At 43.4% G+C, this 71,788-nt stretch overlaps 3 protein-coding genes and 1 long non-coding RNA gene across 6 annotated transcripts; 2 read left to right on the top strand and 2 right to left on the bottom strand.

Moving 5' to 3' along the window:
• The first annotated feature begins 18,895 nt into the window (after positions 1 to 18,895).
• On the top strand, positions 18,896 to 34,439 carry LOC139540911 (uncharacterized). Its single transcript, XM_071344982.1, has 17 exons — positions 18,896 to 19,031; positions 19,367 to 19,393; positions 21,444 to 21,731; positions 21,996 to 22,277; positions 30,139 to 30,195; positions 30,727 to 30,789; positions 30,959 to 30,982; positions 31,241 to 31,288; positions 31,487 to 31,540; positions 31,730 to 31,786; positions 31,915 to 32,007; positions 32,169 to 32,187; positions 32,297 to 32,328; positions 32,437 to 32,477; positions 33,138 to 33,204; positions 33,583 to 33,623; positions 33,860 to 34,439. The coding sequence occupies exons 1-17, from the start codon at positions 18,995 to 18,997 to the stop codon at positions 33,950 to 33,952; spliced, it is 1,323 nt and encodes a 440-aa protein (XP_071201083.1). The 5' UTR covers positions 18,896 to 18,994; the 3' UTR covers positions 33,953 to 34,439.
• A 1,303-nt stretch (positions 34,440 to 35,742) lies between these two features.
• On the bottom strand, positions 35,743 to 38,295 carry LOC139563613 (putative uncharacterized protein ENSP00000383309). Its single transcript, XM_071382451.1, has 2 exons — positions 38,162 to 38,295; positions 35,743 to 37,487 (listed from the first exon to the last, which is right to left on the bottom strand). Exons 1-2 carry the CDS (start codon positions 38,197 to 38,199, stop codon positions 36,155 to 36,157), a joined length of 1,371 nt encoding a protein of 456 aa, XP_071238552.1. The 5' UTR covers positions 38,200 to 38,295; the 3' UTR covers positions 35,743 to 36,154.
• A 615-nt stretch (positions 38,296 to 38,910) lies between these two features.
• LOC139563284 (myb/SANT-like DNA-binding domain-containing protein 4) lies at positions 38,911 to 42,631 on the bottom strand. 3 transcript variants are annotated; one of them, XM_071381852.1, is made up of 11 exons: positions 42,255 to 42,631; positions 41,889 to 41,959; positions 41,625 to 41,801; positions 41,473 to 41,534; positions 41,304 to 41,390; positions 41,175 to 41,216; positions 40,933 to 41,106; positions 40,818 to 40,853; positions 40,165 to 40,719; positions 39,772 to 39,883; positions 38,911 to 39,677 (listed from the first exon to the last, which is right to left on the bottom strand). In XM_071381852.1, the coding sequence occupies exons 1-8, from the start codon at positions 42,410 to 42,412 to the stop codon at positions 40,818 to 40,820; spliced, it is 807 nt and encodes a 268-aa protein (XP_071237953.1). In that variant the 5' UTR covers positions 42,413 to 42,631; the 3' UTR covers positions 38,911 to 39,677; positions 39,772 to 39,883; positions 40,165 to 40,719. The 3 variants fall into 3 exon arrangements, with proteins under 3 accessions (XP_071237953.1, XP_071237944.1, XP_071237936.1); XM_071381843.1 differs by having other exon boundaries at positions 40,818 to 41,106; XM_071381835.1 differs by having other exon boundaries at positions 40,165 to 41,106.
• A 28,307-nt stretch (positions 42,632 to 70,938) lies between these two features.
• LOC139550947 (uncharacterized) lies at positions 70,939 to 71,569 on the top strand. The gene is made up of 3 exons (XR_011670157.1): positions 70,939 to 71,017; positions 71,278 to 71,325; positions 71,515 to 71,569. It is a non-coding gene; the product is annotated as an uncharacterized lncRNA (long non-coding RNA).
• The last annotated feature ends 219 nt before the right edge of the window (positions 71,570 to 71,788 follow it).

Below are 71,788 nucleotides of genomic sequence, written 5' to 3'. Positions count from 1 at the left end.
CTTTCCGACAGGTAAGATCTAAACCAGGCCAGAACTTGTCCGTGTAGACCAATTCGGGTTTCCAGTCTCTCCAAAAGAATGTGGTGATCGATGGTGTCAAAGGCAGCACTAAGGTCTAGTAGCACGAGGACAGATGCAGAGCCTCGGTCTGACGCCATTAAAAGGTAATTTACCACCTTCACAAGTGCAGTCTCAGTGCTATGATGGGGTCTAAAACCAGACTGAAGCATTTCGTATACATTGTTTGTCTTCAGGAAGGCAGTGAGTTGCTGCGCGACAGCTTTTTAATTTTTTTTTGAGAGGAATGGAAGATTCGATATAGGCCGATAGTTTTTTATATTTTCCGGGTCAAGGTTTGGCTTTTTCAAGAGAGGCTTTATTACTGCCACTTTTAGTGAGTTTGGTACACATCCGGTGGATAGAGAGCCGTTTATTATGTTCAACATATGAGGGCCAAGCACAGGAAGCAGCTCTTTCAGTAGTTTAGTAGGAATAGGATCCAGTATGCAGCTAGAAGGTTTAGAGGCCATGATTATTTTCATCATTGTGTCAAGAGATATAGTACTAAAACACTTGAGTGTCTCCCTTGATCCTAGGTCCTGGCAGAGTTGTGCAGACTCAGGACAATTGAGCTTTGGAGGAATACGCAGATTTAAAGAGGAGTCCATAATTTGCTTTCTAATGATCATGATCTTTCCTCAAAGAAGTTCATGAATTTATTACTGCTAAAGTGAAAGCCATCCTCTCTTGGGGAATGCTGCTTTTTAGTTAGCTTTGCAACAGTATCAAAAAGAAATTTTGGATTGTTCTTATTTTCCTCAATTAAGTTGGAAAAGTAGGATGATCGAGCAGCAGTGAGGGCTCTTCGGTACTGCACGGTACTGTCTTTCCAAGCTAGTCGGAAGACTTCCAGTTTGGTGTGGCGCCATTTCCGTTCCAATTTTCTGGAAGCTTGCTTCAAAGCTCGGGTATTTTCTGTATACCAGGGAGCTAGTTTCTTATGACAAATGTTTTTCGTTTTTAGGGGTGCAACTGCATCTAGGGTATTGCGCAAGGTTAAATTGAGTTCCTCAGTTAGGTGGTTAACTGATTTTTGTCCTCTGACGTCCTTGGGTAGGCAGAAGGAGTCTGGAAGGGCATCAAGGAATTTTTGTGTTGTCTGAGAATTTATAGCACGACTTTTGATGCTCCTTGGTTGGGGTCTGAGCAGATTATTTGTTGCGATTGCAAACGTAATAAAATGGTGGTCCGACAGTCCAGGATTATGAGGAAAGACATTAAGATCTACAACATTTATTCCATGGGACAAAACTAAGTCCAGAGTATGACTGTGGCAGTGAGTAGGTCCAGAGACATGTTGGACAAAACCCACTGAGTCGATGATGGCTCCGAAATACTTTTGGAGTGGGTCTGTGGACTTCTCCATATGAATATTAAAATCACCAAAAATTAGAATATGATCTGCTATGACTACAAGGTCTGATAGGAATTCAGGGAACTCAGAGAGGAACGCTGTATATGGCCCAGGAGGCCTATAAACAGTGGCTATAAAAAGTGATTGAGTAGGCTGCATAGATTTCATGACTAGAAGCTCAAAAGATGAAAACGTCATTTTTTTTTTTGTAAATTGAAATTTGCTATCCTAAATGTTAGCAACACCTCCGCCTTTGCGGGATGCACGGGGGATATGGTCACTAGTGTAACCAGGAGGTGAGGCCTCATTTAACACAGTAAATTCATCAGGCTTAAGCCATGTTTCAGTCAGGCCAATCACATCAAGATTATGATCAGTGATTAGTTCATTGACTATAACTGCCTTTGAAGTGAGGGATCTAACATTAAGTAACCCTATTTTGAGATGTGAGGTATCACGATCTCTTTCAATAATGGCAGGAATGGAGGAGGTCTTTATCCTAATGAGATTGCTAAGGCGAACACCGCCATGTTTAGTTTTGCCCAACCTAGGTCGAGGCACAGACACAGTCTCAATGGGGATGGCTGAGCTGACTACACTGACTGTGCTATTGGCAGACTCCACTAAGCTGGCAGGTTGGCTAACAGCCTGCTGCCTGTCCTGCACCCTATTTCATTGTGGAGCTAGTGGAGTTAGAGCCCTATCTATGTTTGTAGATAAGATGAGAGCACCCCTCCAGCTAGGATGGAGTCCGTCACTCCTCAGCAGGTCAGGCTTGGTCCTGTTTGTGGGTGAGTCCCAGAAAGAGGGCCAATTATCTACAAATTCTATCTTTTGGGAGGGGCAGAAAACAGTTTTCAACCAGCGATTGAGTTGTGAGACTCTGCTGTAGAGCTCGTCACTCCCCCTAACTGGGAGAGGGCCAGAGACAATTACTCGATGCCGACACATCTTTCTAGCTGATTTACAGGCTGAAGCTATGTTGCGCTTGGTGACCTCTGACTGTTTCATCCTAACATCGTTGGTGCCGACGTGGATAACAATATCTCTATACTCTCTACACTCGCCAGTTTTAGCTTTAGCCAGCACCATCTTCAGATTAGCCTTAACGTCGGTAGCCCTGCCCCCTGGTAAACAGTGTATGATCGCTGGGTGATTCGTTTTAAGTCTAATACTGGGGGTAATGGAGTCGCCAATGACTAGGGTTTTCAATTTGTCAGAGCTAATGGTGGGAGCCTTCGGCGTCTCAGACCCCGTAACGGGAGGAGTAGAGACAAGAGAAGACTCGGCCTCAGACTCCGACTCGCTACTCAATGGGGAAAACCGGTTGAAAGTTTCTGTCGGCTGAATGAGCGACACCGGTTGAGCATTCCAACAGCATTTCCCTCCAGAAGCCATGAGAAAATTGTCCGGCTGCGGGGACAGTGCGGGGGGATTTATACTAACGTTACTATCTGTACTTACTGGTGGCACAGACGCTGTTTCACCCTTTCCTACACTGAAATTACCCTTGCCTAACGATTGCGTCTGAAGCTGGGCTTGCAGCATAGCTATCCTCGCCGTTAGGCGATCATTCTCCTGTATATTATGAGTACAGCGAATGCAGTTAGAAGACATCATGTTAAAGTTACTACTTAGCTTCGGCTGTTGAAGGTGCTGACGAACCATGTCCAGATAAAGCGTCCGGAGTGAAAAAGTTGAATGAGGGAAAAAAGTTGTGATGGAAAAACTAAAAATATAAATGTAAAGTTGTCAGCTAGCAAAGCAAAGCTAGCAAAGTAAAGTTGGCAACAAAACGCACAGCAACACGTCTGCAAATTCAAGAGGAAGTTGGCTAGCTAGCTCACAAAGGACTTGTTATTACATAAAGCCGGAAATGACTTTTGGATATCAGAACGGAGGTAACTCACCAGCATTACAACCGGGAATATGGCTTTCCCGAATTGGATCCTTTGTTCGTACCCACCAGGGCAATTGAACTGATTCCGGAGGCTGATCCAAAACACCGCCGGCAGAGGAGAGGTATTTGGAGTGGACTTCCAGTCTGACTCATTAGGCATGCACCCCATCCACCACTTCCAAGTATATTTCTCGCTAATGTTCAGTCACTGGATAATAAGGTAGACGAGCTCAGGGCGAGAATCCCCATCCAGAGACATCAGGGATTATAACATGCTCTCTTTCACGGAAACATGGCTCTCTCGGGATATACTCTCGGGATAGAGTCTTTGTCCATACAGCCACCTGGGTTCTCAGTACATCGCAAAAAAATTACTCTGGCCTGCCAGGTGGCACAGTGGTCTAAGGCACTGCATTAGTTGCTAGCTGTACAACTAGAGATCCTGGTTTGAATCCAGCCGCTGTCACAGCTGGCTGTGACCGGGAGACCCATGGGGCGGCGCACAATTGGTCCAGCGCTGTCGGGGTTAGGGGAGGGTTTGGCCGGCAGGGCTGTCCTTGTTCAATAGCACTCTACCGACTCCTGTGGTGGTCTGGGCGAATGCACGCTGACATGGTCGCCAGGTGTACGGTGTTTACTTCAACACATTGGTGTGGCTGGTTTCCGGGTTAAGCAGACATTGTGTCAAGAAGCAGTGCGGCATGGTTGGGTCGTGTTTCGAAGGACGCATGGCTCTCTGTACGGGAGTTTCAGCAATGAGACAAGACTGTGACTTGGACTACTTGGATACCATGAAAAAGGGGTAAAAGTAAAAATTTAAAAAACATCTATTAATAAAGAACTCTCTGGGAAGAAGAAAGGTAGGGGTGTATGTTTCATGATTAACCACTCATGGTGAGATTGTGATAATATACAGAAACTCAAGTCCTTTTGTTAACCCTACCTTGAATAGCTCACAATCAAATGCTGACCGTATTAGCTCACAAGAGACTTATCTTGGTTATAGTCACATACATGTATATTGCCCCTCAAGCCGATACCATCATGGCCCTCAAAGAACTTCACTGGACTTTATGCAAACTAGAATCCACATCCTGTGGCCGCTTTTATTGTATCTGGGGATTTTAACAAAGCAAACTTGAGGAAAACGCTACCAAAGTTCTACCAACACATTGACTGTAGCACTCGCTCTGAGAACATTAGACCACTGCTACTCAGCTTTTTGAAATGCCTACAAGGCCCTACCCTGCCCTCTTTTCGGCCAATCTGATCACGACTCCATTTTACTCCTCCCTTCCTATAGGCAGAAACTCAAACCGGAAGTACCTGTGCTAAAGACTAATGCTGGTCTGACCAATCGGAATCCACATTTCAAGATTGTTTTGATCACAGGGACTGGGAGAAGTTCCAGGTAGCCTCTAAGAATAATATCAACAAAAACACGGATATGGTGACAGAGTTAATCAGGAAGTGTATAGGAGATGTTGTACATACTGTGACTATTAAAACCTACGCTAACCAGAAACTGTGGATGGATAGCAGCATTCGTGCAAAACTGAAAGTGCGAACCACTGCATTTAACCATGGCAAGGTGACTGGGAATATGGCAGAATACAAACAGTTTAGTTATTCCCTTCCTAAGGCAATCGAACAGTTAAAACATCAGCATAGAGACAAAATGGAGTTGTAATTCAATGGCTCAGACACTAGACATACAGTGCTTCCTCCTTTAAATGTTGCGTCATACTGTGGCACACCTTGCGGGCTATTGCAGCATTCTGTGGCATCTATTTGTCAACCATTTTTTTCCTGTTATTGCTAGTTTGACCACCAGAGGGCATCTTTGAGAAGCATTTGATAGTCTTCCATATTGGCATTACCCGAGAATGGGAGGGCACGCGGGAGAACGGGTTCAATTCCCCGACGGGGAGGAAGGAGTAGGCTGTCCTTGTAAATAAGAATGTGTTCTTAACTGATTCCATATGTGTTATTTCATAGTTGTGATGTCTTCACTATTTTACAATGTAGAAAATAGTAAAAATATAGAAAAACCCTTGAATTATTATGGCGTTTCTATTCCATGAAAATCAAAAAAAAAACTCAGACTCAGACTAAATTCAGACCGTTTCACTCTCGGAGCGCACACTGGACGTTTGGCCCAATGATTAGGGTTGATTTTGAGCGTTCTGGCCATACAACGGCAGGCAAGCACCCATGCTAATGTTGGCTAGCTTGCAAGCTACTTCCAGACACAAATGAGACCACTCTGACCATTTTACTCACCCTAGCAGAGCTGGTTAAACAGAGTGTTGGTGACTAACTGTGCTGCAATTTAATTACGCTTTTTTTTTTTTGCCGACATTTACTGACACCGGCCATATTCAACAGGCGTTGAGCACTCATAAATTCATTATTCTGAACTCTGGTACACTCAGACGAGAGTGCTCTAAAATCAAAGTATATAGCCAGAGCGAATTTATGAAAGCACCCAAATGTCCATTGAGTACGCACAACGACTATACCTTTTGGTTAAGCTAAGCCTGATGGAAAAAAATCAAGTCAATAAACGTTGGGTGGCTACCCTGTAAGTAATATACTGTCAAGTTTGATGTATAACTACTAACGTTAGGTAGATAGCTAACATACCGGTACATACTGCTGTAATGATATGCTATGTGGTTCGTAGTCACAGCGTAGCTAACAAATTGTCAGCCAACATACGGTTATTTTAGTAGCAAGCTACCGCGGGTACGCGCTCTATCGATTCTGCGTCTTGAGCATGCTTTTGGTGCATAGTCAATAGCGCGCTTGACTTCGGGCAAGAAGGTTGAGGGTTCGAAACCTGCTCCCTGCTTGTTTAATTTGAAGTTGTGCACAATTATCAGGTTAATATTTGGTTTATTTTGCATTCATTGTCAGTTAGAGACACAGTAGTGCATTGCGACCCAAAAGCAAAATCAGTGCTCTAACTCTCCCTTGGTCGTTAGGGCAAATCTGGTCTGTTATCCCTCCCGTCGTCCTCGTATTGTGCCTAGTCCCTGAGTCCTCCGGGTCACCCTGTCGTGTCTTGGCTAAAGGCCCAATGTGCGCAAGTGTGACAGTATGCGTGTGAACAGCCTTTGCAGATGTATTTCTAACACCTGCAGCACACTGTGTGTGTCTTGGAGTCCTTCTTGGGTGGGCAGAGCTGACACCTCTTACTTGCCCCGGTGGCCGGAGCAGCGAGCGGGGCAGGGCCCGTGCCAGCGGCGGGCTCCTCGCGCTGTTGATCACGAGCCGCCGTAGCACTCTGTAGGACTTTGACAAGTGCTGACGCCACTTCGGTGCAGGGGAGATGCTGCCTTCTTTGGATCAGCGGCTTCACAAGTGCCTTTCCCAGCTGCTCGAGGAACACCCTGCGCTTGTTCCGCTTGCGAGGCATCCAGTCAGGCTTGATCTCTCGCCATATGACAAAGGCGTTGTAGGAGGACACGTCGAGGATGTTGTGGAAGACGACCAGGGGCCAGCGGACAGTCATCCGTCTGCAGCTGTAGGTGCCGACCACCTTGTCTAGGTTGTCCACCCCGCCCTTGTTGCAGTTGTAGTCTAGGATGACGGCCGGCTCCCTGTCGCGGCGATCGCTAATGTCGGCCTCTGTGTGCAGCGTGCTCAAAAGTAGCACGTTCTTGTTTTTATTTGCCAGGTAGGACACGAGTGGCGGTGGGCGTGAAGGTAAACCTGGAGGACAGGACCTGTCTGCCCTTGGACTTGAGCAGCGCGGGCGGGAGCTCGGCCTTGTTCTTTCTCACCGTGCCCACCATGGTGAGGTTCCTCTCGAGGAGCCGCTGTCCCAGTTCGTAAGAGGTGAAGAAATTGTCACACGGGACTGAACGCTCGCAACATCACGTTGTCAGATCGAGAACGACGCTCATCCCCTGGTTCTTCTCGGGGCCTCCGCTGGCCGCCTTGCCGGTGTTCACTTGCATCTTCCAAGCGTAGCTGGACTTGGTGTCACAGGCCACCCACGACTTGATGCTGTATTTCGCAGGCTTGCTGGGGATGTACTGATGGAAAGGACAGCGGCCTTTTGGAAAGGGGAGAAGAGATTAGCCTCGTTACTGTCTCACCTCTCTTATGGCTGCGAGTTTGTCCGTGGCGAGTCTGGCGGGTCTCAAATCGCAGCAGCCTCGTGTACCTGTGAAAGACCTTGAGCGGCATGGTGGCTCGGAACACGGTCCTGCCGCTCTCGGCGTCCCACAGGCTGGCCGCAGCCTCGCGACCTGTAGATGCCTGCTAGGATCAGCAGCCCTACGTAGGCGCACAGGTCCGTGGCGTCCATGGTTCGCCAGCCATTGCCGTATTTTCTGGCCCCGTGCATGTTCGTCATTTCCATAATTATCATTTCTATCGCCGGTGTGACAAAAATCTGGAAGGCGGACGCGATGTCGCAGGCCTGGGTCGTGGCATAGGCCGTGGGGCCCGGAGTCTCGTCCGGCCCGACGTGGCAGATCGCGGGGGGCCTGCGGCCGCAGGCCACGGGGGACCATTCGATTTTGCCGTTTTTCGACAGCAACGGCGTCTCCCTTTGGTCCGGAGCCGAGGAGATCTCTTCCTCGCGTTGGTCCTCGTGTTGGTCCTCGTCCTCGGGGGCTTCCTCGGGCTCTTCCTCAGAAGAGGAAGAAGAAGCCTCGTCGACCTCGAGGCGCTCGGGGTTGTATTCCTCCCCGTCTTCCGAAACCTCTTCCTCCTCCTCGGAATCTGAGTTGTCTTCTTGGTCCACGCTGGACAAGATCTGTTCTAGAACCTGCGCGGCCATGAAACGCACGGCCATGGCCGCTCGGGTCCACTGATCGGGTCCACTGAGAGGCGGGGAAGAGCGCACTTGGCACGGGTGGGGCGCTGGTCACTTTGTGTCTGTGTGTGCGCCGCTGACAATATTAGTATCCTCCATACGGCCGGCAGGCCGGCTTACGCGCGAGACCAAGACCTGAAAAATGCACGAGGCTTGCTTGCGCAGCCGTGTGCAGTTGACACACCTGATCCACAATAACACTTGGCTGCTCTGTAGCACACAGCGGGGCAAGTATGGACCTGTGTAGTGGCTGGCTGGGTCGCTCTGACCCACGAGCACAGAGCGGGGAGCCACGCACAACCTCGCCACACTCGCAGACTCTCTACACTCAATGGCATACGCCTCGCCAGTGGCTGGCTGGGTCGCTCTGACCCACCAGCACAGAGCACAGAGAGGGAGCCCTGGAAAGACAGGTAGTGGCTGGCTGGGTCGCTCTGACCCACAAGCACAGAGCACAGAGCGGGGAGCCACACACAACCTCGCCACACTCGCAGACTCTCTACACTCAATGGCATACGCCTCGCGTATGCCATGGAGCCTTGGAAACACAGGACCTGGGTCGCCCTGACCCGAGGACCACGGGAGGGTTAAAAATGAAGGATTGAGTCAACACACCCAGTTTCTATTTCAACCTCAAGTTTTTGATGTGTAGAAAATATTGCCTATATTGACAAGCTAGTCGAGCTCTAACAATGTCCTCAAAGATGGAAGGCAGGCGAGACCTTTCTAGCCAATGAGGGCAGATAAGTGTGACCGAGTCATAGATTCCAATTCCAAGATGGCGTAGCAGTGCAGACGTGGTTTGTTGTCCTCTCGTTTACTGTATTTTTCGTCTTTTTGTATATATTCCAATTTATTTTTCAATCTCTTTTTCCATTTTTTAAATAAATATACCTTCCGGTTACCCGCCTCACTCGGACACGGATCCGCAATTTTTTTAGACCCTATAGCCAAAACTTTCATCAGAAGGTAGCCAGCTAATTAGCTAAGTTACTAGTCATTTAGTCATTGTTAGCCACTGCTAGCGGCATTTACCCTCTGCTCAGGCACCAGCTGTTTTTTTTGCCTGGATAATACCTGCCTGCCTCGGACTGTTTTTCTCCACTACAACGCCAGAATCCTGCCGTAAACCCCTGGACCATTGATCATCACAGCTAGCTATCTTCAACTGAGTGACTCAGCCCCGAAGCTAGCCCTGAGCCAGGCACATCTCCTGGCTAGAAAACGAAATTCCCACAACTACAATACCTCTTTCGCCATCTGGCCCGGTCCCTTCGTCGACACCGCGCCCCGCCGTACCACCACGACTGGTCTGCAGACGTAATTCCATCAGCTGTGCCTTCAACCGGCCTTTGCCGGACGACGGAGCAGACGCTTCTACTTACCCCGGACTGCTAACTTTAAACGCCATGTCTCCTGCGTGCAAGCGTAGTAACGACTACCTAGCGGTTTCCCTGTTTCATCTATTGCTGTACACGGCCCTATGATCACTTGGCTACATAGCTGATGCCTGCTGGACTGTTCATTTATCACGGTACTCCACTTTGTTTACCTATGTTTATCTGTCGCCCTAGCCCCGAACTCAGGCCCTGTGTGTAGTTAACTGACCCTCCCTGCCCATCGCTCATCGCCATTTTACCTGTTGTTGTTGACTTAGCTGATTAGCTGTTGTTGTCTTACCCGTTGTTGACTTAGCTAGCTCTCCCAATCAACACCTGTGATTGTTTTATGCCTCGCTTTATGTCTCTCTCAAATGTCAATATGTCTTGTATACTGTTTAGGATAATTATCATTGTTTTAGTTTACTGCGAGCCCCTAGTCCCACTGTACATGCCTTAGATACCTCCTTTGTCCCACCTCCCACACATGCGGTGACCTCATCCAGTATTAGCAGCATGTCCAGAGATGCAACCTCTCTTATTATCACTCAATGCCTGCACTTACCTCTACTGTACCCATACCCCTGTCTGCACATTATGCCCGTAATCTATTCTAACACGCCCATAAATCTGCTCCTTTTATTCTCTGTCCCCAACGCACTAGACGACCAGTTTTGCTAGCCTTTAGCCGTACCCTCATCCTACTCCTCCTCTGTTCCTCGGGTGATGTGGAGGCTAACCCAGGCCCTGTGTGTCCCAAAGCACTCATTTCTTGACTTCTGTAATCGAAAAAGCCTTGGTTTCATGCATGTTAACATCAGTAGCCTCCTCAAGTTTGTTTTACTCACTGCTTTAGCACACTCCGCCAACCCCGATGACCTTGTCGTGTCTGATTCCTGGCTTAGGAAGGCCAACAAAAATTCTGAGATTTCCATACCCAACTACAACATTTTCCGTCAAGATAGAACTACCAAAGGGGGAGGAGTTGCAATCTACTGCAGAGATAGCTTGCAAAGTTCTGTCATACTTTCCAGGTCTATGCCCAAACAGTTCGAGCTTCTAATTTGAAAAATGAATCTCTCCAGAAATAAGTCTCTCACTGTTGCCGCCTGTTATAGACCCCCCTCAGCTCCCAGCTGTGCCCTGGACACCATATGTGAATTGATTACCCCCCATCTATCTTCAGAGTTTGTTCTGTTAGGTGACCTAAACTGGGATATGCTTAACACCCCAGCAGTCCTACAATCTAAGCTAGATACCCTCAATCTCACACAAATTATCAAGGAACCTACCAGGTACAACCCTAAATCCGTAAACATGGGCACCCTCATAGATATTATCCTGACCAACTTGCCCTCCAAATACACCTCTGCTGTTTTCAATCAGGATCTCAGTGATCACTGCCTCATTGCATGGATCTGCTATGGTTCCGCGGTCAAACGACCACCCCTCATCACTGTCAAACCCTCCCTAAAACACTTCTGCCAGCAGGCCTTTCTAATCGACCTGGCCCAGGTATCCTGGAAGGATATCGACCTCATCCCGTCAGTCGAGGATGCCTGGTCATTCTTTTAAAAGTAATTTCCTCACCATCTTAAATAAGCATGTCCCTTTCAAAAAATGTAGAACTAAGAACAGATGTAGCCCTTGGTTCACTCCAGACCTGATTGCCCTTGACCAGCACAAAAACATCCTGTGGCGGACTGCAATAGCATCGAATAGTCCCCGCGATATGCAACTGTTCAGGGAAGTCAGGAACCAATACACACAGTCAGTCAGGAAAGCAAAGGCTAGCTTTTTCAAACAGAATTTTGCATCCTGTAGCTCTAACTCCAAAAGGTTGAGACACTGTAAAGTCCATGGAGAACAAGAGCACCTCCTTCCAGCTGCCCACTGCACTGAGGCTAGGCGACACGGTCACCACCGATAAATCCATGATAATCAAAAATTTCAAAAAGCTATTCTCTACAGCTGGCCATGCTATCCTCCTGGCTACCCCAACCCGGCCAACAGCTCCGCACCCTTCGTAGCTACTTGCCCGAGCCTCCCCAGCTTCTCCTTCACCCAAATCCAGATCGCAGATTAATAAAGCTCCGCCTTATCTCAGCTCACTGGTCAAGATAACAACACCCACCCGTAGCACGCGCTCCAGCAGGTATATCTCACTGGTCATCCCCAAAGCCAACACCTCCTTTGGCCACCTTTCCTTCCAGTTCTCTGCTGCCAGTGACTGGAACAAATTGCAAAAATCGCTGAAGCTGGAGACTTACATTTCCCTCACTAACTTTAAACATCAGATATCTGAGCAGCTAACCGATCGCTGCAGCTGTACATAGTCCATCTGTAAATAGCCCACCCAATCTACCTACCTCATCCCCATATTGTTTTAATTTACTTTGCTGCTCTTTTGCGCACCAATATCACTACCTACACACCATCACTTGCTCATCATCATCTGCGCATCTATCACTCCAGTGTTAATCGGCTAAATTGTAATTACTCTGCTACTATGGCCTATTTATTGCCATACCTCATGCCATTTCCACACACTGTATATAGACTTAATTTTTTTCTATTGTGTTATTGACTGTACGCTTGTTTATTCCATGTGTAACTCTGTGTTGTTGATTCTGTCGCACTGCTTTGCTTTATCTTGGCCAGGTCGCAGTTGTAAATGAGAACTTGTTCTCAACTACCTTACCTGGTTAAATAAAGGTGAAATAAAAAAATAAAATATAGGCCCCATATGTGACAGCTTCAATGGCGTTGCCTATGCTCTCTTCCCGTGTATCCTTTTTCAAATCCAGGCCTTGAGGTCCACAGCATTAATGATTTATTTTTCTCCTTAGGGGTGGTTGAGTAAAAGCTGGTTATACTTCGAGGGAATAAAGAACCAGGAGCACCAGTGGAAAGCAATGTTCTGGTTTGGGTACCTTTGAAAATCAAACTGAAGACCCAATTAGTTATTGCACCCCCTTGTGGACAAACTGAAATGGTACAACATGTTGCATTGCACCATTGTGGGCACTGACCCATAACAGAAAAGTTTTGAATAATTTCCCATAGCTTCATAGTTATGATAAATGTTTGTTTTGAGATGGTTAGTTCTAACTGTATAGAAAGACTGCTACCACAAACCAGCAGCATCAAACATTCCATGGTGGAGAGAACAGTGAAAGACCAGTATCAGGGTCGTCCCTCAGGAGACTGGTACCAAGATATCATGTCCAGTGTGTTCCAGGCTCAGATGGATCTCAACCATCTGCACACTCACTGTACCAGATTTTCCCAACGAATCGTGCCATGGTCATCAACCTATGATGGATGAACAACAAAGTCCTGACCGTGTAGAAAACAACTTAACCATCAATATTTTCCAGGAACCGGGAAGTCACTGTACTAGTGATACAATTCATCTGGCAGAAGAGGGTACTGATTAAGCAGGGGCAAGAAACAAGAACTTAACAGCTTTTTATTTATATACAGTGGGGAGAACAAGTATTTGATACACTGCCGATTTTGCAGGTTTTCCTACTTACAAAGCATGTAGAGGTCTGTCATTTTTATCATAGGTACACTTCAACTATGAGAGACGGAATCTAAAACAAAAATCCAGAAAATCACATTGTATGATTTTTAAGTAATTAATTTGCATTTTATTGCATGACATAAGTATTTGATACATCAGAAAAGCAGAACTTAATATTTGGTACAGAAACCTTTGTTTGCAATTACAGAGATCATACGTTTCCTGTAGTTCTTGACTAGGTTTGCACACACTGCAGCAGGGATTTTGGCCCACTCCTCCCTACAGATCTTCTCCAGATCCTTCAGGTTTCGGGGCTGTCGCTGGGCAATACGGACTTTCAGCTCCCTCCAAAGATTTTCTATTGGGTTCAGGTCTGGAGACTGGCTAGGCCACTCCAGGACCTTGAGATGCTTCTTACGGAGCCACTCCTTAGTTGCCATGGCTGTGTGCTTCGTGTCGTTGTCATGCTGGAAGACCCAGCCACGACCCATCTTCAATGCTCTTACTGAGGGAAGGAGGTTGTTGGCCAAGATCTCGCGATACATGGCCCCATCCATCCTCCCCTCAATACGGTGCAGTCGTCCTGTCCCCTTTGCAGAAAAGCATCCCCAAAGAATGATGTTTCCACCTCCATGCTTCACGGTTGGGATGGTGTTCTTGGGGTTGTACTCATACTTCTTCTTCCTCCAAACACGGCGAGTGGAGTTAGACCAAAAAGCTCTATTTTTGTCTCATCAGACCACATGACCTTCTCCCATTCCTCCTCTGGATCATCCAGATGGTCATTGGCAAACTTCAGACGGGCCTGGACATGCACTGGCTTAAGCAGGGGGACCTTGCGTGCGCTGCAGGATTTTAATCCATGACGGCGTAGTGTGTTACTAATGGTTTTCTTTGAGACTGTGGTCCCAGCTCTCTTCAGGTCATTGACCAGGTCCTGCCGTGTAGTTCTGGGCTGATCCCTCACCTTCCTCATGATCATTGATGCCCCACGAGGTGAAATCTTGCATGGAGCCCCAGACCGAGGGTGATTGACCGTCATCTTGAACTTCTTCCATTTTCTAATAATTGCGCCAACAGTTGTTTCCTTCTCACCAAGCTGCTTGCCTATTGTCCTGTAGCCCATCCCAGCCTTGTGCAGGTCTACAATTTTATCCCTGATGTCCTTACACAGCTCTCTGGTCTTGGCCATTGTGGAGAGGTTGGAATCTGTTTGATTGAGTGTGTGGACAGGTGTCTTTTATACAGGTAACGAGTTCAAACAGGTGCAGTTAATACAGGTAATGAGTGGAGAACAGGAGGGCTTCTTAAAGAAAAACTAACAGGTCTGTGAGAGCCGGAATTCTTACTGGTTGGTAGGTGATCAAATACTTATGTCATGCAATAAAATGCAAATTAATTATTTAAAAATCATACAATGTGATTTTCTGGATTTTTGTTTTAGATTCCGTCTCTCACAGTTGAAGTGTACCTATGATAAAAATGACAGACCTCTACATGCTTTGTAAGTAGGAAAACCTGCAAAATCGGCAGTGTATCAAATACTTGTTCTCCCCACTGTATATATATATAAACTTGCATCAGTGAATCATTAAACATCTTTACAAACCCCTAGCTACCACCAACACTTATCTACAGGAAAAGTGAAGATTTTACAGCAGCTAGGTCTACACTTAAATGCCACAAACAAGTAGTACAAAAAACTGCTTTATTTAAAAACATATAAAGTGGATAAAAGGAGTGCAGTCACTCTGCTGCTGCCCCCCTTGCCTTGTTTCCCTGTGGTTTTAGCTTCAGGAGCAGCAGTGGCCCCTTCATCACCCTCTGCAGGCTTCTGTAAAGCTTTGGCCTTTGCACCCTTCTTGGCTGCCCCTTCACCCTTGGTAGTCTTCTGTGCTTTGGGTTGATCCTCAGCTGTCCCCTCTTCCCCATTGTCTTCTTCGACTTGGGCTTCTTAGCAGGGGCCACCTTGGAAGCAGATGCTTTTGCGGACTTCCTGAGTTTTGCATCCTGAAAGATGAAAATGACAGGTTTGCAATGCTGCTGGTTTGTGGTAGCATTTACAATTTGAGATTCAATTTAACATGGTAATGCCCAAATAGGGAACAGTACCCATGACAAAAGTTTAAAAAAAGTCCCTATACACTAAAACCACTTGAACAATGCCAATAGTCAGAACATAACTGAAACCACACTTGCCTCTGAAGGTTTCTCCTTCTGCTTTTTGGCTGTAGCCTTTTTCTTCTCAGCTTCTAGAGACAAGAGTTAGTGATGTGTGTGTATGCATGCAATCATGGACATCATGAGGAGAAGTGAGATACCCATACAAGTCATTGAATGAGCAATGTTAAATGTCCTCCATTGCAATGGGTGTAGCTCAATAACAATGATCCCATACAATTGGGCAGATTTATAGGGTGATGTCTAAATCCTAGGAGTTTATGAGCACAATCAATTCAGTGGATTCAGTTTACAGGCTTCCTTGTCCTTAGTCTTCTTGGCTCCAACCTTGGCAGCCTTTGGAGCCTTCTCCACATTGGGATCAGTGTTCTCAGTGGCATTTGGCTTGAGCTCCTTGACCCTAACCCTGACTGCAAGCTGGTAAGGGAGAGTGATCACATGTTGAGCTACATTATATTAAACAGCAAGCCCATGTTCAATATGTTTGTCATATAATGTTGACTTATCTAATTAACACCACTTTATGTTCAAAACTGGTACCATGAAGTTTGACTCATTTGGCAGGTAAGCTACTATCACATTCAGAAAATAAAGTCCATTCACCTTGGATCACATTTTTCTTGATTTAATTACTTGGGTTAACAAAGCCTAGTTGCTACAAGGAGCCTATTAAAGTAACTGTCCAGTGGAGATCTCAGTTTATATTCATCCTGTATAGTGATGTTACGTTTGATGCCTGAGCTCTGAGGCATGCGTTGAAATCACAGTGTGCCGATGCCCGTATCACTTTATCAGAAGCACGTGATCAATGACGTCCAAAGCTTCATTTCGTCGAACAACCACCTGATTGGTAGAAGACAAAAAGGCTACACTGCACACACTCTATGGGGTGTGGGACATAATCTATAATAATTTGGCTGCTCTAAGTTCTTTACACCAGCAGGTGCCACTAGTGTGCACTTGATCAAAGCCTTGAGAATTTACCTATTTCAGACAATTAGCTGGAATATCTCAATACTCCAGGAAGCTTTGTTTCCCCATCACTAATCCTATACTCGTATCTGTAGCCAAAGCATAATTTTAAGAAAAAACAACACTTACAAAACTTGTAACACAAAACATACAGTTTCGATAATGCTTGCCATGTCCTTATTAAACATTATATCATGTTGGCTGAGCTGGCCAATCAGCAGTATACTTGATTAAATATTTTTTTGTAACAGGTATATGCCCACACCATTCTGTTGTTGGGGTACGTCCAGGGCCGGATTAACAAAGGGGCTTCCCGGGGCTGAAGCCCCTGGGCCCAGAAGGCAGAAAAAAAGGCAGAAATATATTCATACATTATACAGTACATATTAGATATGTAGTATATATTTTTACTGCAACCGCAAACCACAGGAGGATTCTGGAGCCTGCTCTCAGTGAGTGTAGACAGCTTCCTGCTGCCACTATGTTAATCATCAGATAGGGGGAGGAGAGGTATGCGCCCCATGTGGGTAAATGGGGAGCCCAGCCTTGATTGGGTAACTGAAAAAATAAACTGCATAATAACTAAACATGACTGGTCAATTATGTGAGTCAGGGGCTGGGCCCAAGAGGCAAAAAGACAAATTACTTTTTTTATATCCAACCAAGGGAGCCTGTTCTCAATGTTCAAAATACACCAGAGAACATATTTAGCCACAGAGGATCAATAGTTAGGCAACAGCGAGATACTTAAGGTGGATTTTTAAAAGTAGAAGCTCGAACTGCTTGGGCACAGACCTGGATAGTATGACAGAACTCTGCAGGCTATCTCTGCAGTAGATTGCAACTCCGCCCACTTTGGCAGTTCTATCTTGATGGAAAATGTTGTAGTTGGGGATGGACATTTCAGAATTTTGGGTGGCCTTCCTAAGCCAGGATTCAGACACGGTTAGGACATCAGAATATATTCAGGGCATAATGTACAGACACGGGTATGGTAGGATGTGAGTACAGTGGGGGTAAACCTAGGCATTGAGTGATGATGAGAGAGTTTGCATCTCTGGAGACACCAGCTAAGCGAGGTAAGGTCTAAGGCATGTTGAGCTGGACTAGGGGCTCTACAGTGAAATAAAACAATAACTAACCGAAACAGCAGAAGACACGGCATATTGACATTTGAGAGAGGCATGTGTAGCCGAGTGATCATAGGGTCCAATGAGCAGCAATAGGTGAGTCCGGGAGCCGTTCGGTAGTCGCTACTATGCTAGGCAAGTGGGAGGCATGGCATTCAGAAAGCTAGCGGGCCGGAGCTAGCAGATGGGTCTTCGGTGACAACGCAACGGAAAAGCCTGTTGAAACCACATCGGACAATAACGTTGGCAGACCAGTCGTGATGGATCGGCGGGGATCCCTGTCGGCAATAAAGGGTCCAGGCCAATTGGCAAAAGAGGTATTGTAGCCCACGAATTAGTGGGTATACATCTTCGGCTAGCCGGGAGATGGGCCTGGCTCGAGGCTAGCTCAAGGCTAACTGGTGCTTGTTTCGGGACAGAGGCATTAGCCAGCGGTAGCCACACGATTGCAGCTAGCTAGCTGCGATGATCCGGTGTAATGGCCCAGAGCTTGCGGCAGGAATCCGGTGATGTGGTGGAAAAAAGCAGTCCGATATCGTGCTGTGCAGACTGGCAGTTATTGACCGAGCTAAAGCTGGCTGGTGACCGAGCTAAAGGTGAAGACCGCTAGCCGTGGCTAACAGTGACTACTAGCTAGTAGCTAGTTAGCTGTTTAGCTTCTGATGAAGGTTCCAGTTATAACGTATAGAAATAGCAAATCCGTACTACATTGGGTGGGGCGGGTTGCAGGAAAGTATATTTAGATCGTAGGTGGATAGTGAGATTAAAATATTTACGAAAAAACGATGAGACCAACTATTTACATGGGACAAGATGGGACAAGACAAACACACGTCCGACTGTTACGCCATCTTGGATTCTTGGAATACTTCAACCTCACCAGGTCCACAGATGGATATTTCTCTGTTATGTAGCCGTAATCTAACCAAGTAGCTTTTCCCGACACTTTTTCATATTTTTTGGGCACGTCAGAAGATGAAGTTACTTCTTCGGCGGCTGCCGCTTTTCAAGGTAAACTGATCAGTCCGAGTAGTGTGAACTCGCTTCTTCTTCTCTCCTCCGTTCCTTCCTTCCATCCTTTCCTTTCATTTACTGTGCTTATCAGTTTACCTTCACTGCTCTGGCATATTATTAAACATGACTCACCAAACATAAATGAAATATGAAAACCCTTCTACATTTTAGAGATCATCAAACTCTTAACCACAAATGCAGGGTTTTTGTAGTTAAACTTTGTGCAGCTGTCAAATACTTAAATATCATATAATATAATTTTCATGAAATCACAAGTCCAATACAGCAAACAGAAGTCGAAGATAAATATTTTTCTCAGACAGACAAGTTAGTTTGTTGGTTTTAAAAATCAAATTGTCGGCAATAATGATACAAAATAACATCTGTTAAAGACAGATAGCTTGAGAACCTAAAAATAATTACAGATAAATGATTCTGAATGTTCAGCCTCCTTCTCCTCTGCAACATGACATTAGCCCACAGTTGACATATGAGACATCTGTGGTTTTCCTGTGAACAATCTCCGCATCTGCTTTTCTATTGAAACATGTATTCTTTGTCCCAGTCACTGCCACCATCTTCTGTGAAGCCAGACTAACAGTATGCATGTAGCTCTCTAAATAATTACGTTGTTCATCCCTGATATGGCTGTTCATCTGTTTTTGCTCATCCTCCTTTTCGGTGAGTTATTTTTCCATTCCATCTGTTTGTGCTACAGGATATTCCATTCTTCTTTCCCCTCTTTTAGTCTTTTACTTTAGGAACTCTTAATATTTCAACATGTAATGGTTATAATAAGTGTGTCTTATTCCACTGATCATCCTATTGATTTATATTTCTCTGTCATTATTTTACATTTTGTTCAGATAAGAATGACCACTGCTTGATAACATGGCTTTGAATGCATTACAGACTGTTCCGCTTCGCCAGCTTGTGTAAAGTGTTCCCATCTCATGTTTTCTTATTTTTCATAATGGCAAAAAGAGCATGATAATGACCCATTTTGTTATGTCTAGACACCTTCCAGTACATCAAAGCCAAAGGTCAGTATCATTATTATGAATTTAAAGCTGCAATATGTAACTTTTTGGGCTACCAGACAAAACAATGGGTTACCAAAATATTCAAATATTAATTGACATATTTTCAATAAAAACGTTATTTTGATGAATTCATCCTTACAATTTCATCCTTCCACGAGATGCTGTATACACTGGGTATACAAAACATTAACATTACATAGACTGACCAGGCAAATCCAGGTGAAAGCTATGATCCCTTATTGATATCACTTGCCACTTCAATCAGTAAATAGATGAAGGCGAGGAGACATGTTAAAGACATGCATTGTGTATGTGTGCCATTCAGAGGGGGAAAGGGCAAGACAAAATATTTAAGTGCCTTTGAACGGGGTATGGTAGAAGGTGCCAGAACTGCAACAGTGCTGGGTTTTTCACGCTCAACAGTTTCCTGTGTGTATCAAGAATGGTCCACCACCTTAAGGACTTCCTGCCAACTTGACACAACTGTGGGAAGGATTGGAGTCAACATGGGTCAGCATCCCCGTGGAATGAGACAGAAAGCAAGATTAATACAAATCTCCGCTGTTGAAAACCAAATGCTAGTCTAAAATAAATGGAATATAAAATCTAAATGCTTTTTACAGTGGAGATCAAGTTTATAAATTGCCTGGCTGGGCTGATGAGATAGTGGATTGAGCAGTCAAATGAAATAGTGAATAGACAAATTTTTCTTGTTTGCAAACGTTGCGCGCATCGCCCTTGTGCGGCAACGTTTACAAACACAAAAAATTGTCTATTCACTATTCCATTTGACTGCTCAATTCTCTATGGTGACAGAACAGAACGCCAACAAAAAAAGCCTCTATTTACATGTTGCTTATGAGTGAATTTCACACTACTTTTGGATTATATTTGGAGTGTAAGGCTCGTATGAATGTCCTGCTTAATATAATGTTTGTGTCATCATTGCAAATCAACTGCATTATACTTAAATTACTTCAACTTCAACCAGTAAAATGTCTCTTTGGCTATCTTTTGCTACAGCCTATGGCCATATCAGTGAGCGTTAGCATTCTAGCTAACAACTTGCTGCATCCAAAATAGTTATTTTACAAAGATCACAACCAAATATAATCTTAGTGACTGTTCAAGCAAGAATCAAAATATCATTGTCAGCGTAGGAGAGCTCCCAAAAAGTTATTTTGTTTAGAAGTAAAAAAAAAAACGAAATCTAGGCTATGTTGAATGGGAGCAGAAGGTGTGGCTTTCTTACTGCAGTCAAGAGTCACGTGCATCTGTACATGACGTCAGTGTGTCGTTCACTGGAAAGTATGGAAAGCCATTTGGGTCTTTGCATTTCAAACAAGATACACGTGAAATAACACTGTTTGATGCGTCAAATAACACTATTTGATGTGTCAAATAACACTATTTGAAGCATAAAATAAGCTTGTTGACCAATCAGGACCTGGATATGACTGTACGTCACATAATCATTTAACACGTTCGTTACTTTTTTACGTAGTTATTACAGATTGATTACACTATCACTTGTATTTCATATGTCACAGCGATTCACCGATATGTATGATGCTGGTAAAGTTTTGTCTTGTGCACCTGCCGCTGCAGGTGCACAAGACAAGCTCTGGGACAGTTCTTGTCAGAAAAAAATCCATCACTTCCGTTGTTTGGCTGCGCCCATATAGCCACGTTCCAAATTGAGCATATGTCCTGGTGGAAGGATGAAAATAAAACACATTTACTCAGAACAATAATACGTCTTTAATGAATGACATGTCCTTAATCTTTTGTTTAAATGTTGGCAACCGTTTTACAAAAAGCAAAATGCCCATCGAAGCCGAAGATTATTGTGTGATAACTCCCTCCTAAGGGCTGTTCCTGGCACGTTCTCGTTGTTTATTGCTTAAATAGACAACAGTGTCTTAATTGTTTTTCTCTTTCAAACTAATATAATATTAAGTGGTACATTATCTGTATGAGTAGTTAAACATTGAAAATGAATTTATAATTCAATTAAAAAAGACACTCCATCATCCCTCTGATCTCACAGATCTTCCTCAGCTCAGTCTAACAGTGATTCCTGCAGTCATCAAAGAGAGAGACTCAGTTCAGCTGAACTGTCAGACTCCTCCATCTGTCTCTGAGTGTTTCTTCAAAATGGAAGGGCAAGTGGAATTCACCCTACCATCACCCTGTCAACAGACACTCACAGGAACACTACTGGTGAAGTGGACAGGTCAGAGTTCACCAGCTGAGGTCAAAATACAATGTCAGTACAGTGCTACAGGTTCACAGTTTAGATCCATATACAGTGAGCCGTCAACAGTCACAATTCAGGGTAAGAAGACTATTTGAATGGTTGTAAACAATGTACTGTTGTGCCATCATTACCATGTTCCTCTTGGGATATGTTATCATATTGTGTGTTGTCATAAGCTAATTCAAGGAATATATTATATCTCCTTCATTTCCCATACTGCCGCTGCATAAAGAAATTGACTCAAGATCATTAAGTCTGAAATAACAAGGAGGAGGGACTAGGAAATCAGTACATTTCTCAAAACCACTAAATGCTAAATGCTACATTCCCCTATTCTCACAGACATTCCTCAGCTGACAGTGAGTTCTACAGTCATCAGAGAGACAGAATCAGTTCAGCTGAGTTGTGAGACTCCAACATCTCTCCCTGTGTCTCACTGTTACTTCTACATAGAGGGGGAGAAGATTCTTCCAGACTCATTGTGTACGCAGACAATAACAGGAACTGAGTTGCTCAAGAGGTCTGGTCCAACATTTCCAGCTGTGGTCAAAGTGACATGTTACTTCACTGTATGGGAGTCTCACACATCTCCTTTAAGTGACCCTGTCTCAGTCACTGTTCAGGGTAAGTTGGTGGTTTAAACAATGATACACTTCACTGTTATACCGTATTAATTATGCTCGTTCTGAAAATGAGATCTTCTGTCGTATTTCTTAAACGTCTTCATTTCACATAATGACAGGATTTACTGTACTTTGTACAAACATAAATGCAGATATAGTTTAACATTTTATTAATGGATTTTCCATACTGTTAGTATGTATGGATTACCTGTAATGTTTTTTAAATGCAACGTTCAAAGAGACCCACCTCCTCCCAGGCTGACAGTGAGTTCTAAAGTCATCAGAGAGAGACTCAGTTCAGCTGAGCTGTCAGACTCCTCCATCTGTCACTGTGTCTCACTGTTACTTCTACACAGAGGGGAGAGATCATAAACACTCACACTGTATGCGGTCACTCACGGGGACTGAGCTGCTCTCGTGGGCAGGTCAAAGTTCATCTGCTGAGTTCAAACTGAGATGTTTTTACACAGTAGAAACTTACTATCCATCGATGCACAGTGGTTCTGTCTCTCTTACTATTCTTGGTAAGACATTTTATATTCAGATTGTCTTGAATGATTCTGTTTAAATCACAATCTCATCCAATGTCATTTTAAAAATAGTTGTGAAGACAATAAATATTTGAAATGTACAGTTTTTAAGATTCCACGGCAAACAACCACAGAGACAGGCCAAAGTACAATCAAAGGTTTTTTATAAACTCAGCTTTACACAGTAATACACTGTATCACTACGGCCCTATATACAAATAGGCTGGGATTTAGGGTTGTAGGCTAACTAGAAGCAACGGGCCAAACCAACACAGCAGTTGATTCCTGATCGGTGGCCAATGTTCATTCAGGTCCTTCCGAACAGGGTTTGTTCGTTCGGTTCTACCCGAGCAGGATTAGTTCGGCTCTACCCGAACAGGGTTCGGCTCTTCCTCCCGAGCAGGGATCGTTAGTCGATGGCTGGTCTGGTAGTCGATTGCTGGTTTGGTGTTCAATGGCAGGTCGCCTTCTGTCCCTCGCTCCTCACCGGCCTGGCTGCGTGGTAGAGTTGGATGTAGCCTCTCAGCTGCGTCAGGCGTGTCCCCCGTGTCTGTAGTCGTAGGGGACAGAAAACATACAATTAGAGGATGTACTGGCCAACAATTGGGGTCACACTCATACGTTCAAAACAAGCACTTTCCTTAAGTAGTGCTGTAGAGAGCTTTGTGATTTGTGTCTTTCCTACAGCAGGGTACCAGTCTAGTTCTAGTTCACTCTAGTTCTGGGGCGTGTTTAGCAATTTGTTTGGGGAGGGAGGAGGTGATAGAGAATTGGCAACAGCTGTCTCAATGTCACTTTAGTCCATGCTAATCTGTGGAATCACAGCACACCATACAAGCAAGCAAAATAGTCCATGCGATTCAATTTGATTTCACACGTGAGAATGTAAGTGAAAGGTAATTAACCTCTCTGGTACAAGTGGGACGCTAGCTTCCCACCTTGACAACAGCCAGTGAAATTGCAGGGCGCCAAATTCAAAACAACAGAAATCCCATAATTAAAATTCCTCAAACATGCAAGTATTATCCACCATTTTAAAGATAAACGTCTTGTAAATCCAACCACAGTGTCCGATTTCCAAAAGGTGTTTACCGAGAAAGCACACCATGCGATTATGTTAGGTCAGCACCTAGTCACAGAAAACCATACAGCCATTTTTCCAGCCAAAGAGAGGAGTCACAAAAAGCAGAAATAGAGATAAAATTAATCAGTAACCTTTGATCTTCATCAGATGGCACTCATATGACTTCATGTTACACAATACATGTATGTTTTGTTCAATAAAGTTCATATTTCTATCCAAAAGTCTCAGTTTACATTGGCGCGTTATGGTCAGAAATGCATTGTCTCAAACAAATGTCCGGTGAAAGTGCAGAGAGCCACATCAAATTACAGAAATACTCACCATAAACATTGATAAACGATACAAGTTTTAAACATACGAATAATGATAAACTTTGTCACGTTCCTGACCTATTTTTATGTTATTTTGATTATGTTTAGTTGGTCAGGGCGTGAGTTGGGGTGGGCATTGTATGTTGTGTGTGTTTTGTTTAGTCTATGGGTGTTGTATTGTGTATGGGATAGATAATTGTGAGGTTGTCTAGTTATGTCTATGGCTGCCTGGATTGGGTCTCAATCAGAGACAGCTGTCATTCATTTGTCTCTGATTGGGAGCCATATTTAAGGTAGCCATAGGCAGTAGGCTTTTGTGGGTAGTTGTCTTGTTTAACGTTTGTTGCTTGTCTGTGCACTTGCGTTATTTAGCTTCACGATCATTTGTTGTTTTTTGTTTGTTTGTATAGTGTTTTCGTTTCATGTTCATCTTCGTTCATTTATTAAAAGAAGATGGCTTATTTTCCTCATGCTGCGTTTTGGTCCGAATCTCTTCCACACGATCGTGACAGAACTACCCACCACAACAGGACCAAGCGGATTGAGGAAGGAAGGCAAGAACAACAGCAATGGGGAAAAGAGGAATGGACTTGGGAGGAGATCCTGGACGGCAAAGGACCCTGGACTCAGCCAGGGGAATATCGCCGTCCCAAAGCGGAGCTGGAGGCAGCGAAAGCGGAGAGGAGGTTCTATGAGGCAAAAGCACGTAAGAGCGGCTGGAAGCCCGAGAGGCTCACCCAAAAATTTCTTGGGGGGGGGCTAAAGGGGAGTGTGGCGAAGCCGGGTTGGATACCTGAGCCAACTCCCCGGGCTTACCGTGGAGTAAGAGGGCGTCGTACTGGTCAGACACCGTGTTATGCGGTAAAGCGCACGGTGTCCCCAGTACGCGTGCTTAGCCCAGTGCGGGCTATTCCACCTTGCCGCACTGGGAGGGCTAGGTTGGGCATCGAGCCGGATGCCATGAAGCCGGCCCAACGTATCTGGCCTCCAGTACGTCTCCTCGGGCCGGTGTACATGGCACCAGCCTTACAGGTGGTGTCCCCGGTTCGCCTGCATAGCCCAGTGCGGGCTATTCCACCTCGCCGCACTGGCAGGGCTACGGGGACCATTCAACCTGGTAAGGTTGGGGAGGCTCGGTGCTCAAGAGCACGTGTCCTCCTTCACGGTCCGGTATATCCGGCGCCACCTTCCCACCCCAGTCCAGTACCACCAGTTCCGGCACCACGCACCAAGCCTCCTGTGCGTCTCCAGAGCCCTGGACGCACTGTTCCTTCTCCCCGCACTCGCCCTGAGGTGCGTGTCCTTAGCCCGGTACCTCCAGTTCCGGTACCACGCACCAGGCCTATAGTGCGTCTCAGCCGGCCAGAGTCTGCCGTCTGCCCAGCGGCGCCTGAACTGCCCGTCTGCCCAGCGGCGCCTGAACTGCCCGTCTGCCCAGCGGCGCCTGAACTGCCCGTCTGCCCAGCGGCGCCTGAACTGCCCGTCTGCCCAGCGGCGCCTGAACTGCCCGTCTGCCCAGCGGCGCCTGAACTGCCCGTCTGCCCAGCGGCGCCTGAACTGCCCGTCTGCCATACGCCGTCTGAACTGTCCGTCTGCCATGAGCCTGCAAAGCCGCCCGTCTGCCATGAGCCTGCAAAGCCGCCCGTCTGCCATGAGCCTACAGAGCCGTCCGCCAGACAGGAGCCGCTAGAGCCGTCCGCCAGACAGGAGCCGCTAGAGCCTTCCGCCAGACCGGATCAGCCAGAGCCTTCCGCCAGACCGGATCAGCCAGAGCCTTCCGCCAGACCGGATCAGCCAGAGCCTTCCGCCAGACCGGATCAGCCAGAGCCTTCCGCCAGACCGGATCAGCCAGAGCCTTCCGCCAGACCGGATCAGCCAGAGCCTTCCGTCAGACCGGATCAGCCAGAGCCTTCCGCCAGACCGGATCAGCCAGAGCCTTCAGCCAGCCATGACCGTCCAGAGCCGTCAGCGAGCCATGACCGTCCAGAGCCGTCAGCGAGCCATGACCGTCCAGAGCCGTCAGCGAGCCATGACCGTCCAGAGCCGTCAGCGAGCCATGACCGTCCAGAGCCGTCAGCGAGCCATGACCGTCCAGAGCCGTCAGCGAGCCATGACCGTCCAGAGCCGTCAGCGAGCCATGACCGTCCAGAGCCGTCAGCGAGCCATGACCGTCCAGAGCCGTCAGCCAGCCATGACTGTCCAGAGCCGTCAACCAGCCAAGAGCGTCCAGAGCCAGCCAGCCAGGATCCGCCAGTCATTCTGGTGTTGCCCCTCATTCTGGTGTTGCCCCTCATTCTGGTGTTGCCCCTCATTCCGGTGTTGCCCCTCATTCCGGTGCTGCTCCTTATCCTGATGATGCCCCTTAATTTAGGTGGGGTTATTTGGAGGGTGGGCATTGTGAGGGGGATAAAGAAGCGGGGATTGATTATGGTGGGGTGGGGACCTCGCCCTCAGCCTGAGCCACCACCGTGGACAGATGCCCACCCAGACCCTCCCCTAGACTTTTGGTGGTGCGTTCGGAGTACGCACCTTGAGGGGGGGGTTATGTCACGTTCCTGACCTATTTTTATGTTATTTTGATTATGTTTAGTTGGTCAGGGCGTGAGTTGGGGTGGGCATTGTATGTTGTGTGTGTTTTGTTTAGTCTATGGGTGTTGTATTGTGTATGGGATAGATAATTGTGAGGTTGTCTAGTTATGTCTATGGCTGCCTGGATTGGGTCTCAATCAGAGACAGCTGTCATTCATTTGTCTCTGATTGGGAGCCATATTTAAGGTAGCCATAGGCAGTAGGCTTTTGTGGGTAGTTGTCTTGTTTAACGTTTGTTGCTTGTCTGTGCACTTGCGTTATTTAGCTTCACGATCATTTGTTGTTTTTTGTTTGTTTGTATAGTGTTTTCGTTTCATGTTCATCTTCGTTCATTTATTAAAAGAAGATGGCTTATTTTCCTCATGCTGCGTTTTGGTCCGAATCTCTTCCACACGATCGTGACAAACTTCTCCTTAATGCAATCGCTGTGTCAGATTTCAAAAAGGCTTTACGGAGAAAGCACACTTTGCAATTATGTTAGGTCTGCACCTAGCCACAGACACCTACAGTATATAGCCATTTTCCAGCCATGGAGAGTGTCAGAAAAGTCAGAAATAGCATTAAAATTAATCACTTACCTTTGATGATCTTCATCTGGTGGCACTCCCAGGTCTCCATGTTAGACAATAAATGTTTGTTTTGTTCAATAATGTCCCTCTTTATGACCAAATACCTCCTTTTTGTTCACACGTTTTGTCCAATAATCCGAATGCTTAAGGTGCGTGCACTAATTCCAGACAAAAAGTTTTTAAAAAGTACAATAAAAGTTAGTAGAAACATGCAAAACTATGTTTAAAAACAATCCTCTGGTTGTATAGGAAAGGAGAAACAAGAAAGGCGTGTTCCCGATCAGGCGCATGGCTGATGAATGGAAATTTCAACTGTTCACTGATTGAAAGTGCTGTATCTCCCCATTTTTCAGAGTAAAAGCCTGAAACAATGCTTAAAGACTGGCCACATGTAGAGGAAGCCACGGAGCTCATGAACTGGGTCCTAAGTATTTGTATGGTGGATAGGCTTTCAATGGAAAAACAGCCTTTCAAAATAATGGTACTTCCTGGTTGGATTTTCCTCAGGTTTTCACCTGCCATATCAGTTCTGTTATACCCACAGACATTACTTTAACAGTTTTTCTATCCACATCTGCTAATTATATGCATATCCTATCTTCTGGGCCTGAGTAGCAGGCAGATTATTTTGGGCACGCTTTTCATCCAAAATTCACAATGCTGCCCCCTACCCTAGTGAAGTTAAGAGAATTAAGTGAAAGGCAATCGTTGTAAAGACACAGCACACATTATTAAATGGCACTCATAAATAGGAATGAGATAAGACATGCTGATACGTAATATAAAGAGAATGACAGGCTCTAATTTAGTAAGAGTCAGTGTCACTTGTGACATATAAACTCAGCAAAAAAATAAATGTCCCTTTTTCAGGACCCTGTCTTTCAAAGATAATACATAAAAATCCGAATAACTTGCAGATCTTCATTGTAAAGGATTTAAACACTGTTTCCCATGCTTGTTCAATGAACTATAAACAATTCATGAACATGCACCTGTGGAACAGTCATTAAGACACTAACAGCTTACAGACGTTGGGCAATTAAGGTCACAGTTATGAAAACTTAGGACACTAAAGAGGCCTTTCTAGTGACTCTAAAAACACCAAAAGAAACATGCCCAGGGTCCCTGCTCATCTGTGTGAACGTGCCTTAGGCATGCTGCAAGAAGGCATGAGGACTGCAGATGTGGCCAGGGCAAAAAATTGCAAGTTCCGTACTGTGAGACGCCTAAGACAGCGCTACAGGGAGACAAGACGGACAGCTGATCATCCTCGCAGTGGCAGACCATGTGTAACAACACCTGCACAGGATCGGTACATCCAAACATCACACCTGCGGGACAGGTACAGGAAGGTAAAAACAACTGCCAGGGTTACACCAGGAACGCACAATCCCTGCATCTGTGCTCAGACTGTCCGCAATAGGCTGAGAGAGGCTGGACTGAGGGCTTGTAGGCTTGTCCTCACCAGACATCACCGGCAACAATGTCGCCTATGGGCACAAACCCACGGTCGCTGGACCAGACAGGATTGGCAAAAAGTGCTCTTCATTGACGAGTCGCGGTTTTGTCTTACCAGGGGTGATGGTTGGATTCGCGTTTATCGTGAATGAACGAGCGTTACACCGAGGCCTGTACTCTGGAGCGGGATCGATTTGGAGGTGGAGGGTTTGTCATGGTCTGGGGCGGTGTGTCACAGCATCATCGGACTGAGCTTGTTGTCATTGCATGCAATCTCAACGCTGTGCGTTACAGGGAAGACATCCTCCTCCATCATGTGGTACCCTTCCTGCAGGCTCATCCTGACATAACCCTCCAGCATGACAATGCCACCAGCCATACTGCTCGTTCTGTGCGTGATTTCCTCCAAGACAGGAATGTTAGTGTTCTGCCATGGCCAGCGAAGAGCAAGGATCTCAATCCCATTGAGCACGTCTGGGACCTGTTGGATCGGAGGGTGAGGGCTAGGGCCATTCACCCCAGAAATGTCCGGGAACTTGCAGGTGCCTTGGTGGAAGAGTGGGGTAACATCTCACAGCAAGAACTGGCAAGTATGGTGCATTCCATGAGGAGGAGATGCACTGCAGTACTTAATTCAGCTGGTGGCCACACCAGATACTGACTGTTACTTTTGATTTTGAACCCCCCTTTGTTCAGGGACACATTATTCAATTTCTTTTAGTCACATGTCTATGGAACTTGTTCAGTTTATGTCTCAGTTGTTGAATCTTGTCATGTTCATACAAATATTTACACATGTCAAGTTTGCTGAAAATAAGTGCAGTTGACATTGAGAGGACGTTTCTTTTTTTGCTGGATTTACATTACATTCAAATAGAGTGATGCATAAAGGAGTCTCTGTCCTTTCCTAACAGATCCAAAACCAGACATTACAGTCTATTTTGATTGGTTCTTCATCGTCATCTGTTTGATCCCTGGATCCGTCAGTCCTGACACCACCTGTAAACTGTATGTTGGAGAGGAGAGTCAGCAATTATTCACAGAAAAGATCTGGAAAGAAAAAAGCAAAGGTTCCAAACAGAGGTTTTGTAGATTCACAGTAACTGAGAGGGATATTATCAGAACTCTACAGTCAGTGAGGCGTAAGGAGGTGAGCTGTGACTACAGAGTGAGCTCAGGACCAGAATCTCTCTCTCCACGCAGTGATGGGAAAAGCTTTGGCTGCAGGTCTTCATGATCTGACTCACTTTAATTTTAGCATCTTCTTAGTATGATTATATAAATTCTGACAAAAAAAAAAAACAATCCCAAATTATTTCAGATCTGTTGGGAGTTCACATCAGTGATCCAACAACTATACAAACACCTTCAATAGCAGGTAGGCTACACATTTGTCCTTTTATAGTGACACTGCTTTTATTTGAAAGCAAAGCAGGTTTCAGCAATAAGAATAGTTGTGTTCATGTGTAAATGAAGCGGTTCTGTTAGTTAATTAAGCTGTTCTATAGATATGACACCAGCCTCAACACCAATGCCTGGGATCATCAGCACAAGTAATAGAATGTCTGTGTTCATCTAGTCGAGTGTTTAGATCGTATCTATGCGCTGTTATGCTTCTGCTGTTAGATAACATGGAGACTTCATTCTAGGAAGCTGTCAACAACAATCAACACCTTATCTGTCCTGAAAGACTTGATCACCTTATGAATTGGTCTTATCATCTCTATAATGAGGAGAAATATAATCTACCAGGGCTAGAAGCAATCTGTCCGTCGTGATTTTTATAGTCTTACTTTGCCCACTTTGAATAGATAAATCATGAACGTATTTCAAAAGGCCAACACCACCATGATGATCATTAATACGATCATGAAAAAAATGCTAATTTCATTATTATGTGTTTTCTCAGTGGGTTTGACTCCAGGTCCTAGATCTACTTTGCCTCCCAGCACGACAGTGAGTCCTACAGAAGGTGTGCTGGGCCTCTAAATGACCATCTCTGCAAATACCAATTGTACAGTCAAGAGTTTAGATTATGGGCCTGTAAAATTAAGTGACCCAAATGTGAATGTAAAACCTTATTCTTGTGTAGTCATATTGCTTCCCACTTGTTTCAACTGTTACTTGTACCTTTACCCCAGACACCACAGTGACACCAACTACCAGTAAGTAGATCCACCAATTCTAACTTAGTTTGCAAATACAATATCTTTGTTCACATTCATTAACTAAAGCTCTGACCGGTTAACTAATATATGTATTCATAGCTGCTTGTAATTCCAGTCCAGATTTGTGTACTTTTAGTCCATCTGATTTGTAGGTAATGTGCAGTGTACTTCTCTCTTTCTGCTTAATTAATGACCTTAGATATTACATTCATTTACATTTGTTCTTGTGTAATATGAGTAATCTCTTCTCACCAGGTTTGACCTCCCCTTTGACCCCTAGCACGGCAGTGAATCCTTTATCAGGTCTCTTAGTCATCTTTATCTAGTTAGCAAATATAAGTAAAACAATTAGAGTAGCTTATTTTCTCCATGTTTTTGTATGTTTTTTTTCCCATCACAAATTTGCCTCATTACAAAAAGAGGTTGATATTTGATTGATTAAAATCAACCCATTTAGATGTATTTTTGTATAATCAGATCCAATGATTTGCTTTGCATCAGGGTCGACTGTTTGCTGTACTTTGACCACTGACACCCCAGCGAGTCCAACTGAAAGTAAGTATAGCCAATAGGTTTCATTTAGTTTGCTAAATATTTGTGTCTAATAAAGCATAAACCAGTATACAAATATAGCCAAATGTGAATTCTGTCAAAGGTTTAGGATTAATCAAACAATTTGTCTCTTCTTAGAAATATGTACATAACTCTGTTATTAAACTGTCCTTCTCTCTTGCATGTGCCCAGGAGGTCAAAGCTCCACAGAAAGTGATGTGGAATCAAACAGTCAAGAAAGCATTCTGGGTAAGTATCCTTTTCTCGCTGTCTTTTCTCACACATATGAAAACAGAGCTGTGCACATTATCTTAGAAGAACAATAATGTGGTCCAAGAGCTAATGACCTCTCCCGTTGTCATCATGTCACCAAATAGTGGGGCAATTATGGCAGGCAGCAGTGAGTGTGGCTTCTGGAGTGGGCGTGTTCCTGGTAGGATTGACAGCTGTCTGTCTCTGCAGGAGGACCAGTGAGTACATTTGATTCTGCAAAACAAATCATTTGCAAATTTACCGTGCTGACATTAATGTAAGTGACTTTGGCATGGGTTCATTTATCAACTCATTTTGATCATATTGTATAGGTTAGACTATATTCAATATAATTAATTTAGCCTCATTTGTTTTTCAGAGAAAACCAATTCTCAGAGGTAAGAATTCTCCTTGTGAATATGATGCAGATTGTATCAACCTTTAGTTCTGTATTGTCCATGATGAGATGTTCTTACCACAACCTTCTTATATTTTTATGTTGTACAGACCTACAGCCAGACAGGATGATCACAGACAATGTATGTTCCAAACAAAATACATCAACATAGACACACACACGACTTACAGAACTATATACACGCATGTACAAACACTGTAACTCCATTTTCATTGTGTTTCTGTTGTAGATGATTTGGTGTCTATGGGAGCGGTGAGCAGCGGAGTCATGGTGAGTATTCTACATTACAGTGGTATCTGTACACATATACCCCTCTGACAGAGGAGGCTGGTGGGATGAGTTATAGGAGGACAGGCTCATTGTAATGGCTGGAATGGAATTAATGGAACGGAGTCAAACAAATCAAACACATCAAAACTACGTGTTTGACTCCATTCTATTCATTCCATTTCAACGATTACAATGAGCCTGTCCTCCTATAACTCCTCTCACCAGCATCCTCTGCCCTCTGACTGTCTGATCTGAGGATCAATACCTTAATGTTACATTAGTAGTGCTTCAACATATGAATGTTCAAAGTATCAAACCAACAGCTATATTTATTTACAGATTTATATGGTCATTTTTATTTATTACCAAATAAGATGTTTTTCACCAAAAACGGTTTCTGAATACATTAAATCATGTTAAACCTTGTAAATGTGTTCGTAAGTAGGTACATAGCTTATGTAAAATCAAATAACCTACATCTTGCATTGGACATGTGTAGACCTCAGAATGACACAAAACCCACAAACACTTCCTGTGATACAAAGGAGGGTGCAGTTCATGTCACGAGTTAGAAAGTAGAATAGACAGACAGTTTGTTACGACTGGAGGATAAAAAGTCTCTCTCTTCTCTCTCTTCTTCTCTCTCTCTCTCTACTACAGGTGGATTCAGGAGATGCTGGAATCGATTCTCAGATCCCTTCTGTACTGTCCACGTTCATGCCCTCAGGTTTGTCCCTCAGATCTCGGGACCATCTGCAAGTGCACAGCTACTGTACATGCTTGAACTTTGGGCCTAACCTTATCAACCATATCAAAATGCATATATGACACTCACAACAGAAATGAATGTGTCAGAGCATCAGCAGCGTGAGAATAGAGCTGTAGATCTGCAGGGTGGTTTGAGTCATAAGGAGAAGTATGAAATGACATCAAGCCTTGTTACTTGCACTTCTTCTGTTTGGCTGTTACTAACGCAACAGGGCAAACTCGACTAAGTAACACACATGCAATGTAGACATGTAAAATACACATGACCCCCCTCAAACACACACTCATACATACATACACAACCTCTTACTCATGGAATTGTCTCTCTGATGTGCAGGTCCCGTTGATGTGGATACACAGGCATTTGCAAATGAACATGTAAGTACAGCACAAATGTCCTATTCGTTGTAATATATTATATTGTTATATTATTATATATGGCATTGTTTTCACAGACAGACTGACTAGAGGATAAAAGTATCTCGCTTTCTCTCACTGTGTTTCATGACTTTCAGTTTAAGATTGGTGTTACATCCTCATAAACAAACCTTATGAATTACATTTACTGTACTGTAGATTCGACGCCCTAAAGTGAATCTGTTTCTTTCCTCTAGTCTGATACGTACCACGTATACAGCTCAATCCCCGACAGACCAGCAACCTCAGCCCAGCCGGATGGGTTGTACAGTCTTCTGCAGACAAACTGACACTACAACTCTATGTCTCACACAAATAAAAAAATTCTCACACGACATCCTTTGTTTATCACACATCCAGATACTGTAAATAAGTTGCTTAACAGGTGATATTTCTACTGTATTACACATGTTCAACTGGTTTCTGTGACATGTCTATCCATAAAATCTGTTACTGTGTTAATTTTTTTAATTTTTTTATTTTTGGAGGGGTCTGGGTCATACTCCCCTTTGAGCATTTTTCTTATTTCTTCCCCCTAGTAAATGCTAAATCTACTGTAATTATGTATATTATATTGACTGTGTGATACCTCCTTCCATAACGGTTGGATACAATTAATTTCCTATTGGGCAAAACATAATCCAAAACAAACTGCAAATTCATCCAACAGGTTCGTTGAGTCATAAGCTTGATGTATGTATTGGGTGCAAGGAATATAGGACCAAAATACAAAATGTGTGACTACTTTAATACACTATAAATGAATTTGTCCAAATACTTGTGACTTCTTCAAATGTGGGGACTATATTGATAAAGTGCTTTTATATCTAAATGGTAAAACATACAATGCCTTCAGAAAGTCTTCACACCCCTTCACGTTTTCCACATTTTGTTGTGTTACAGCCTGAATTTAATATGTATGAAATTGAGATTTTTTTTGTCACTGGCCTACACACAATACCCCATATCGGGGTAGAAGGTAATCCAGTGGTTAGAGCATTGGACTAGTAACCAAAAGGTTGCAAGATCAAATTCCCGTGCTGACAAGGTAAAAATATGTTGTTCTGCACCTGAACAAGGCAGTTAACCCACTGTTCCTAGGCCGTCATCGAAAACAATAATTTGTTCTTAACTGACTTGCCTAGTTAAATAAAGGTAAAAATAAATAATGTCAAAGTGGAATTATGTAAAAAAAAAAGTGTGAATGAGTATTCAACCCCTTTGTTTTGGAAATCCAAAATAAGTTCAGAAGTAAAATTTGGCCTAACGTCGCATAATACGTGTTTATAATAGTGTTTATTATGATTTTTTTATGACTACCAGGGGCCTGTTGCACAAAACTAGGATAAGGGATTAAGCCAGGATATCTTGGTGATCCTGGCTCAATTGATCCGTAATCCGGTTGCACTAAAGATGGATAGGGGGCAGGAGGATATGTTATGGTATAAATTACCATGGAGATTTATTCTGTGGAGCTAGCCTGCTCCAGACCAGGCTAAATTCCAGGATCTATTTAATCTCATCCCTAATGTCAGTCAGCAGTCACCACAAATGGAAACCAATAGTTATTTCACTGCTCACTATACATTGTTATCACATATAACTAGACCCACTGTTATTATTTAAACATTTGTGATCATTAATTTCAATGATTTTGGATAAAAAATGATTTTTAGATGATGTTGCTATCATTAGATAATTTACAGTTTCCCATAGACTATAAGGCTATATATAAAATGATAGAATATTAGGGCCACAGAGGGGAAAAAAACACAAGTCATAATATTGTAACCAGTTGTTTTAAAGGAGGACAGTTGTTAAAATGACAGATGTGGGGCATTTCGTGAAATTGTACTTCAGTATGGTTTCATAAACAAAGACATGCTGATGTGCCAGAATATTAAGTATCACATTGTCATAAGTATCAAAACTGTAAAAACAATATGTAGCTTTTCTGCAGAAAGAACCAGCCTCATAAATTTATGACTTTATCCTTTTTCTTCAGTGTGGCCCTAGTTGTAACGGCTGTCCTCTCTCTCTTCATAAGAAGAGGTGGAGTATTGATCGAACCAAGGCGCAGTGGAGTTTGAACACATATTTATTAAACGAAAACACGAACTTAACTAAACTAACAAAACAACAAACGGTGTAGACAGACCTATACGACGAACTTACATAAAACAAGAAGAACGCACGAATAGGACATAAGACTACACAAACCGAACAAACCGTACACAGTCCCGTATGGTGCAAACAATTACACAGACACGGAAGACAATCACCCACAAACAAACAGTGAGAACACCCTACCTAAATATGACTCTTAATTAGAGGAGAACGCAAAACACCTGCCTCTAATTAAGAGCCATACCAGGCAACCAAAACCAACATAGAAACAGATAACATAGACTGCCCACCCAAAACACATGCCCTGACCTAAACACATACAAAAACAACATAAAACAGGTCAGGACCGTTACAGAACCCCCCCCTCAAGGTGCGAACGCCGGGCGCACCAGCACAAAGTCCAGGGGAGGGTCCGGGTGGGCAGTTGACCACGGTGGTGGCTCCGGCTCTGGACGCTGTCCCCACACCACCATAGTCACTCCCCGCTTCTGTCTTCCCCTCCCAATGACCACCCTAAAACTAACATCCCCTAAATGAACGGCCAGCACCGGGAGAAGGGGCAGCACTGGGACAAGGGGCAGCACCGGGACAAGGGGCAGCACCGGGACAAGGGGCAGCACCGGGACAAGGGGCAGCACCGGGACAAGGGGCAGCACCAGGATAAGGGGCAGCACCCGGATAAGGACCAGCACCGGGATAAGGGGCAGCACCGGGATAAGGGGCAGCACCGGGACAAGGGGCAGCACCGGGACAAGGGGCAGGTCCCGGCTGATATACTCAGGCAGATCCTGACTGAACGGCTCTTGACACTCATGGCTGGCTGACGGCTCTCGACGCTCATGGCTGGCTGACGGCTCTCGACGCTCATGGCTGGCTGACGGCTCTCGACGCTCATGGCTGGCTGACGGCTCTCGACGCTCATGGCTGGCTGACGGCTCTCGACGCTCATGGCTGGCTGACGGCTCTCGACGCTCATGGCTGGCTGACGGCTCTCGACGCTCATGGCAGGCTGACGGCTCTCGACGCTCATGGCAGGCTGACGGCTCTCGACGCTCATGGCAGGCTGACGGCTCTCGACGCTCATGGCAGGCTGACGGCTCTCGACGCTCATGGCAGGCTGACGGCTCTCGACGCTCATGGCTCTTTGACGGCTCTGGCAGATCCTGTCTGGTTGGCGGCTCTGGCAGATCCTGTCTGGTTGGCGGCTCTGGCAGATCCTGTCTGGTTGGCGGCTCTGGCAGATCCTGTCTGGTTGGCGGCTCTGGCAGATCCTGTCTGGCGGGCGGCTCTAGCGGCTCCTGTCTGGCGTGCGGCTCTAGCGGCTCCTGTCTGGCAGACGGCTCTGTAGGCTCATGGCAGACGGGCGGCTTAGCAGGCTCATGGCAGACGGGCGGCTTTGCAGGCTCATTGCAGACGGATGGCTCAGACGGCGCTGGGGAGACGGATGGCTCAGATGGCGCTGGGGAGACGGATGGCTCAGATGGCGCTGGGGAGACGGATGGCTCAGATGGCGCTGGTGAGACGGATGGCTCTGGCCGGATACGGCGCACTGTAGACCTGGTGCGTGGTGCCGGAACTGGAGGCACCGGGCTAAGGATAAGCACCTTCCTACTAGTGCGGGGAGCAGGAACAGGGCACACTGCATTCTCAAAGCCTACTCTATCCCTGATGCGAGGTACCGGCACTGGTGACACCGGGCTGAGGACAAGCACATCAGGATTAGTAGGGGGAGAAGATACAGTGTGTTCAGGGCTCTGGAGACGCACAGGTGGCTTAGTGCGTGGTGCCGGAACTGGAGGCACCGGGCTAGATACACGCACTACAGGGAGAGTGCGTGGAGGAGGAACAGGGCTCAGGATACGCACTGGTAGCCTAGTGCGTAGTGTAGACACTGTAGGTACTAGGCTGGGGCGGGGAGGTGGCGCCGGAAATACCGGACCGTGGAGGCGTACTGGCACTCTTGAGCATTGAGCCTGCCCAACCTTACCTGGTTGAATACTCCCGGTTGCCCGACCAGTGCGGGGAGGTGGAATAACCCGCACCGGGCTATGTAGGCGAACCGGGGAAACCATGCGTAAGGCAGGTGCCATGTATGCCGGCCCGAGGAGACGCACTGGAGACCAGACGCGTTGAGCCGGCCTCATGACACCTGGCTCAATACCCAATCTAGCCCTCCCAGTGCGGGGAGGTGGAATAACCCGCACTGGGCTATGCACTCGTACAGGAGACACCGTGCGCTCTACTGCGTAACACGGCGCCTGCCCGTACTCCCGCTCTCCACGGTAAGCCTGGGAAGTGGGCGCAGGTCTCCTACCTGCCCTTGGCCCACTACCTTCTAGCCCCCCCCCAAGAAATTTTTGGGAATTACTTACGGGCTTTTTGGGCTTCCGTGCCAGACGCGTTCCCTCATAGCTCCGGTTCCTCTCTCCGGTAGCCTCTGCTCTTCTCAGTGCCTCCAGCTGTTCCCATGGGAGGCGATCCCTACCAGCCAGGATCTCCTCCCAAGTGTAGCAACCCTTTCCGTCCAATATATCGTCCCATGTCCATTGCTCCTTCTTTTCCTGTCCCTTACTCCGTTGACTCCGCTGCTTGGCTCTGGTATGGTGGGTGATTCTGTAACGGCTGTCCTCTCTCTCTTCATAAGAAGAGGTGGAGTATTGATCGAACCAAGGCGCAGTGGAGTTTGAACACATATTTATTAAACGAAAACACGAACTTAACTAAACTAACAAAACAACAAACGGTGTAGACAGACCTATACGACGAACTTACATAAAACAAGAAGAACGCACGAATAGGACATAAGACTACACAAACCGAACAAACCGTACACAGTCCCGTATGGTGCAAACAATTACACAGACACGGAAGACAATCACCCACAAACAAACAGTGAGAACACCCTACCTAAATATGACTCTTAATTAGAGGAGAACGCAAAACACCTGCCTCTAATTAAGAGCCATACCAGGCAACCAAAACCAACATAGAAACAGATAACATAGACTGCCCACCCAAAACACATGCCCTGACCTAAACACATACAAAAACAACATAAAACAGGTCAGGACCGTTACACTAGTACTCTGTCATATAAACAAATACACATTCCATATGAATATAAAAACACAATGTGTAACATTATGTTCCTTTATTGAATAAGGACAAAACAAAGCAGGTAAACCATCAGCTCCTTTCGAAACTGAAGTCACAGTGACTCTACAAGATGGAAAGCACAGAATCCAAGCATATTATACAAAATGATACATACACATTCAAAGGTCTGTATATAACACACCCTGCATGTCTGCACACTAAAATAAATGCAGGACAAATCCATACACATCAACTGAACAGACAAATGAATGGATGCAGTAGCCTCCCTGCAGCCTTGTATTACACACAGTATACCGCACAAACATCATAAGAGGCCAAATTCGTCAAAAAACGAACCCAAAAAAACCCAAATTCCTCTGCCACCGCAGGACATATTTAACCAAAATTGAAAGCACACATACTAACTAAAATAATTCAACACATATTGGTCCCTCAGCAGCCGACCACTGTCGTCATCAGGGAAGATTGCCGGATTGTCCCAGTCCATGGCTGGTGGCACTCTGGGGGCCCTCTCCTTCCTCAGGCAGGCCACATTGTGGAGGACAGCACAAGCCACAGTAATATCACATGCCCTAACAGGGCTGACCCTTAATTTGTGAAGGCAGTGAAAGCGTGCCTTCAGGAGGCCAAAGGTCATTTCAACTCTGGCCCTGGTCCTGGCATGGGCATGGTTGTAGGCCTGCTGTGCTTCCTGGGGGTCTGTGAAAGGTGTCAGGAGAAAAGGCTGGCAGCCATACCCCCTGTCTCCCAGCAACACACCAGAGAATTCACCTGTCAACACAAAATCTCATCATTACTACCTCATAAACACAGTGATATTCTTGACACAGCCATGATGGTTATAAATAGGGGTTGTGTGGCTTACCTTGTGATAGGCACTGATAGATTTCAGAGGCCCGAAAGATTCTGGAGTCATGGACTGAGCCAGGCCATTTTGCCACAACATTGCTGATCACACAGTCAGCATTGCAGACCATCTGAAATCATAAGATGAGGAATATTACACCAATCAATGCACATCACTGGCAATGCAGAGTGTTCGTCAATGGACAATATCAAAAAGTTATGTTCACCTGAACATTAATGCTGTGAAAGGATTTCCTATTCACAAAATCGGCCTCATGGGCACCTGAGGGGGCTTTTATCCTTATGTGTGTGCAGTCCACTGCACCAATGACATTGGGGAAACCTGTCACACAAAGTAATGAGTATCCTACTATGTGTTAACAGTTGTCCTGTAATTTGTAGATCCTCTTACCTGCAATCCTATAGAACTCCTCTTTGATGTCACAGAGTCTTCTGTGGCCAGGGAAGGAGATGAAGACATCTGCTAATGCTTTGATAGCCAGACACACACTCCTTATTGTGCGGCAAATTGTGGCCTTGTTCAGCTGTTCTGCATCCCCCACTGAGTACAGGAAGGCTCCACTAGCAAAAAAGCGCAAGGCCACACAAACCATTTGCTCCACACTCAGTGCATGGCTCCGTGCAGTGCGGTGCTTAATCCTGGGACCCAGTAGTCTGCATAGATACCTGATGCCATCTGCAGAAAACCTGTATCTTTCATATAGATGGTCATCAGGGAAGGCCAGTGGGTCCAACCGGTCCCTGAAGACCCTTTCTCGCCTGAAGGCTCTCCTCAGCACAAGTGCTTCTTCATCCACCACATCTCGCACGAATGGGCATGCCATTGTCAGAGCAGAAAGGAACACACAATTTTGGGCCTTCATATAGGCTAGTGGCCACACCTGGTGCTGGGGGGGTGGGCAAAAGAGGGCGATGCCTTATAACGATGACTTGGTTGTACTGATTGCTGGGAAAATAAAAAAAACCTTAGAAAGATGCCACCGTCCTGTGTGCTCACAATAAGAGCTCATATGTCATGGCTCACTTGACTTTACGAGAATATACCTAATTTTTATTTTGAGCTGTGTCATCTTCTTGGAGCTGGGGGAGGAAAGAAAAATAATGATTAATACATTTGTGTTACAGTTAGCATACAGTGTACATTGAAGGCATATCTCACCTCCCTCTCAAGTTTTTTTATTTCAAGGTCCAGTTTCCTAATTGTCCTCTTTTTTATTTCGGACTCCAGTGCAAGATTTTCCATCTTTTTCTTCTTGTACTGAATGTCTATGTCTGCCAGTTCTATTTGGCGCCGGAGGTGGTTGCCATACAACTTTCTGATAGCTTGTGAGCTCTGTGAACACAATACAATTAGCGCAGCTGGAATTTGGCAGGATGTGGTGTCCTTTTATTAATACGCACTATGTTGCCAGGCTGGTTTTCCCACTGTATAGCATCTGGGTCCTGTAAAAGAAATTCGATTTTTTGATTTTGATGAGGACTCCTCACCATTGTAGAGTAAATAGTACTTTCACAGTCTTAACATGATACCTCATGCCTTCTGGAATCCAGAGAGATGGTCTCCTCCTCATCATCGTCTCCATCATGTGCTGTTGCTGCTGCACTGGGGCCTTCACCCTATCACATTTAATCGGATTCATATTGAAGCTAGTAGACAAGACATGCCAGGCCTACAGTATGCCTTTGATGGAGTACTCACTGGATCAGCATCGTCTGGTGCTTGTGCTGGTGGCTCTAACAGGAACACAGTGCTGCCAGACACTGCAAGGCAATAGGTAAACCAAAGTCAGACAGTCCAAATTGATTCAATATGAATGTGGTTGTATCCCATGTAGAGATGGAAGGACATACCTTGAATGAAGCGGGTGGCATCTTGGGAGGAACCTATGCTCGTCTCTTTCCCCCCAGGGATCCCCTCTAAGACGGGCCTGCCTTTATTTAGCTCCAAGGCCATGTCCTCTGCTGGGGTAAGGTCAGCCTTTGGTGACCCACCACCCGTGCCTTGTCTGTGGGTATTCTTTTTCACTGCTAAAACAGTACAGACAATGTGTGAGCAGGCACCTTCTGGGTACAATATATGCTTGTGCTTTGTTAAATATTAGTCAGGGACCATACCATTCTGCAGAATGTTCTTGTATTTGATTTTGACCTGCTGCCATGTCCGTTTTGGCCCGTTCATGTTTAATCTACACACACACACACACACACACACACACACATTTAATGGAGTCACACTGCAAAAAATTACTTGGTATTTTTGTCTTGTTTTCAGTAAAAATATCAAAAAATTTATCATAGCTTTATACAGTGTGATGGAGTTACTTTACACAATTTCACTCATATCTGCAGTGCATTTCAATTAAAAATGTAACCGTTTCATAATTACAGTACAACTGCATTTTTGGAGATGTGAATTAAATATTTGAATTGTAATTGTGATGTTTCAGCGGAGCGGTGAGTGTGTAATTGTGCACTACTTACGCATTCAGGCGGTCTGCAATACTTTGCCACGCTTTTTCTCTTTGCTTTATCACTGTGGCGGTGTTGCCTTTCTTCTTAATTATATCTTTTACCTCCTCGTATGCCTCCATGAGGATTTGTGCTTCCGACGGGGAAAAGTACGCGGCTCTAGTTGCCATGGTAAATCAGTTAATCTGTGATCTGTGGCGGGGTCTATTTGAGTGAGCCGTGAGCGCGCACCTATCCAGGATTGGTTTCACCTGGCTTAATGAATCCGTGTCTGCTCATCCTGGCTTGGTCTTTGTGCAACCAATTAAGCCTGGACGCACATGTTTTGGCTTCATTGAGCTCAGCTGAGTCATTTATCCCGGATGTCTTAATTCTACTTTTGTGCAACAGGCCCCTGATCTCTGTACCCAAAACATACAATTATCTGTAAAGATGGTCAGTCACATAGTGAATTTCAAACACAGATTCAACCAAGAAAAACAGGGAGGTTGTCTAATGCCTCACAAAGTACCATTATTGTTAAAAAAAAGTAGACATTGAATATCCCTTTGAGCAAGATGAAGTTATTAATTACACTTTGGATGGTGTACCAATATACCCAGTCACAACATAGATACTGGCATCATTCTGGAGGAGGCGGGGCCTGGTGTGGGGGGAGGCGACTAACTAACAAACCCGTACACTGCCTCTGATGCATGTGGTGGAGCCAGGCCAGCTCAAAAGGCGGGCTTAGAGGGAAAGGAGGAGGAGGAGGATGAGGAGCCAGGAGATCTGCATGTTTATTTATCTCGCTCTCTCCAAGCAGTGAAATTGTTTACACGTGGAAACGTTTTCTTGCTTTAGAATTGATTCAAGTGGTATTGAATTTGTTTCTTCTTGTTATTGCAGTCATTAATGCAGATGCTTAAAGGCTTTCTCTTGTGGCAGAATTGCGAAGGTAAAAAGCTGGCATGTTGATGATCCACATGGCTAGTGACTTTACCCTTTTTTCGCTCTCCTTTTCTCTCCACCCAAAATCTCTTCCTTTTCTCTCTTTAACCCTAAAATCTCTCCTTTCTCCCTTTTCTTACTCCCAATATGTTCTTTTCCATGTTTGTCTTCCTCTGCCCCTCTTCTCAATCACCCCAGTCTTTGCCCATTTCACCAAATCGCTCTTCTTTCTGGGAGGATTGATGTGACTAGCTACAGTGCACTGCTGTGGACAAAATCTAATTTATCACTGTATCAAGCAAGTGATAGGTTCTTGACTTGTTTCTATTGGACGAGCTAAACGTGACGTTGGGCCTGATTGGATCAGGACTGAGTCGGAATATGCTCAGCTTGAAGCCCCGCACTCTTGGCCTGGCCTGTTGGATCTGCCCCTGCTGAGACTATAAACTAATCTATAAACTGAATGAACATACTTGAAGAGCTGTGAAACTGCTCAGACTTTCTGTGCTTCTGTACCTTTTCTATTAGTGACAATGAAATATAAACGTTTTATTTTTTTAAACAAATAAACATGCAGTTTTAAAAATGCAGGTTTGAGTCAACACACCCAGTTTCCAAGCTTCACCAAAGCCCTTTTTTGACTCTCAGATCAGTTCAGTGTCTATAAATGAATTCTCTGAGAGTGCTTACAAAACAATTCTTAGTTTCATTTATAGCCAAGATACACCCCTCTCAACTTACAAAGAATCCTTTACCCGAAAGAGGAGTATCCTATTGCTAGACAGCATCAGCTATAAATCATCGTTCAGTTTGGTCTCCCAAGAAGGTTTCAATCTCATGCTTGGTACTTCACTGTCTACCAAAACATTACCTCATCCAATGGCATATATCAATTGTCATTTGAGATACTCCCATCTCAAATACACCCCCTCCTGGATAAGCACAGAAAAGACAGTGAGCCTCTTAGGTCATATACTAGATCAAGATAAGGGCAACCTCAGAGGGGACATACAATGGTTCCAAACACTGCCAAACTCCTTCCCCCTATGAGAAAAGTAGGGAGTGACTGGCGTACAGACATTGTATGAGATAACTAACTGGTTCCCCATTAATAACGCCATCCCGTCACATGGTTTAGGAATAGTTACAGACACATTCCCATAAGAAAACAACGTTTAACTCTGTCCTCCTCCCCTTCTGATATTCTACATAGCACCACATGGTTTAACAGATACATTGACTTATGAAGACAAGCCTGACCTCTCCCCTCTCTGGCCCCAAGTTACTAAGCCCTATCCCAGAAGGGGAAAATGCACTGCCAACCCTATAGTCCAAAGGGCACCATTCTAATGACAAGTATCTCACAAGCATATGATGAAAATAACATCTTATCTATCTATATTACTTAGCTAAATCTGATTCTGCCACGACACGTGTCATAGATAGGCCGCATCTGTGACAGCTTCAATGGCGTTGTCTATGCTCTCCATTTTAAAGTATTACATTTCCTTGAATGGCAGATTTCTCCTGACTCGTAGGAATTCCCACCCAGTTGACTATGTCAAAATAATGTAAGCCCTCCATTGCAATATCTATGCTCAATGGGTTATCCATAAGTATCACAACAGGCACAACTCCAATATATATAGTTTTTCAGTTGCAGAAATGCCACGTGTCCACAACCTAACAATTACAAAACTTGGACTCGATCAAATAACCCCCACGCGGAAAATTGGCAAATATTTGTTGACCAAATTCAACTCATTGACCTCCATATGAATTGTTCACGTCGTGGACAGATTCTGGGCAGAGTAAAAACATGCCTTGCTTCTTCCCGTGTATCCTTTTTCAAATCCAGGCCTTGAGGTCCACAGCATTAATGATTTATTTTTCTCCTTAGGGGTGGTTGAGTAAAAGCTGGTTAAAACTTCTTATGGCTGCAATCCCATTAACGGGATGATATGACAACAGCCAGTGAAGGTGCAGGGCGCCAAATTCAAAAACCAGAAATCTCATAATTAAAATTCCTCAGACATACATGTGTCTTATACCATTTTAAAGGTAATCTTGTTGTTAATCCCACCAAAGTGTCCGATTTCAAATATGCTTTTCAGCGAAAGCACTACAAACGATTATGTTAGGTCACACCAAACCACAATAAGCACAGCCATTTTTCCAGCCAAAGATAGCAGTCACAAAAAGCACAAAGAGATAAAATGAATCACTAACCTTTGATGATCTTCATCAGATGACACTCATAGGACTTCATGTTACACAATACATGTATTTTTTGTTTGATAAAGATCATATTTATGTAAAAAAATCTGAGTTTACATTGACGCGTTACATTCACTAGTTCCAAAAACATCAAGTGATTTTGCATAGCCACATCGTTTCAACAGAAATACTCATCATAAATGTAGATGATAATACAAGTTATACACATGGAATTATAGATATACCTCTCCTTAATGCAACCGCTGTGTCAGATTTCAAAAAAACTTTACGGAACAAGCAAACCATGCAATAATCTGAGACGGAGCTCAGAACAATAGTCAAATTAGCCTCCATGTTGGAGTCAACAGAAACCAGAAATTAAATGATAAATATTCCCTTACCTTTGATGATTTTCATCAGAATGCACTCCCAGGAATCCCAGGTCCACAATAAATGCTTGATTTCTTCGATAATGTCCGTTATTTATGTCCAATTAGCTACTTTGGTTAGCACGTTTGGTAAACAATTCCAAAGTCACGAAGCGCGTTCACTAAAACTTGACGAAATGTCCAAAAGTTCCGTAACAGTCCGTAGAAACATTTCAAACGATGTATTGAATCAATCTTTAGAATGTTGTTAACATATATCTTGAATAACGTTCCAACCGGAGAATTCCATTGACTTCAGATGAGCGATGGAACGGAGGTCCTCCTCACATAAACGCGCGTGGTCAAAGAATGTTCACCTCATGGTAGTGGTGACTCATTCATGTCTCCTTCGGCCCACCTTCACAGCAGAGTCATCAGACAAAGTTCTACAGACTGTTGACATCTAGTGGAAGCCGTAAGAAGTGAATACTCATTAATATCTCGCTGTGATTTCAATGGGATCTTGGTTGAAACTCTACCAGCCTCAGAATTTCCACTTCCTGTTTGGATTTTTTCTCAGGTTTTTGCCTGCCATATGAGTTCTGTTATATTCACAGACATAATTCAAACAGTTTTAGAAACTTCAGAGTGTTTCTATCCAATACTAATAATAATATGCATATATTAGTAACTGGGACTGAGGAGCAGGCCGTTTTCTCTGGGCACCTTTCATCCAAGCTACTCAATACTGCCCCTGCAGCCATAAGAAGTTAAACTTCCAGGGAATAAAGAACCAGGAGCACCAGTGGACAGCAATGTTCTGGTTTTTGGTACCTTTGAATATCAAACTGAAGACCCAATTAGTTCTTGCGGACAAACTGAAGTGGTACAACATGTTGCATTGCACCATTGTGGGCACTGACCCATAACAGACTAGTTTTGAATAATTTCTCATAGATTAATAGTTATTGGAAATGTTTGTTTTGAGACGGTTAGTTCTAACTGTATAGAAAGACTGCTACCACAAACCAGCACCATCAAAAATTCCAGAGTGGCGAGAACAGCGAAAGACCAGTATCAGGGCCGTCCCTCGGGAGACTGGTACCAAGATGTCATGTCCAGTGTGTTCCAGGCTCAGACTGATCTCAACCATCTGCACACTCACTGTACCAGATTTCCCCAACGAATCGTGCCATGGTTATCAATCTATGATGGACGAACAGCAAAGTCCTGACTGTATAGAAAACACCTTAGCCATCAATATTTTCCAGGAACCGGGAAGTCACTGTACTAGTGATACAATTAATCTGGCAGAAGAGGGTACTGATTAATAAGCAGGTGCAAGAAACAAGAACTTAACAGCTTTTTATTTATATATATGGTATATATATATATATATATATATATATATATATATATATATATATATATATATATATATATATATATATATATATATCTTGCATCAGTGAATCATTAAACATCTTTGCAAACCCCTAGCTACCACCAACACTTATCTACAGGAAAAGTGAAGATTTTACAGCAGCTAGGTCTACATTTAAATGCCACAAACAAGAAGTACAAAAAACTGCTTTATTTAAAAACCTATAAATGGGATAAAAGGAGAGCAGTCACTCTGCTGCTGCCCCCCTTGCCTCGTTTCCCTGTGGTTTTAGCTTCAAGAGCAGCAGTGTCCCCTTCATCAACCTCTGCAGGCTTCTGGAAAGCTTTGGCCTTTGCACCCTTCTTGGCTGCCCCTTCACCCTTGGTAGTCTTCTGTGCTTTGGGTTGATCCTCAGCTGTCCCCTCTGCCCCTTTGTCCTCTTCGACTTGGGCTTCTTAGCAGGGGCCACCATGGAAGCAGATGCTTTTCCGGACTTCCTGAGTTTTGCATCCTGAAAGATGAAAATGACAGGTTTGCAATACAATCACCCATTTAAAATTAGAGATTCAATTGAACCATGATAAAGCCCAAATAGGGAACAGTACCCATGACAAAAGTATATATATAAAAAAGTCCCTTTACACCAAAACCACTTGAACAATGCCAATAGTCAGAACATAACTGAAACCACACTTGACTCTGAAGGTTTCTCCTTCTGCTTTTTGGCTGTAGCCTTTTTCTTCTCAGCTTCTAGAGACAAAAGTTAGTGATGTGTGTGTATGCATGCAATCATGGACATCATGAGGAGAAGTGAGATACCCATACAAGTCATTGAATGAGCAATGTTAAATGTCCTCCATTACAATGCGTGTAGCTCAATAACAATGATCCCATACAATTGGGCAGATTATAGGGTGATGTCTAAATCCTAGGAGTGATGAGCACAATTAATTCAGTTGATTCAGTTTACCGGCTTCCTTGTCCTTAGTCTTCTTGGCTCCAACCTTGGCAGCCTTCTCCACATTGGGATCAGTGTTCTCAGTGGCCTTTGGCTTGAGCTCCTTCACCCTACCCCTGACTGCAAGCTGGCACGGGAGAGTGAACACATATTGAGCTACATTATTTCAAACAGCAAGCCCATGTTCAATATGTTTGTCATATAATGTTGACTTATCTAATAAACACACAACTTTATATTCAAATCTGGTACCATGAAGTTTGGCTCATTTGGCAGGTAAGCTACTATCACATTCAGAAAATAAGGTCCATTCACCTTGGATCACATTTTTCTTGAATTAATTACTTGGGTTAACAAAGCCTAGTTGCCACAAGTAGCCTATTAAAGTAACTGTCCAGTGGAGATCTCACTTTAAAAAAAGTTTCATCCTGTATAGGGATGTTACGTTTGATGCCTGAGCTCTGAGGCATGCGTTGAAATTACATTGTGCCGATTTCCGAATCACTTTATCAGAAGCACGTGGTCAATGACGTCCAAAGCTTTGTTTCGTCGAACAACCACCTGATTGGTAGAAGACAAAAAAGCTACACTGCACACACTCTATGGTGTGGGACATAATCTTTAATTATTTAGCTGCTCTAAATCCTTTAGACCAGCAGGTGCCACTAGTGTGCACCTTATCAAAGCCTTGAGTAATTAACCTATTTCAGACAATTAGCTGGAAAATCTCAATGCTCCAGGAAGCTTTGTTTCCCCATCACTAATCCTACACTCGTATTTGTAGCCAAAGTATGATTTGAAAAAAACAAAAGAAACACTTGAACTTGTAACACAAAACATACAGTTTCGATAATGCTTGCCATGTCCTCATTAAACATTATATCATGTTGGCTCACTGGCTGAACTGGCCAATCAGCAGTATACTTGATTAAATATTTTTTGTAACAGGTATATGCCCACACCATTCTGTTGTTGGGGTACGTCCAGGGCCGGATTAACAAAGGGGCTTCCCGGGGCTGAAGCCCCTGTGCCCAGAAGGCAGAAAAAAAGTCAGAAATATATTCATACATTATACAGTACATATTAGATATGTAGTATATATTTTTACTGCAACCGCAAACCACAGGAGGATTCTGGAGTCCGCTCTCAATGAGTGTAAACAGCTTCCTGCTGCCACTATGCTAATCATCAGATGGGGGGAGGAGAGGTATGGGCCCCATGTGGGTAAATGGGGGGCCCAGCCTTGATTGGGTAACAGAGAAAATCAACTGCATAATAACTAAACGTGACTGGTCAATTATGTGAGTCATGGGCTGGGCCCAAGAGGCAAAAACACGAATTACTTATTATATAACCAACCAAGGGAGCCTGTTCTCAATGTTCAAAATACACCAGAGAATATATTTAGCCACAGAGGATCAATAGCTTCTCAAAAATAACTGGATTAAATGTTCTCACAAGCACATGCAGGTAACTGCCAAAATAAAGAAAACGCCAACAAAGTGTCTTAAAAAGGGTGTTTGCTGCAAGAACAGCTTCAATGCACCTTGGCATAAATTCTACAAACTGACCTAAACCATGGCAGGAAAACACACCCCACACACACCATAAATTTTGTTTCCCTCATTTACTCAATTGTTTCCCTTATTTTGGCAGTTACTGGTTGCCTACTGTCGGGAAGGCTGCAATTTGGGCAGCATGCATTCCAAATGTACAGCTTGTTATGTTGTGGCCATAGACATAATACATTGATTTTTGGAACCTCTTACCCTGGAAATTTGAGTGGTAACTCATGGGTACTCTAGCAATGGCTGCCAGTCCTGATTTGAATGGGAACTGCCATCCATGGATTATATGTAGATAGTTGGTTGCAGCTGTCGGTTTGCACATTTCAAAATACAAATCGCGGGAAAAAACATAGTTTGGAAAGCAAACTGCTGAAAATAGAAGACTGTCCGTAGAACCAATATAATTCTCAACTTCCAATTTTTTGTGACCAACAGCACTATTTTTCAAAGTAGCTCATCTTAAGATAGGCTATTGCCAAGAGGAGCGCATTGGCCAGCACCGTGAGTAGTAGCCTATGGCTTCATCATTACGCGAGTCAGTGTGCCACTGGAAATGGTATGTAATTGCCCAATGTAGTAATATATAAATAGAAAACACAATTCAAACAGGAAAGCTGGTTTGACATACTCAATTACAATTTTTGGGAAGGAAAGGTGGATGAAGAGGAGTTTTCCGTGCCACAGCTGTCACGCCCTGGCCTTATTATTCTTTGTTTTCTTGATTATTTTAGTTAGGTCAGGGTGTGACATGGGGAATGTTTATGTTTTGTTGGTTTTGGGTGTTTATTTGGTAAAGGGGTTATGGGGTGTAGTAGATGGTTTTGTGTTGAGTGTATATGTCTAGCGTTGTCTATGTTGGTTAGTTATCTAGGAGAGTCTATGGTTACCTGAATGAGTTCCCAATTAGAGACAGCTGATTTCGGTTGTCTCTGATTGGGAGCCTTATTTAGGGTAGCCATAGGCTCTCATTGGTTGTGGGTAATTGTCTATGTAAGAACGTTTGTAGCCAGTGTGTGTAAGTGCACAACGTTTGTAGCTTCACGGTCGTTTTGTTATTTTGTTGTTTTGTTAAAGTGTTTTTGTGTCGTGTTCATCTTCGTGGTGTTAATAAAAGAAGATGGCTTATTTTCCAACTGCTGCATTTTGGTCCGTTAATCCGCCACACGATCGTGACAACAGCAGGTGCTTTGCTGGATTCTAACAATGAAATTGACAAATGTATCAACCGTAATCTAACCAAATAACCGTAAAATTAGGCTACTCAAATTGGCCTAAACCGCACATGGTTTTACAAACCAGATTTAGCTTTTCCCGACACTTTTTCATATTTTTTGGGCACGTCAGAAGATGCTTCTTCGGTGGCTGCTACTTTTTTTAGGTGGCATGATCAAACGGTTAACCTCAAAGTTAGGCCACATAAAAACGTTAGTTTAAAAACAGCAACTGAATTCTCAGCCTACACACGTTCAATGTTATGCACTTCCAGCAACACCGCAGCAAAGCACGCGGTTTACCTGAACAGGCGCTGACATTTAGGTACCAGTTAGAGCATTAAAGGCAGGGGCGAAAATCTGATATCAACTTTGGAGGGGACAATTACATGACATTTTCTCAAGAGCAATTCCTGAGGGGGACACCAACAGTAGTGCTGTAACACATAGACTACGTTGTAATATGTTAAATGTATATTGAGGAACCATAATCACTACTACTGGATAATTGATAGGTACAGTAGTTAACTGAAGGGTTGTCCCAACTTGTTCAAATGTTTATATCATTATAATATTACTACTAATAATAGTTATAGCAGTGTTCCTTATCAGTCCAGTATGTATGCAGGTATTTGTATTTACAACCAGCAATACCAAGAAAGGCCAGTAGGTGGCAATGGTACTGTACACTGTACACTGTATGGGTGCAGTTTTCGTAAATACAATGAACATGGTGTGATCTCGTCTAAAATAATCTCCATTGAGAACCATCACAAAGTTGGTCTCCACTGGCCTGAGTCTACTACAATAGTTTTACAAGAACAAAAAGATACAAATGAGTACAGTTCTAAAAGCAAAATAACTACTTCAATAAATAACCCAAATAAATCAACCAAAATATCCTTCAGTCAGTGTCTCAACTCTTCAAACAGCAGCTATGGACAAGTTTGTCACACAAAGTATGCAATTTTAAATAAAATAACATTAAATAAATAATTAGTAAGTGTACTGTCATGTACTAAAAACTACTAAACAAAATAACAAATATCATACTATACACCAGGGGTTCTCAAACAGGGGTCCCTGGTGTAATTGAAAGGGGTCCGTGAAATAAAAAAGTGTAATGAACGTATTCAGTACCACAAGGTTTCCAGTAACTTTGCATATAATATAGAGGGGGTGGAGGTCCCTGAGGACCGCTCAAAACCTTGCCTGCCTTGCCTCAAAATATGCAGGGGTTCCAGTACCCCAAAAAAGGTTGCGAACCACTGCTATACACATTACTGAACAAAAGAACTGAACATATGTTTGTGGGTTTCAATGGATCCAAATTGCTGGCAGATATTTTCCCTCTTGAGACTGTCCAGCTTGTCTTTATGTACATTACAGACAACTATGCCGTCCAGTCTCTCTTGGCCCATGCTAGCCCGTAGCCAAGTCTTCAACCTGCGGAGTGCACTGAAACTCCTCTCAGCCTCACATGAAGACACTGGCACCCGAAACAAAATTCTGATCAGCACCTCAACTTGGTCAAACAACCCCCGCACCTCCAATGGAAGCCTCCTGAGGACCTCTGTTGCATCTCCACTGCTTTTACAGGGGTATTTGTTGTGAAAGAGAGGGATCTGCACTGAAAGAGAATCTATGTTCACCTCTGGTACTGATCTAGAGACTCATCCAAATCCCCCGTGAGAAGCGCTCTTTCCAACTTTTGTAGGACGTTTAGACTAGAGGTCGACCGATTATGATTTTTCAATGCCGATACCGATACCGATTATTGGAGGACAAAAAAGCCGAGACCGATTAATCGGCCGATTTTATGTAAAAAAAATGTTTTTTTTAAAATATATATATATCTATCATACACACACACACATTTTTGTAATAATGACAATTGCAACAATACTGAATGAACAATGAACACTTTTATTTTAACCTTTTATGGCTGCAGGCCGGTGTCGGGCTCAATATGACAACAGCCCGTCCAAGTGCAGGGCGCGAAATTCAAAATATATTTTTTAGAAATATTTAACTTTCACACATTAACAAGTCCAATACAGCAAATAAAATATACACATCTTGTGAATCCAGCCAACATGTCCGATTTTTTAAATGTTTTACAGCGAAAACACCACGTATATTTATGTTAGCTCACCACCAAATACAAAAAAGCACAGACATTTTTCACCGCACAGGTAGCTTGCACAAAACCAACCTAACTAACCAAGAACCAACCAAACTAACCAAGAAACAACTTCATCAGATGACAGTCTTATAACAAGTTATACAATAAATCTATGTTTTGTTCGAAAAATGTGCATATTTCAGGTATAAATCATAGTTTTACATTGCACCTGCAATCACAAATAGCACCGAAGCAGCTAGAACAATTACAGAGACCAAATTGAAATACCTAAATACTCATCATAAAACATTTATGAAAAATACATGTTGTACAGCAAATGAAAGACAAACATCTTGTGAATCCAGCCAATATTTCCGATTCTTTAAGTGTTTTACAGCGAAAACACAATATAGCATTATATTAGCTTACTACAGTAGCCAACCACACAACAGCATTGATTCGTTAGGCACGTTAGCGATAGCGAATAAACCAGCAAAAGATATTAATTTTTTCACTAACCTTCTCAAACTTCATCAGATGACAGTCCTATAACATCATATTACACAATACATATATGGTTTGTTCGAAAATGTGCATATTTAGCGGCACAAATCGTGGTTATACAATGTGAATACGTAGGCAAAATGCAATAAAAATGTCCGGAGAAATCTTGGAGAGGCACCTAATCTAATCAAATAACTATTCATAGACTTTACTAAAAAATACATGTTGGACAGCAAATTAAAGATAGCTTAGTTCTTAATGCAATCGCCGTGTTAGAATTCTAAAAATAACTTCAGTACGACATGCAGCTTACGTTATAGCGAGAGAGCGCCCCAAATCTGGGCGCAAACTAATAGTAAACATGTTCGACAGATATATGAAATAACATCATAAATGGGTCCTACTTTTGATGATCTTCCATCAGAATGTTGTACAAGGGGTCCTTCGTCCAGAACAATCGTTGTTTGGTTTGAGAATGGCCTTTTTCCCTCTCGATTTAGCAAGCAAAACTAGCCAAGTGGCGCTAAGCTCTCCTTCGTGAACAAACGCAGAGAACTCAACACGCCTAAACTCCCGAAAAAATTTCAATAATCTGATTAAACTATATTGAAAAAACATACTTTACGATGATATTGTCACATTTATCAAATAAAATCAAAGCCGGAGATATTAGCCGTCTATAACAACAGCTTTTCAGAAGCCAATGCGGAAGTCCTTTCCGCGTCTTTCTGAACAAAGGAAATTGGGGTCCTGTCATTCCAAGCTATCTCTTTTGACCATAGAAAGAGCTAGAGACCCCATTTCACCTCTCACAGCCTATTGACATCTAGTGGAAGGCGTATGAAGTGCATGTATACTAATAGATTTCAAGCAAAAGATTAGGGAGGCCCTGGAACAGATTTCAGATTTTTCAGATTTCAGATTTTTCACTTTCTGACAGGAAGTTTGCTGCAAAATGAGTTCTGTTTTACTCACAGATATAATTCAAACGGTTTTAGAAACTTGAGAGTGTTTTCTATCCAATAGTAATAATAATATGCATATTGTACGAGCAAGAATTGAGTACGAGGCCGTTTGAAATGGGCACCTTTTATCCAAGCTACTCAATACTGCCCCTGCAGCCATAAGAAGTTTTTAACTTAATATAATACATAAATACACACACACACACAGCTCTGAAGTGACAATGATACTGAAGTGTCTGCTTAGGAGACAAATACTCTCAACTGTTTGAATAAAAATAGAGTTTAAGTTACCTGTGATGAATGTTGAAAACAAAAACTAAATTCTATATGCAGGAAATCCTATTTTAATAATGGGCATGGTAAGAATTGACAACCAAAGTGCGAGTCATAATTCCCATGACACCTAGCAAAATCTGAAAAGCGGTTCTTTCATTTATTCCATAGGATATTTTTAGATTCACTTAAAATAAGGTCTGTGTTTCGTGTAGGCTTACATCACCGTGCCAATTTTATAACGGTAGATATCCATAGGACAAGGTAACTCTGATCAATATTGGCTAAATATAAGTGAAGATAAATGGATTTATGAAAATATGTTGACAAACGTTACCTTATCCTACTGAGATTTACACGGGTATCAAAACGTCGAGGCGGTTTAAGCCTGCACGAAACACAGACCTTATTTGAAGTAGATCAAGACATTCTCAATGGAAGACATGAACGGTAAAATAACGAAGGAACCCCTTTCAAATTCAGCCGCAAGTTATTACAGGAATTATAACGCGTCGACTATTTCTCTCTAAACCATATACCTTTGACTAATCCGAAAACTATCACCTTGAAAACAAAACGTTTATTCCGTTCCGTATTTTATCTAACGGGTGGCATCCATGAGTCTAAATATTCCTGTTACATTGCACAACCTTCAATGTTGTCATAGTTACGTAAAGTTCTGGCAAATTTGTTCGCAAAGAGCCCAAACTGTTGCATATACCCTGACTCTGCGTGCAATGAACGCAAGAGAAATGACACAATTTCACCTGGTTAATATTGCCTGCTAACCTGGATTTCTTTTAGCTAAATATGCAGGTTTAAAAATATATACTTGTGTATTGATTTTAAGAAAGGCATTGATGTTTATGGTTAAGTACACATTGGAGCAATGACAGTCATTGATTGATTGTTTTTTATAAGATAAGTTTAATGCTAGCTAGCAACTTACCTTAGCTTACTGCATTCGCTAACAGGCAGGCTCTTCGTGGAGTGCAATGTAATCAATGCAAGATTGAATTCCCCGAGCTGACAAGGTTAAAAATCTGTCGTTCTGCCTCGTTACCTAGGCCGTCATTGAAAATAAGAATGTGTTCTTAACTGACCTGCCTAGTTAAATAAAGATTAAATAAAGGTGTAATTTTTATTTATTTTTAATTAAAAATAAATTGGCAAATCGGCGCCCAAAAATACAGATTTCCGATTGTTATGAAAACTTGAAATCGTCAACCTCTAGTTTAGACTGTCCTGGTCAAAACGGTCGCCAAACTGAACCTCCACACCATCCAACATTTTAAAAAATTCTGCCCTATAGTGATCCACTGCTTTGCCAGCAAATCGTCTTGAGTGCGTCTCAATGGATTCAATAGAGTCAATCAATGTTGTTTCTCATACAGTCAAAGGTAGCTTTCGTCATTTCTCTTGTCCCTAAGAGATGACCGCACACACTCGACTGCAGCCTGCATACCAGAGACAGTCTGAGTTTTCTTCTGCAGTGAAATGTTTAGACATTCAAGCTCTCCAAGAACAGCAGAGGCAAGTGTGAGGCCCAACACAGTCTTGCCTTTGCTGAAGTGCTCGAATAAGCCACTGGCAGTTGAAGCTGTCTTGGATGCAGTTTTTGCCATCTCCTCTAGGCTGCTTAGTACCCGCTCATACTGCCCTAGCACAGCTCTAATAGATTATAGGTGTTTGCTATAATCTTTGCTACCTGGTGAAATAAAATAAAAAAGTTCACTAGCGACAATTTAGCTTTTGCAACGAGACCATTAAATATATTTAAGACAATGGTAGAAGAGAGTGTAGTTCTGTTCTGTTCAGTTTGGACTTCAGTTTATCGCTAACCTTATCACAGGGACTTTGAAGCACTCTAGCTGCATGCTGATCTTGGAATAAACTGACGATAGCAAAAATTCCATCTTTAACGACGCCACATAAATGGAATAGGTACTAGCTAGCTTGATGGTTAATATTTGCTTTAGTTTGCGTGCTAGCTCTGCAAATTCAGCTAGTGTGTGTGTGTGAACCCTGCCAACATAAAAAAAACATTGCTATGGCCGATTGACTAGATAAACCTCACGTCAGTTACGTGCATTGAGTGCCTTTCACACAGTAGATACGAACCCTCTTTTACCTTGCCAGCTAAGGAACTGGCAGTGGATCAAACCATTGTGAGGAAAAGGGCGGGGGTTGCAATCTTTTGAAACTTAAAAAACGCGCTATTAAGTGTCTATAATCAGCATAAGTGCTTTCATTGCGTAGTATTAATGTTATTGAAATTACATAGTTATGTTTACAGTGATATATTGGGGGGGACAAATCATATTTTTGTGTCCCCCCCGTCCCCCCTGGGATTTCCGCCTATGATTAAAGGTAAACTGATCAGTCCGAGTAGTGTGAACTCGCTTCGTCTTCTCTCCTCCGTTCCTTCCATCCTTTCCTTTCATTTACTGTGCTTATCAGTATACCTTCACTGCTCTGGCATATTATTAAACATGACTCACCAAACATAAATGAAATATGGAAACCCTTCTACATTTTAGAGACCATCAAACTCTTAACCACAAATGCAAGGTTTTTGTAGTTAAACTTTGTGCAGCTGTTAAAAACTTAAAACAAAAAGTCGAAGATAAAAAAAATTCTCAGACAGATAAGTTAGTTTGGTTTAAAAAATCGAATTGTCGGCAATAATGATACAAAATAACATCTGTTAAAGACAGATAGCTTGAGAACCTAAAAATAATTACCGATAAATGATTCTGAATGTTCAGCCTCCTTGTCCTCTGCAACATGACATTAGCCCACAGTTGCTATATGAGACATCTGTGGTTTTCCTGTGAACAAGCCCCACATCTACATTTCTATTGAAACATGTATTCTTTGTCCCAGTCACAGCCACCATCTTCTGTAAAGTCAGACTAACAGTATGTATGTAGCTCTCTAAAAAATGACATTGTTCATCCCTGATATGGCTGGTCATCTGTTTTTGCTCATCCTCCTTTTCGGTGAGTTATTTTTCCGCTCCATCTGTTTGTGCTACAGGATATTCCATTCTTCTTTCCCCTCTTTTAGTCTTTTACTTTAGGAACTCTTAATATTTCAACATGTAATGGTTATAATAAGTGTGTCTTATTCCACTGATCATCCTATTGATTTATATTTCTCTGTCATTATTTTACATTTTGTTCAGATAAGAATGACCACTTCTTGATAACATGGCTTTGAATGCATTACAGACTGTTCCGCTTCGCCAACTTGTGTAAAGTGTTCCCATCTCATGTTTTCTTATTTTTCATAATGGCAAAAAGAGCATGATAATGACCCACTTTGTTATGTCCAGATACCTTCCAGTACATCAAAGCCAAAGGTCAGTATCATTATTATGAATTTAAAGCTGCAATTTGTAACGCTTTTGGCTACCAGACAAAACAACGGGTTACCAAAATATTCAAATTTTAATTGACATATTTTCAATAAAAACGTTATTTTGATGAATTCATCCATACAATTTCATCCTTCCACGAGATGCTGTATACACTGGGTATACAAAACATTAACATTACATAGACTGACCAGGCAAATCCAGGTTCAAGCTATGATCCCTTATTGATATCACTTGCCACTTAAATCAGTAAATAGATGAAGGCGAGGAGACATGTTAAAGACATGCATTGTGTATGTGTGCCATTCAGAGGGGGAAAGGGCAAGACAAAATATTTAAGTGCCTTTGAACGGGGTATGGTAGAAGGTGCCAGAACTGCAACAGTGCTGGGTTTTTCACGCTCAACAGTTTCCTGTGTGTATCAAGAATGGTCCACCACCTTAAGGACTTCCTGCCAACTTGACACAACTGTGGGAAGGATTGGAGTCAACATGGGTCAGCATCCCCGTGGAATGAGACAGAAAGCAAGATTAATACAAATCTCCGCTGTTGAAAACCAAATGCTAGTCTAAAATAAAGGGAATATAATATCTAAATGCTTTTTACAGTGGAGATCAAGTTTATAAATTGCCTGGCTGGGCTGATGAGATAGTGGATTGAGCAGTCAAATGGAATAGTGAATAGACTAATTTTTCTTGTTTGCAAACGTTGCGCGCATCACCCTTGTGCGGCAACGTTTACAAACACAAAAAATTGTCTATTCACTATTCCATTTGACTGCTCAATTCTCTATGGTGACAGAACAGAACGCCAACAAAAAAAGCCTCTATTTACATGTTGCTTATGAGTGAATTTCACACTACTTTTGGATTATATTTGGAGTGTAAGGCTCGTATGAATGTCCTGCTTAATATAATGTTTGTGTCATCATTGCAAATCAACTGCATTATACTTAAATTACTTCAACTTCAACCAGTAAAATGTCTCTTTGGCTATCTTTTGCTACAGCCTATGGCCATATCAGTGAGCGTTAGCATTCTAGCTAACAACTTGCTGCATCCAAAATAGTTATTTTACAAAGATCACAACCAAATATAATCTTAGTGACTGTTCAAGCAAGAATCAAAATATCATTGTCAGCATAGGAGAGTCCCAAAAAGTTATTTTGTTTAGGAGTTTAAAAAAAACGAAATCTAGGCTATGTTGAATGGGAGCAGAAGGTGTGGCTTTCTTACTGCAGTCAAGAGTCACGTGCATCTGTACATGACGTCAGTGTGTCGTTCACTGGAAAGTATGGAAAGCCATTTGGGTCTTTGCATTTCAAACAAGATACACGTGAAATAACACTATTTGATGTGTCAAATAACACTATTTGAAGCATAAAATAAGCTTGTTGACCAATCAGGACCTGGATATGACTGTACGTCACATAATCATTTAACACGTTCGTTACTTTTTTACGTAGTTATTACAGATTGATTACACTATCACTTGTATTTCATATGTCACAGCGATTCACCGATATGTATGATGCTGGTAAAGTTTTGTCTTGTGCACCTGCCGCTGCAGCACAAGCACAGACACACTTCCCCAAGCTCTGGGACAGTTCTTGTCAGAAAAAAATCCATCACTTCCGTTGTTTGGCTGCGCCCATATAGCCACGTTCCAAAATGAGCATATGTCCTGGTGGAAGGATGAAAATAAAACACATTTACTCAGAACAATAATACGTCTTTAATGAATGACATGTCCTTAATCTTTTGTTTAAATGTTGGCAACCGTTTTACAAAAAGCAAAATGCCCATCGAAGCCGAAGATTATTGTGTGATAACTCCCTCCTAAGGGCTGTTCCTGGCACGTTCTCGTTGTTTATTGCTTAAATAGACAACAGTGTCTTAATTGTTTTTCTATTTCAAACTCATATAATATTAAGTGGTACATTATCTGTATGAGTAGTTAAACATTGAAAATTAATTTATAATTGAATTAAAAAAGACACTCCATCATCCCTCTGATCTCATAGATCTTCCTCAGCCCAGTCTAACAGTTATTCCTGCAGTCATCAATGAGAGAGACTCTGTTCAGCTGAACTGTCAGACTCCTCCATCTGTCTCTGAGTGTTTCTTCAAAATGGAAGGGCAAGTGGAATTCACCCTACCATCACCCTGTAATCAGACACTCACAGGAACACTACTGTTGAAGTGGACAGGTCAGAGTGCACCAGTTGAGGTCAAAATACAATGTCAGTACAGTGCTACAGGTTCACAGTTTAGATCCATATACAGTGAGCCGTCAACAGTGACAATTCAGGGTAAGAAGACTATTTGAATGGTTGTAACAATGTACTGTTGTGCCATCATTACCATGTTCCTCTTGAGATATGTTATCATATTGTGTGTTGTCATAAGCTATTACATGAAGCAATCAAGCAATATATTATATCTCCTTCATTTCCCATACTGTCGCTGCATGAGTTAATGGACTCAAGATCCTTAAGTCTGAAATAACAAGGAGGGACTAGGCTATCAGTACATTTCTCAAAACCACTAAATGCTAAATGCTTAATTCCTCTATTCTCACAGACATTCCTCAGGTGACAGTGAGTTCTACAGTCATCAGAGAGACAGAATCAGTTCAGCTGAGTTGTGAGACTCCTCCATCTCTCCGTGTGTCTCACTGTTACTTCTACATAGAGGGGGGTAAAAATCTTCCAGACTCATCGTGTACGCAGACAATAACAGGAACAGAGCTGCTCAAGAGGGCACATCAAACATTACCAGCTGTGGTCAAATTGACGTGTTACTACGCTGTAGGGAGGTCTCACACATCTCCTTTAAGTAACCCTGTCTCAGTCACTGTTCAGGGTAAGTAGGTGGTTTATAAAATTATACACTTCACTGTTATACTGTATTAATTATGCTCGTTCTGAAAATGAGATTTTCTGTCGTATTTCTTAAACGTCTTCATTTCACATAATGATAGGATTTACTGTACTTTGTACAAACATAAATGCTGACATAGTTGAACATTTTATTAATGGATTCTCCATACTGTTAGTATGTATGGATTACCTGTAATGTTTTTTAAATGCAACGTTCAAAGACACCCACCTCCTCCCAGGCTGACAGTGAGTTCAACAGTCATCAGAGAGAGAGACTCAGTTCAGCTGAGCTGTGACTCTCCTCCATCTGTCTCTGTGTCTCACTGTTACTTCTACACAGAGGGGAGAGATCCTAAACACTCACCCTGTACAAATTCACTCACGGGGACTGAGCTGCTCTCGTGGGCAGGTCAAAGTTCATCAGCTGAGATCTAACAGATGTTTTTACACAGTAGAAACTTACTATCCATCGATGCAAAGTGGTTCTGTCTCTTACTATTCTTGGTAAGAAATGTTATATTCAGATTGTCTTTAATGATTCTGTTTAAATCACAATCTCATCCAATGTCATTTTAAAAATAGTTGTTATGAAGACAATAAACATTTGAAATGTACATGTCAAAAGTAGAGTTCTAAGATCCCACGGGAAACAACCACAGAGACAGGCCAAAGTATAATCAAAGGTTCTTTATAAACTCAGCTTGACACAGTAATACACAGTATCACTACGGCCCTATTAGAAACTTATAAATAGGCTGGGATTTAGGGCTGTAGACTAACTAGAAGCAACGAGCCAAACTAACACAGCAGTTGATTCCCGATCGGTGGCCAATGTTCATTCGGGTCTCTCCGAGCAGGGTTTGTTCATTCGGTTCTACCCGAGCAGGATTAGTTCGGCTCTACCCGAACAGGGTTCGGCTCTTCCTCCCGAGCAGGGATCGTTAGTCGATGGCTGGTCTGGTAGTCGATTGCTGGTTTGGTGTTCAACGGCAGGTCGCCTTCTGTCCCTCGCTCCTCACCGGCCTGGCTGCATGGTAGAGTTGGGTGTAGCCTCTCAGCTGCGTCAGGCGTGTCCTCCGTGTCTGTAGTCGTGGGGGACAGAAAACATACAATTAGAGGATGTACTGGCCAACAATTGGGGTCACACTCACACGCTTGAAACAAGCACTTTCCTTAAATAGTGCTGTAGAGTTTTGTGATTTGTTTCTTTCCTACAGCAGGGGACCAGCGGAGAGGTGCAGGGAGTCGGTCGAGTGGTCCCTGGTTCAGCTCCATTTAATTCCAGTTCTGGGTGTTTAGCAATTCGTTTTGGGAGGGAGGAGGTGATAGAGATTTGGCAACAGCTGTCTCAATGTCACTTTAGTCCATGCTAATCTGTGGAATCACAGCACACCACACAAGCAAGCAAAAATAGTCCATGCGATTCAATTTGATTTCACATGTGAGAATGTAAGGAAATAAGTGAAAGGCAATCGTTGTAAACACACAGCACACATGATTAAAGGCACTCATAAATAGGAATGATGTCAAATCAGACATGCTGATACGTAATATAAAGAGAATGGCAGGCTCGAGTTCAGTAAAAGTCAGTGTCACTTGTGACATATAAACTCAGCAAAAAAAGAAACTTCCCTTTTTCAGGACACTGTCTTTCAAAGATAATACGTAAAAATCCAAATAACTTGCAGATCTTCATTGTAAAGGGTTTAAACACTGTTTCCCATGCTTGTTCAATGAACCATAAACAATTAATGAACATGCACCTGTGGAACGGTCGTTAAGATACTAACAGCTTACAGACGTTAGGCAATTAAGGTCACAGTTATGAAAACTTAGGACACTAAAGAGGCCCTTCTACTGACTCTGAAAAACACCAAAAGAAACATGCCCAGGGTCCCTGCTCATCTGTGTGAACGTGCCTTAGGCATGCTGCAAGGAGGCATGAGGACTGCAGATGTGGCCAGGGCAATAAATTGCAATATCCGTACTGTGAGACGCCTAAGACAGCGCTACAGGGAGACAGGGCGGACAGCTGATAGTCCTCGCAGTGGCAGACCATGTGTAACAACACCTGCACAGGATCGGTACATCCAAACATCACACCTGCGGGACAGGTACAGGATGGCAACAACAACTGCCAGGGTTACAACAGGAACGCACAATCCCTCCATCAGTGCTCAGACTGTCCGTAATAGGCTGAGAGAGGCTGGACTGAGGGCTTGTAGGCCTGTTGAAAGGCAGGTCCTCACCAGACATCACCGGCAATGTCGCCTATGGGCACAAACCCACCGTCGCTGGACCAGACAGGACTGGCAAAAAGTGCTCTTCACTGACGAGTCGCGGTTTTGTCTTACCAGGGATGATGGTCGGATTCGCGTTTATCGTGAAGGAACGAGCGTTACACCGAGGCCTGTACTCTGGAGCGGGATCGATTTGGAGGTGGAAGGTCCGTCATGGTCTGGGGCGGTGTGTCACAGCATCATCGGACTGAGCTTGTTGTCATTGCAGGCAATATCAACACTGTGCGTTACAGGGAAGACATTCTAATCCCTCATGTGGTACCCTCACTGAAGGCTCATCCTGACATGACCCTCCAGCATGACAATGCCACCAGCCATACTGCTCGTTCTGTGCGTGATTTCCTGCAAGACAGAAATGTCAGTGTTCTGCCATGGCCAGCGAAGAGCAAGGATCTCAATCCCATTGAGCACATCTGGGACCTGTTGGATTGGAGGGTGAGGGCTAGGGCCATTCCCCCCAGAAATGTCCGGGAACTTGCAGGTACCTTGGTCGAAGAGTGGGGTAACATCTCACAGCAAGAACTGGCAAGTCTGGAGCATTCCATGAGGAGGAGATGCACTGCAGTACTTAATGCAGCTGGTGGCCACTCCAGATACTGACTGTTACTTTTTATTTTGACCCCCCCGTTGTTCAGGAATACATTATTCCATCTTGTCATGTTCATACAAATATTTACACATGTTAAGTTTGCTGAAAATAAACGCAGTTGACAGTGAGAGGATGTTTCTTTTTTGATGAGTTTACATTACATTCAAATAGAGTGATGCAAAACAAAACAAATCAAATCAAATCAAGGTTATTTTATATAGCCCTTCGTACATCAGCTAATATCTCGAAGTGCTGTACAGAAACCCAGCCTAAAACCCCAAACAGCAAGCAATGCAGGTGTAGAAGCACGGTGGCTAGGAATAACTCCCTAGAAAGGCCAAAACCTAGGAAGAAACCTAGAGAGGAACCAGGCTATGAGGGGTGGCCAGTCCTCTTCTGGCTGTGCCGGGTGGAGATTATAACAGAACTATGCCAAGATGTTCAAAATGTTCATAAGTGACAAGCATGGTCAAATAATAATCATGAATAATTTTCAGTTGGCTTTTCATAGCCGATCATTAAGAGTTGAAAATAGCAGGTCTGGGACAGGTGGCGGTTCCATAACCGCAGGCAGAACAGTTGAAACTGGAATAGCAGCAAGGCCCGGTGGACTGGGGACAGCAACGAGTCATCATGCCCGGTAGTCCTGACGTATGGTCCTAGGGCTCAGGTCCTCCGAGAGAGAGAAAGAAAGAGAGAAGGAGAGAATTAGAGAGAGCCAAGATTTTCAAAATGTTCATAAATGACAAGCATGGTCAAATAATAATCAGGAATAAATGTCAGTTGGCTTTTCATAGCCGATCATTAAGAGTTGAAAACAGCAGGTCTGGGACAGGTAGGGGTTCCATAACCGCAGGCAGAACAGTTGAAACTGGAATAGCAGCAAGGCCAGGCGGACTGGGGACAGCAAGGAGTCATCATGCCCGGTTTGCCGTGACGTATGGTCCTAGGGCTCAGGTTCTCCGAGAGAGAAGAAAGAAAGAGAGAAAGAGAGAATTAGAGAGAGCATACTTAAATTCACACAGGACACTGGATAAGATAGGAGAAGTACTCCAGGTATAACCAACTGACCCTAGCCCCCCGACACATAAACTACTGCAGCATAAATACTGGAGGCTGAGACAGGAGGGGTCAGGAGACACTGTGGCCCCATCAGAAGAAACCCCCGGACAGGGCCAAACAGGAAGGATATAACCCCACCCACTTTGCCGAAGCACAGCCCCCGCACCACTAGAGGGTTATCTTCAACCACCAACTTATAATCCTGAGACAAGGCCGAGTATAGCCCACAAAGATCTCCACCACAGCACAAACCAAGGGGGGGCGCCAACCCAGACAGGAAGATCACGTCAGTAACTCAACCCACTCAAGTGACGCACCCCTCCCAGGGACGGCATGAAAGAGCACCAGTAAGCCAGTGACTCAGCCCCTGTAATAGGGTTAGAGGCAGAGAATCCCAGTGGAGAGAGGGGAACCGGCCAGGCAGAGACAGCAAGGGCGGTTCGTTGCTCCAGAGCCTTTCCGTTCACCTTCACACTCCTGGGCCAGACTACACTCAATCATATGACCTACTGAAGAGATAAGTCTTCAGTAAAGACTTAAAGGTTGAGACCGAGTCTGCGTCTCTCACATGGGTAGGCAGACCGTTCCATAAAAATGGAGATCTATAGGAGAAAGCCCTGCCTCCCGCTGTTTGCTTAGAAATTCTAGGGACAACTAGGAGGCCTGCGTCTTGTGACCGTAGCGTACGTATAGGTATGTACGGCAGGACCAGGAAAGATAGGTAGGAGCAAGCCCATGTAACGCTTTATAGGTTAACAGTAAAACCTTGAAATCAGCCCTTGCCTTAACAGGAGGCCAGTGTAGGGAAGCTAGCACTGGAGTAATATGATCGAATTTCTTGGTTCTAGTCAGGATTCTAGCAGCCTTATTTAGCACTAACTGAAGTTTATTTAGTGCTTTATCCGGGTAGCCGGAAAGTAGAGCATTGCAGTAGTCTAACCTAGAAGTAACAAATGCATGGATTAATTTTTCTGCATCTTTTTTGGACAGAAAATTTCTGATTTTTGCAATGTTACGTAGATGGAAAAAAGCTGTCCTTGAAACAGTCTTGATATGTTCGTCAAAAGAGAGATCAGGGTCAAGAGTAACGCCGAGGTCCTTCACAGTTTTATTTGAGACGACTTTACAACCATCAAGATTAATTGTCAGATTTAACAGAAGATCTCTTTGTTTCTTGGGACCTAGAACAAGCATCTCTGTTTTGTCCGAGTTTAAAAGTAGAAAGTTTGCAGCCATCCACTTCCTTATGTCTGAAACACAGGCTTCTAGCGAGGGCAATTTTGGGGCTTCACCATGTTTCATTGAAATGTACAGCTGTGTGTCATCCGCATAGCAGTGAAAGTTAACATTATGTTTTCGTATAACATCCCCAAGAGGTAAAATATATAGTGAAAACAATAGTGGTCCTAAAACGGAACCTTGTGGAACACCGAAATGTACAGTTGTTTTGTCAGAGGACAAACCATTCACAGAGACAAACTGATATCTTTCCGACAGGTAAGATCTCAACCAGGCCAGAACTTGTCCGTGTAGACCAATTTGGGTTTCCAGTCTCTCCAAAAGAATGTGGTGATCGATGGTGTCAAAGGCAGCACTAAGGTCTAGTAGCACGAGGACAGATGCAGAGCCTCGGTCTGACGCCATTAAAAGGTCATTTACCACCTTCACAAGTGCAGTCTCAGTGCTATGATGGGGTCTAAAACCAGACTGAAGCATTTCGTATACATTGTTTGTCTTCAGGGAGGCAGTGAGTTGCTGCGCGACAGCTTTTTCTAAAAATTTTGAGAGGAATGGAAGATTCAATATAGGCCGATAGTTTTTTATATTTTCCGGGTCAAGGTTTGGCTTTTTCAAGAGAGGCTTTATTACTGCCACTTTTAGTGAGTTTGGTACACATCCGGTGGATAGAGAGCCGTTTATTATGTTCAACATAGGAGGGCCAAGCACAGGAAGCAGCTCTTTCAGTAGTTTAGTAGGAATAGGATCCAGTATGCAGCTTGAAGGTTTAGAGGCCATGATTATTTTCATCATTGTGTCAAGAGATATAGTACTAAAACACTTAAGTGTCTCTCCCGATCCCAGGCCCTGGCAGAGCTGTGCAGATCCAGGACAGCTAAGCCCTGGAGGAATACGCAGATTTAAAGAGGAGTCCGTAATTTGCTTTCTAATGATCATGATTTTTTCCTCAAAGAAGTTCATGAATTTATTACTGCTGAAGTGAAAGCCATCCTCTCTTGGGGAATGCTGCTTTTTAGTTAGCTTTGCAACAGTATCAAAAAGAAATTTTGGATTGTTCTTATTTTCCTCAATTAAGTTGGAAAAGTAGGATGATCGAGCAGCAGTGAGGGCTCTTCGGTACTGCACGGTACTGTCTTTCCAAGCTAGTCGGAAGACTTCCAGTTTGGTGTGGCGCCATTTCCGTTCCAATTTTCTGGAAGCTTGCTTCAAAGCTCGGGTATTTTCTGTATACCAGGGAGCTAGTTTCTTATGACAAATGTTTTTCGTTTTTAGGGGTGCAACTGCATCTAGGGTATTGCGCAAGGTTAAATTGAGTTCCTCAGTTAGGTGGTTAACTGATTTTTGTCCTCTGACGTCCTTGGGTAGGCAGAAGGAGTCTGGAAGGGCGTCAAGGAATTTTTGTGTTGTCTGAGAATTTATAGCACGACTTTTGATGCTCCTTGGTTGGGGTCTGAGCAGATTATTTGTTGCGATTGCAAACGTAATAAAATGGTGGTCCGACAGTCCAGGATTATGAGGAAAAACATTAAGATCTACAACATTTATTCCATGGGACAAAACTAGGTCCAGAGTATGACTGTGGCAGTGAGTAGGTCCAGAGACATGTTGGACAAAACCCACTGAGTCGATGATGGCTCCGAAAGACTTTTGGAGTGGGTCTGTGGACTTCTCCATATGAATATTAAAATCACCAAAAATTAGAATATGATCTGCTATGACTACAAGGTCTGATAGGAATTCAGGGAACTCAGAGAGGAACGCTGTATATGGCCCAGGAGGCCTATAAACAGTAGCTATAAAAAGTGATTGAGTAGGCTGCATAGATTTCATGACTAGAAGCTCAAAAGACGAAAACGTCATTTTTTTTTTTGTAAATTGAAATTTGCTATCGTAAATGTTAGCAACACCTCCGCCTTTGCGGGATGCACGGGGGATATGGTCACTAGTGTAACCAGGAGGTGAGGCCTCATTTAACACAGTAAATTCATCAGGCTTAAGCCATGTTTCAGTCAGGCCAATCACATCAAGATTATGATCAGTGATTAGTTCATTGACTATAACTGCCTTTGAAGTGAGGGATCTAACATTAAGTAACCCTATTTTGAGATGTGAGGTATCACGATCTCTTTCAATAATGGCAGGAATGGAGGAGGTCTTTATCCTAGTGAGATTGCTAAGGCGAACACCGCCATGTTTAGTTTTGCCCAACCTAGGTCGAGGCACAGACACAGTCTCAATGGGGATGGCTGAGCTGACTACACTGACTGTGCTATTGGCAGACTCCACTAAGCTGGCAGGTTGGCTAACAGCCTGCTGCCTGGCCTGCACCCTATTTCATTGTGGAGCTAAGGGAGTTAAAGCCCTGTCTATGTTCGTAGATAAGATGAGAGCACCCCTCCAGCTAGGATGGAGTCCGTCACTCCTCAACAGGCCAGGCTTGGTCCTGTTTGTGGGTGAGTCCCAGAAAGAGGGCCAATTATCTACAAATTCTATCTTTTGGGAGGGGCAGAAAACAGTTTTCAACCAGCGATTGAGTTGTGAGACTCTGCTGTAGAGCTCATCACTCCCCCTAACTGGAAGGGGGCCAGAGACAATTACTCGATGCCGACACATCTTTCTAGCTGATTTACAGGCTGAAGCTATGTTGTGCTTGGTGACCTCTGACTGTTTCATCCTAACATCGTTGGTGCCGACGTGGATAACAATATCTCTATACTCTCTACACTCACCAGTTTTAGCTTTAGCCAGCACCATCTTCAGATTAGCCTTAACGTCGGTAGCCCTGCCCCCTGGTAAACAGTGTATGATCGCTGGGTGATTCGTTTTAAGTCTAATACTGCGGGTAATGGAGTCGCCAATGACTAGGGTTTTCAATTTGTCAGAGCTAATGGTGGGAGCCTTCGGCGTCTCAGACCCCGTAACGGGAGGAGTAGAGACAAGAGAAGACTCGGCCTCAGACTCCGACTCGCTACTCAATGGGGAAAACCGGTTGAAAGTTTCTGTCGGCTGAATGAGCGACACCGGTTGAGCATTCCAACAGCATTTCCCTCCAGAAGCCATGAGAAAATTGTCCGGCTGCGGGGACAGTGCGGGGGGATTTATACTAACGTTACTATCTGTACTTACTGGTGGCACAGACGCTGTTTCACCCTTTCCTACACTGAAATTACCCTTGCCTAACGATTGCGTCTGAAGCTGAGCTTGCAGCACAGCTATCCTCGCCGTAAGGCGATCATTCTCCTGTATATTATGAGTACAGCGAATGCAATTAGAAGACATCATGTTAATGTTACTACTTAGCTTCGGCTGTTGAAGGTGCTGACGAACCATGTCCAGATAAAGCGTCCGGAGTGAAAAAGTTGAATGAGGGAAAAAAGTTGTGATGGAAAAACTAAAAATATAAACGGTAATTAAAAAAAAAAAAAAAAAAACGTAAAGTTGTCAGCTAGCAAAGCAAAGCTAGCAAAGTAAAGTTGGCAACAAAACGCACAGCAACAAAACGCACAGCAACACGTCTGCAAATTCAAGAGACTCTGTTCTTTCCTAACAGATCCAAAACCAGACATTACAGTCTATTTTGATAAGGACTTCACCATCATCTGTTTGATTCGTGGATCCGTCAGTCCTGACACCACCTGTAACCTGTATGTTGGAGAGGAGAGTCAGCCATCCTTCACAGCAAAGATCAAGAAGAGAAAAACCCTCTCAGCTTCCAATCAGGGGTTCTGTAGATTCACTGTAACTGAGAGTGACCTGGTCAGTAGTCTTCAGTCAGTGAGGCGTAAGGAGGTGAGCTGTGACTACAGAGTGAGCTCTGGACCAAACTCTCTCTCCACGCAGTGATGGGAAAAGCTTTACAGGTGAGTCATTATCTAAACAAATCTATCAGGGCTGCAGGTCTTCATGATCTGACTCACCTTGATTTTAGCATCTTCTTAGTATGACTATATTAATTCTGACCAACAAACAAAATACCACATTTCAATCCCAAATTATTTCAGATCTGGTGGGAGTTCACATCAGTAATCCAACAACTATACAGACACCTTCTATAGCAGGTAGGCTACACATTTGTGCTTTTATAGTGGCACTGCTGTTATTTTAAAGCAAAGCAAGTTTCAGCAATAAGAATAGTTGTGTTAATGTGTAAATGAAACTGTTCTGTAGATATGACACCAGCCTCAACACCAATGCCTGGGATCATCAGCACAAGTAATATAATGTCTGTGTTCATCTAGTCGAGTGTTTAGATCGTATCTATGCGCTGTTATGCTTCTGCTGTTAGATAACATGGTGACCTTATTCTTGGAAGCTGTCATACAACAATCAACACCTTATCTGTTCTGAAAGACCTTATCACCTTACGAATTGGTCTTATCATCTCTATAATGAGGAGAAATATAATCTACCAGGGCTGGAAGCAATCTGTCCGTAGTGATTTTTATAGTCCTACTTTGCCCACTTTGAATAGATAAGTCATGAAGGTATTTCAAAAGGCCAACAACACCATGATGATCATTAATACGATCATTAATAAAATGCTAATTTCATTAATATGTGTTTTCTCAGTGGGTTTGACTCCAGGTCCTAGATCTACTTTGCCTCCCAGCACGACAGTGAGTCCTACAGAAGGTGTGCTGGGCCTCTAAATGACCATCTCTGCAAATACTAATTGTACAGTCAAGAGTTTAGATTATGGGCCTGTAAAATTAAGTGACCCAAATGTGAATGTAAAACCTTATTCTTGTGTAGTCATATTGCTTCTCACTTTCAACTGTTACTTGTACCTTTACCCCAGACACCACAGTGACACCAACTACCAGTAAGTAGATCCACCAATTTAAACTTAGTTTGCAAATACAATATCTTTGTTCACATTCATTAACTAAAGCTCTGACCGGTTAACTAATAGATGTATTCATAGTTGCTTGTAATTCCAGTCCATATTTTTAACCACTTTTAGTCCATCTGATTTGTAGGTAATGTGCAGTGTACTTCTCTCTTTCTGCTTAATTAATGACCTTAGATATTACATTCATTTACATTTGTTCTTGTGTAATATGAGTAATCTCTTCTCACCAGGTTTGACCTCCCCTTTGACCCCTAGCACGGCAGTGAATCCTTTATCAGGTCTCTTAGTCATCTTTATCTAGTTAGCAAATATAAGTAAAACACATAGAGTAGCTTATCTTCTCCATGTTTTTTTTTTCCATCACAAATTTGCCTCATTACAAAAAGAGGTTGATATTTGATTGATTAAAATCAACCCATTTAGATGTATTTTTGTATAATCAGATCCAATGATTTGCTTTGCATCAGGGTCGACTGTTTGCTGTACTTTGACCACTGACACCCCAGCGAGTCCAACTGAAAGTAAGTATAGCCAATAGGTTTCATTTAGTTTGCTAAATATTTGTGTCTATTAATGCATAAACCAGTATACAAATATAGCCAAATGTGAATTCTGTCAAAGGTTTAGGATTAATCAAACAATTTGTCTCTTCTTAGAAATATTTACATAACTCTGTTATTAAACTGTCCTTCTCTCTTGCATGTGCCCAGGAGGTCAAGAAAGCATTCTGGGTAAGTATCC

Source organism: Salvelinus alpinus, chromosome 2, assembly GCF_045679555.1.
Source record: "Salvelinus alpinus chromosome 2, SLU_Salpinus.1, whole genome shotgun sequence".
In the NCBI taxonomy this organism is placed as follows: Eukaryota; Metazoa; Chordata; class Actinopteri; order Salmoniformes; family Salmonidae; genus Salvelinus; species Salvelinus alpinus.
This window is presented reverse-complemented; position numbering and strand designations above follow the sequence as displayed.

Bases quoted from the DNA above. Each gene is read 5' to 3' on its own strand.
- LOC139540911 (XM_071344982.1), top strand. From the start codon at position 18,995: ATGGCTGTTCATCTGTTTTTGCTCATCCTCCTTTTCG. The intron at 19,394-21,443 runs GTCAGTATCATT...CTGATCTCACAG, and splicing joins CCAGTACATCAAAGCCAAAG to ATCTTCCTCAGCTCAGTCTA. The intron at 33,205-33,582 runs GTTTGTCCCTCA...TCTGATGTGCAG, and splicing joins GTCCACGTTCATGCCCTCAG to GTCCCGTTGATGTGGATACA.
- LOC139563284 (XM_071381835.1), bottom strand. From the start codon at position 42,412: ATGGCAACTAGAGCCGCGTACTTTTCCCCGTCGGAAGCACAAATCCTC. The intron at 41,960-42,254 runs GTAAGTAGTGCA...GTGTGTGTGTAG, and splicing joins ATTGCAGACCGCCTGAATGC to ATTAAACATGAACGGGCCAA. The intron at 41,107-41,174 runs GTGCGTATTAAT...TTGTGTTCACAG, and splicing joins AAAACCAGCCTGGCAACATA to AGCTCACAAGCTATCAGAAA.
- LOC139563613 (XM_071382451.1), bottom strand. From the start codon at position 38,199: ATGAGGGAACGCGTCTGGCACGGAAGCCCAAAAAGCCC. The intron at 37,488-38,161 runs GTAAGTAATTCC...GCTTGTCCTCAG, and splicing joins CACGGAAGCCCAAAAAGCCC to CCCGGTGTCACCAGTGCCGG.